Source organism: Diplotaxodon limnothrissa, linkage group LG3 (genome assembly GCF_057381915.1).
Source record: "Diplotaxodon limnothrissa isolate DT_005_m linkage group LG3, D_limnothrissa_male_GT1.1, whole genome shotgun sequence".
NCBI classification, from domain to species: domain Eukaryota; kingdom Metazoa; phylum Chordata; class Actinopteri; order Cichliformes; family Cichlidae; genus Diplotaxodon; species Diplotaxodon limnothrissa.
Window position 1 is genome coordinate 48636418 of NC_140598.1, and position 71659 is coordinate 48708076.

The 71659-nt window shown below is 41.4% G+C and overlaps 4 protein-coding genes and 1 non-coding gene across 5 annotated transcripts; 2 read left to right on the forward strand and 3 right to left on the reverse strand.

The window, feature by feature from the left end:
* Window positions 1–614: 614 nt before the first annotated feature.
* LOC146636272 (Fc receptor-like protein 5) lies at window positions 615–33308 on the forward strand. Its single transcript, XM_085350315.1, has 16 exons — window positions 615–747; window positions 1715–1990; window positions 2090–2362; window positions 2669–2922; window positions 4778–5063; window positions 28566–28838; window positions 28938–29214; window positions 29600–29868; window positions 30493–30759; window positions 31161–31460; window positions 31615–31875; window positions 32096–32344; window positions 32513–32617; window positions 32718–32780; window positions 32940–32990; window positions 33235–33308. Exons 1-16 carry the CDS (start codon window positions 615–617, stop codon window positions 33306–33308), a joined length of 3411 nt encoding a protein of 1136 aa, XP_085206441.1.
* Window positions 33309–36148: 2840 nt separating this feature from the next.
* LOC146636273 (small nucleolar RNA U3) lies at window positions 36149–36364 on the reverse strand. The gene has a single exon (XR_014905682.1). It is a non-coding gene; the product is annotated as a small nucleolar RNA U3 (small nucleolar RNA).
* A 2455-nt stretch (window positions 36365–38819) lies between these two features.
* On the forward strand, window positions 38820–42280 carry trmt10b (tRNA methyltransferase 10B). The gene is made up of 8 exons (XM_085350762.1): window positions 38820–38963; window positions 39942–40050; window positions 40150–40280; window positions 40391–40543; window positions 40759–40837; window positions 41788–41855; window positions 41947–42070; window positions 42156–42280. Exons 1-8 carry the CDS (start codon window positions 38820–38822, stop codon window positions 42278–42280), a joined length of 933 nt encoding a protein of 310 aa, XP_085206888.1.
* Window positions 42281–44769: 2489 nt separating this feature from the next.
* On the reverse strand, window positions 44770–47527 carry cxcl19 (chemokine (C-X-C motif) ligand 19). The gene is made up of 3 exons (XM_085350763.1): window positions 47430–47527; window positions 46197–46332; window positions 44770–44942 (listed from the first exon to the last, which is right to left on the reverse strand). The coding sequence occupies exons 1-3, from the start codon at window positions 47479–47481 to the stop codon at window positions 44822–44824; spliced, it is 309 nt and encodes a 102-aa protein (XP_085206889.1). The 5' UTR covers window positions 47482–47527; the 3' UTR covers window positions 44770–44821.
* Window positions 47528–63883: 16356 nt separating this feature from the next.
* On the reverse strand, window positions 63884–64885 carry LOC146636276 (permeability factor 2-like). The gene is made up of 4 exons (XM_085350316.1): window positions 64819–64885; window positions 64564–64672; window positions 64384–64458; window positions 63884–63965 (listed from the first exon to the last, which is right to left on the reverse strand). The coding sequence occupies exons 1-4, from the start codon at window positions 64883–64885 to the stop codon at window positions 63884–63886; spliced, it is 333 nt and encodes a 110-aa protein (XP_085206442.1).
* Window positions 64886–71659: the final 6774 nt, after the last annotated feature.

Below are 71659 nucleotides of genomic sequence, written 5' to 3' on the forward strand. Positions count from 1 at the left end.
AGAGAAATGGGTCACTGCAATGGATGAAGAGATGCAATCACTAAGAGAAAATGACACATTTACATTAACCACTTTGCCTGAGGGTAAGAAGACAGTGGGGGGTAGATGAGTGTACGCAGTCAAAAACAATGTTGATGGATCCGAGAAGTACAAGGCACGTTATGTTGCTAAAGGATACAGTTAGAAGATAGGTGTGGAATATGAAGAAACATTTCCCTGACTAGTATCAGAGTGTTGATGCAAAAGGCAGCACAAGAAAACATGCTTTTACATCAGATGGATGTTAAACTGTTCACACACCAATAGATTGTGAGGTATTCATGGAACAACCTGAGGGTTATGAGGTGAAATCCGACAGAAATGAAAAATGGGTGTGCAAGTTGAAAAAGTCGCTATATGGGCTAAAACAATCAGGCCGAAATTGGAACAAGTTGTTGCATGAATACCTGAGTGAGAAGAACTTTGTGCAAAATCCTGCTGACCATTGTGTTTATACAAAGATGACAGAAAATAAGAAGGTAATTCTGATAATATGGGTAGATGACCTGATCATTACTGCTAGTGATGAAAATGAACTAACTGTTGTGAAGAAAATGCTTGCAGCAAAATTCAAAATGGAAGATTTGGGTAAACTGAGACATTTCATTGGTATAGATTTTGACCAGAGTGATAACTGTGAGCAAAAACTGAACTATGCTGATGATGCAGAACAGATGAGTGATGTCAAAAGGTACAGAGAGGCAGTTGGTAGTCTGATCTATTTGGCTACATGCACAAGACCAGACTTGAGTTTTATAGGCAGTAAACTTTCACAGTATTTTACTGAGCCAACTGAAGACCAATGGACTACAGTAAAACATGTACTGAGGTATCTGAAAGGGACAACTGAGAAAGAACTGTGTTACAGGAAATGTGACAACAAAGAACTGAGGTTGTGGGCATACAGCAATGCTGATTGGGCAGCTGATGTAACAGACAGATGGAGTACAACTGGTTATTGCATAAGCTTGTCTGTAGATGGTCCTTTAATTTCATGGAAAACCAAAAGGCAACCTACTGTTGCATTATCTACCTGTGAAGCTGAGTACATGGCTTTAGCTGCAACCGTACAAGAGGTTTTATACCTAATGCAACTGTTACAAGGTATAGATGGACAAAAATATGCACCACCAAAGGTTTATTAAGCCAATCAGGGTGCAATTGTGTTGGCAAAGAATCCTGTGACGAGACAGAGATGTAAACATGTTGACATAAATTACCACTTTGTAAGGCCAACTGTGAGTGCAGGAAAAGTAACTCTGGATTATTGCTCAACAGAAGAGATGGTAGCAGATGTAATAACAAAACCTGCAACAAAAGTTAAGTTGTTCAAGTTTGAGAAGTTTGTTTGGACATTAACATGGTATACGAACATGTATACAGTACCGAGGAAGAAACCTTATATGTGTTTTTTTGTTACTTAAGAGCATCATAATATGAAAGCAAGTGGGGGTGTTGACATGAAGAGAGAAAATGCTCTCAATTATGGAAACAGCCAAAGGGTTTTTATATTTCTGCTAACAATGATCGTTGTAGATCAATGGTCATGAAAATTTGTATATTGATGTACAGTAACTTTTGACCACGACTCTTTTGTTTTGCTTCATGCTGAACTCTTTAAATTGTTTGGATTCAGTCATTTACTTTTATGTTCTCATTCTAAACTGAACTGCAGATAAACCAAAGGCCAAACTGAGAGCTGATAACACAGCTGTTCCAGTAGGGGGCAGTGTGACCCTGACCTGCTCTGTGAGCCCATCATCATCATCTGGATGGAAATACTACTGGTACAGAGAGAAAAAAGGTAAACCTGTGAAACTTCAGCATGCATTTTCTATGTCAAATGACCAAATCAGAGTCTCAAAGGGAGGATGCTACAGCTGCAAAGGGAAAAATGTAAATCTACATTACTTCTCAGAGTATAGCCAGTCAGTCAGGATTGACACTATTGGTAAGTTTAAATTTACCTCCCTGCAAAGCACTACATAAGATGATGGCTAAACCTTTTCATAATAATGTGTTTTTATTGTACTTTCTTGAACATTAACAGTCTCAAACGGGCCTGTCGTGACTCTGTATCCAAACTGGTCTGAGATATACGGAGGAGAGACGATCACTGTCAGATGTGAGATCCATGGAGGAGACACTGAGTGGGATTATGAGTGGGAAACAAACAGCATGATAAAAGCTCCAAATCAAAATGAATACAGGATTAGATCTGCTTCATCATCCAACAGTGGAAACTATCGCTGTAAGGGCAGAATGAAAAGTTCACAGCATAAAACAACAGAGTGGAGTGATTCAGTCACACTGACAGTTTCAAGTGAGTCGAAGATCTTTTATTCATAATAACTGTTTTATCAAATCCTCAGAGGTTTCAGGTTTTAGTTAACTAACACACACTTCATTCTTTTCACCTGATGACTTTTATTTAATTTTGTATTTATTTATTTGTTTAGTTTTTACCATTTGACAAATAATTTTCCTTCATCACTTGCAGGATAATTGTTTCATATTTGGTGCTAGTAGCTAAATTATCTAGTGAGGTTTTTATAAGCTTGATCATTATTGTAACACTTTTCTTCTTGAATCATGTGACAATGTTTTTCTTTTCCTGTAACTTCAACAGCAAGTAAACCCAGAGCCACACTGACAGCACAAAGTTCAGTCATACCAGCAGGGGGCAGTGTGACACTGAGCTGCTCTGTGGAGGGCTCTGCTGGCTGGAAATTTGACTGGTTCAGACGTGATTCAGTCTCTTCTAAAGCTCAGCTCATGAGAGGAAATGAAGCAAACAGAGTTATTAGTGTCTCACAAGGAGGTCTGTACCACTGCAGAGGAGGGAGAGGAGATCCAGTTTACTACACAGAGGACAGCAGTGACGTCACAGTTATGAAAATCAGTGAGTTTAATTATTGTATTTCTGCCAAACTGAGACAGATCAAGTTATGTGATCTCTGCTGTTTGTCTGTTTCTTTTTCCGACTTGGAGAGGTGGAAATGAGAAAATAGAAGAACTTCAGTGTCATTGTGACAAAGTGTGCACTCTGAAAGAGCCCTTGTGGTTCTCAGTGAAAAAAATCATTACAAGCCTTCAGTTTATTTGAATCATTTTAGTATCAACTATTAAAAAAATAAATGAGCAGCATAATATTCACATGGCTGCAGGCTCTCTTCATGTATGTTTCTAGACTGACAATCTAAAGTTTTATATGTTCATTTTTATTAAACTCATTAACCCACACTGTTTACCCACACTGATTTTCTTGTTAACCTCCAAGTTCATATTATGCAAAGCAGACTTATTCCAACACAAGAATATCAATAAAAGATGTTAACTGTATATATGGGCGCGTGTGTGCAACGTGTCGAGTCTGCTATATATTGCCTGAAGTGTCCTGTCTGGGTAAGGCAGGCGAAATCTAAAAATGTACCTTTGTGTTGCCCGTTGCTGGCCTGAGTTTGGGCACATTCTACGAACCTGACACAGAGAACAAAGTGAACAACACCCTACTTCATTCAGCTGTATGTGAACACGCAGCCTTTTCATAACCTCTGTCACCCAGAGACAAAAGCCCCTTTTCCATTAGTACCTACTCGGATCGAATCACCATGGAACACCACAACTCGACTCGGATTGACTGGTTTTCCATAAAAATCTAGTACTCCCTAACCTGGTTGTGGTTGTCGTCATAGCAACGTGTCCAAGCATGCTGCAACAGGGATGCTACAAGAAAGGTGGACATTGAGGCAAGAATATACCTGCTGCTCGGTCTATGGCTTTCCGTCAGACTCGGGGACCACTGAGTTGTGCTTTGTAGCCATATCTGACAGATTTCTCTGTAAGATCATGAATGCTCTTGGTCCCTTTCGACATTTGTTAAATCATCTATCAGGAACCTTGTGGTAACAGCCCTATGTCTCTAGCAGGTCCCTGAGGTCACGCGATCAGGGCCTACTTGTTATACAGCATGCAAGGCTGAGTAAGGGAAACAGAGCAGGTTGTGGAACTCTCTTCCTCTGAACTAGCATAAGCAAGGGTTTTACAACAGTGGGAACACCATCGCCTGTCCAATTTATTGAACCTATCTTTTCTTTTAACTGTCATGATGTCTTTTTTTTTTTTGTATTTTTGTTTCGTGCCTGTCATGATCTTCAGAGCCCATGGTGACTGATGGATGGTTGAGATTTAAAGGGGCCAGCAGAACAAATTAAAGTTTCACGTTCTTTAAAAAATAACTGTTTGATGTTTATAACCCACGTTACTCTGTGTTAGGGGCACCCTGACTATCTGGTTGGGTATAGACAATTAGAGGGAAATTGTACTAGGCTGTGTTAATGTCTGACAGCACAGTGTGCTCTAGGCAGCCACCGTTTCTTGAACTGGAACCCTGGAGCCCCTCTTCCATACCTGCATCAGCCAGACAGGTGAAGACATTTTTATAGTTGTTGGTGCCAGGGTTAATTGCACTGGGGGTGTCATGGACCCAGATCCATCTCTCAGTCGTCAACTTGTACATTCCTACACCCCTACATAGCGGGCCTGATAGCCCTCGCATGTACAAAGTATATACTTGTACATTTTACAAAAAATGTTGTGTTACAGTTACAGAAATTGTAATGTTGTGACTTTGTTTTCATGTTTAAACATTTTGTCTGTGAATCAACTGTTTTGCAGTCACTCTAATCTTATGTTATTAATGGCAGAGTTTTTATGTTTCTGTTTGTCTCCTAACTGGATCATTCTTATGCGAACAGTTCTCAGTAAGCCCACTGTGATCCTGCAACACAACTGGCCTCAGATATACAGCGGTGAGACAGTCACTGTCAGATGTGCGATTCAGGGAGGTGAAGGACCTCAGTGGACGTATGAATGGAGACAAAACAAGTTAAACACACCTCCAACATCCAATGAATACAGAATCATCACAGTTACTGAGTCTGATGGTGGAGAATACAGCTGCCGGGGCAGAACGGGATATTTCTTAACACAGTGGAGTAAAATCATCACACTGACTGTATCATGTAAGTTGGAGATGTTTCATCAAAAGCTAAATCCATTGACAGCTCTTCTTTATTTTTTTATTATTTTTATTGCACATGTGCAGTACTAGCTGTTGCACCAACATATGATGCAGTTGCTTCAGTTTCTTTTAGCATGTTATCTGTTTTTGAAATGAATCTTAGAGGTTTCAGGTCTGGCTTAAAGAGTCTGGTCTCATGAGCAACACACACTGCTTTTTCACTTAAGCCCCTTTTCCATTAGTACCTTCTCAGATTGACTTGCCATGGATTGCCACGACTCAACTCGGATCGACTGGTTTTCCACTACGATCTAGTACTACCTAACTTGCGTGGTTATTAGGGGTGCAACGATACGCAAAATTCACAGTTCGGTTCAATACTTTGGTGTCACGGTTCGATATTTTTTCGATACAAAAAATGTTCATGCCTTTTTAATTTATCATTTATTAAAATTATAAATATATATTTTAACTCAAAAGTACAGTTTTTAAATTGAATGTTGCTGAAACAACAAAATAAAAAAAATCTATCTGATCGAGAAATCACTCATCTTTGGAAAAGAGAGTTTATTACAGAGAAATGGATCTTTCCAAAATAAAAGCTATACTATACACTTCTTCTGGGCTATACTCTCAGCAGCATATTAAATATATCAGGTCCCCATAAGGAGAATCATGTGCTAACGGCTGTCTAAATGACTCGGGTAAAGTTTGCAGCATGCGTGCTTGTTGTTTTTGTCTGCTTCCACTTGTCTTTGCACTAGGATGCTGTCGGCGTAAATGTGCAGTCATATTCGTTGTGTTCCCAGTAGTGCTGTCAGCGTTAATCTTGTTAAAATGACATTAACACCATAACGCGGCAAATCTCCGTTAACAAGCTACCACGGATCGCCCCGTGCGTGGGGCTGGACAGCGTCAACATGTTAACAAGCTAACTGCGCTAACGCACTAGTTCCCACAAATTGAGCATTGCGTGGCACATCCGACATACTGTTTTACTTTTGTCCATGACTTGCTTACCCTCAGGGTCATGCTTCACATGAAAACCATGATAGTTCCAAACGCCAGATCTGAATGAGGGTGGGGGAGGTTCAGTTTCGGGTAGCATTGAGGCAGTTGCCATGTTGCAACGAGCTTAGCTTCTGTCTTGCTAGTTTGTGCTGCGCTCAGTGGATCTGCACTCGACAGTGCAGCCTAGGCGGAGTAGTCGAATGCAGATCCACTGAGCTCTCAACACAGACAGCATCGTCAGAAGAAAAGAATAAATAAAATAAATAAATAAATAAATAAAAAAAAATGTTGTATTGTTCGATACATATGGGTACTGAAACGAAAGCACTGTATCGAACGGTTCAATATCGATACGAGTATCGTTGCACCCCTAGTGGTTATGTACTAACATCCAAGTAGGTACTAATGGAAAAGGGGCTTTAATGAAGTCTGAACTGCAATCCTTGAATCGCTACCTTATCGTGGTGGAGGGGTTTGTGTGTCCCAGGGATCCCAGGGGCTATGTTGTCTGGGGGCTTTTGCCCCCTGGTAGGGTCTCCCATGGCAAATTGGTCCTGGGTGAGGGACCAGACAAAGAGCGATTCAGAAGACCCTTATGAAAAGGATATCGAGGGAACAGTTTACCCTGCCCGGGATAGGGTTACCGGGGCCCCGCCCTGGAGCCAGACCCGGGGAGGGTGCCCGAGGGCGAGCGTCTGGTGGCCGGGCCTTAGTCCATGGGGCCCGGCCGAGCACAGCCCGAAGAGGAGACATGGGCCCATCCTCCCGCAGGCCCACCACCCGCAGGAGGCGCCATAGGGGTCGGGTGCATTGTGTGCCGGGTGGCGGCCAGGAGCGGAGGCCCTGGCGGACTGACCCCCGGCTGCCAAGACTGGCAATAGGGACATGGAATGTCACCTCTCTGGTGGGGAAGGAGCCTGAGTTAGTGCGTGAGGTTGAGAGGTACCGGCTAGATATAGTCGGGCTCACCTCTACACATGGCTTGGGCTCTGGAACCAGTCTCCTGGAGAGGGGCTGGTGTTGGAAGGTGCTCCACCTGGAGACTCTGTTGTCCTGCTGGGAGACTTCAATGCTCACGTGGGTAACGACAGCGAGACCTGAAGGGGCGTGATTGGGAGGAACGGCCTCCCTGATCTGAACCTGAGCGGTGCTTTGTTATTGGACTTCTGTGCTAATCACAGTTTGGCCATAACGAACACCCTGTTCGAACATAAGAGTGTCCATAAGTGCACGTGGCACCAGGACGCTCTAGGCCGTAGGTCGATGATCGATTTTGTAATCGTATCACCAGACCTGCGACCATATGTTCTGGACACTCGGGTAAAGAGAGGGGCTGAGCTGTCAACTGATCACCACCTGGTGGTGAGTTGGATCAGGTGGCGGGGGAGGACGCTGGACAGACCTGGTGCACCTAAACGCGTAGTGAGGGTGTGCTGGGAATGTCTAGCAGAGGCCCCAGTCCGCGAGATCTTCAACGCACACCTCCGGCAGAGCTTCAACAGCATTCCGAGGGAGACTGGGGACATTGAGTCCGAATGGAACATGTTCAGTGTCTCCATTGCCGAAGCTGCTGCATTGAGCTGCAGCCGCAAGGTGGTTGGTGCCTGCTGTGGTGGTAATCCCCGAACCAAATGGTGGACACCAGAGGTGAAGGGAGCCACCAGGCTGAAGAAGGAGTCCTATCGGGCTTGGTTAGCCTGTGGGACTCTGGAGGCAGCCGACAGGTATCGACAGGCCAAGCGGAATGCGGCTCGGGCAGTGGCTGAAGCAAAAACTCGGGTGTGGGAGGAGTTCGGAGAGGCCATGGAAAAAGACTTTCGGACTGCCTCGAAGAGATTCTGGCAAACCGTCAGGCGTCTCAGGAGGGGAAAGCGGTGCTCTACCTGCACTGTGTATAGTGCTGGCGGAGCGCTGCTGACGTCGACTGAGAAAATTGTCAGGCGGTGGAAGGAATACTTCGAGGACCTCCTTAATCCCACTGACACATCTTCCGAGGAGGAAGCACAGTCTGGGGATGAGGGGAATGACCCGCCAATTTCCGGGGGCGAGGTCACTGAGGCAGTTAAACAACTCCTTGGTGGCAGAGCCCCTGGTGTTGATGAGGTCCGCCCTGAGTTCCTGAAGGCTCTGGACGTTGTAGGGCTGTCCTGGTTGACACGCCTCTGCAATGTTGCGTGGAGATCAGGGGCAGTACCTGTGGACTGGCAGACCGGGGTGGTGGTCCCCATCTTTAAGAAGGGGGACCGGAGGGTGTGTTCCAACTACAGGGGGATCACACTCCTCAGCCTCCCGGGGAAAGTCTATGCCAGGGTGCTGGAAAGGAGAGTTCGTCCGCTAGTCGAACCTCGGATACAGGAGGAACAATGCGGTTTTCGTCCTGGTCGCGGAACACTGGACCAGCTCTTTATCCTCTCAAGGATACTTGAGGGTGCATGGGAGTTTGCCCAACCAGTCTACATGTGTTTTGTGGACTTGGGGAAGGCATTCGACCGTGTCCCTCGGGGTGTCCTGTGGGAGGTGTTGCGGGAGTATGGGGTGTCTGGCCCATTGCTACGGGCCATTTGATCCCTATACAACCGTTGCAAGAGCTTGGTTCGCATTGCCGGCAATAAGTCGGACTCGTTCCCGGTGGGTGATGGGCTCCGCCAGGGCTGCCCTTTGTCTCCGGTTCTGTTCATAATTTTTATGGACAGGATTTCTAGGCGCAGCCAAGTGGCGGAGGGCTTTCGCTTTGGTGGCCTCAGAATCTCATCTCTGATTTTTGCGGATGATGTGGTTCTGTTGGCTTCATCGGGTGAGGGCCTCCAGCTCGCACTGGAACGGTTCACAGCCGAGTGTGAAGCAGCGGGAATGAGGATCAGCACCTCCAAATCTGAGGCCATGGTTCTCAGCCGGAAAAGGGTGGAGTGCCCACTCCGGGTCGGGGATGAGTTCCTGCCTCAAGTGGAGGAGTTCAAGTATCTCGGGGTCTTGTTCGCGAGTGATGGGAGAAGGGAGCCGGAGATCGACAGATGGATTGGGGCTGCAGCTGCAGTAATGCGGACGCTGCACCGGTCCGTCGTGGTGAAGAGGGAGCTGAGTGTAAAAGCGAAGCTCTCAATTTACCGGTCGATCTACGTCCCTACCCTCACCTATGGCCACGAGCTGTGGGTAGTGACCGAAAGAACGAGATCGCGGATACAAGCGGCAGAAATGAGCTTCCTCCGAAGGGTGGCTGGCCTCTCCCTTAGAGATAGGGTGAGAAGTTCGGCCATCTGGGAGGGGCTCAGAGTAGAGCAGCTGCTGCTCCACATCGAAAGGAACCAGCTGAGGTGGTTCGGGCATCTGACAAGGATGCCCCCTGGGCGCCTCCTGGGTGAGGTGTTCCAGGCATGTCCCACCGGGAGGAGGCCCCGGGGCAGACCCAGGACACGCTGGAGAGATTATATCTCTCGGCTGGCCTGGGAACGCCTTGGTATTCCCCCGGATAAGCTGGAGGAGGTGGCTGGGGAGAGGGAGGTCTGGGCCTCTTTGCTTAGGCTGCTGCCCCCGCGACCCGGCCTCGGATAAAGCGGATGAAGATGGATGGATGGATGGATGGATGAACTGCAATCGACAATATGGCCTTCTTTTTTTGGACACTGTTATGTAAAAGTAAATACCGCACATTTTACTAAAACTCTTACAGTTACAGTTTGAAAGTTATAAATTATTATATTGTGACTTTGTTTTGATGTACAGTCCTAATCGTATCCTTCTTATAAAAATAAAGTATAGTTATAATACATTTAAATAAAAAATCATAAAAATATAAATATAACCCCCCCCGCCAAAAACATCAATACAGAATTAACTGGGTTACATTCTTATTACTGATCAAAAAAATTTGTTTTGCTTCAAATTATGCTTCAAAATTCAAATGGTCTTATTATAGCATTTGAACTATGCATTCATAGAATTTATAGGGTATTATGTTGCCGAACAAATGAATAAATGCCAGTCCCGGCGTTTCCCGGGCATGACAGATCCCCATGTACTAAATAGAAGCAAAGGAGTTGAATTGAAAAGGGGAGGGAGTGTGGGGAACGTAAATGAGAATGAACCGCTTGTGGAACTGGGGGAACCTATATAGATGAGAGCCGGAAGGAGCCTGTTTGGAGGCGTGGTCCCACTCCTGAAATTCTGATACTCAATCTCCAATTGTGAGTCAATACTTTTTGTGACATTGAATTCAGAGTTAAGAGACGAAACATTGAGAGAAAATCTTTGTTGAACAGATCCTGTCCTCACTGTGTCTCCATCATGGCTGAGTCCTGGAGCCTCGGTAACTCTGAACTGTGAGGTTGAACATCCGTCTGCAGGATGGAGCTTCTACTGGTATAAAGCTGTTCCTGATCTATCAGAGAAATCCTCCAGTTATGAGCTGCTACCTGATGGCAGTGGGACTGCACAGGACTCCTACATCATTCATGGACAGACACACACAGCAGGATATGTGTGCAGAGCTGGAAGAGGAGACCCAGAGTATCACACTGATCACAGTCAACCAAAGTTTGTCTGGTCTGCAGGTCAGTTTGTAATCTTTGATCTGTAATAACGTCACAGGGTGGCTGTAGCTCAGGAGGTAGAGCTGGACACCTACTGATTGGAAGGTTGGTGGTTCGATCCCTGGCTCCTCCAGTCTGCATGTCAAGTATCTTTGGGCAAGATACTAACCCCAACTTGCTCTCCAATGCATCCATCGGAGTGTGAATGTACTTAGAAAGCACTATGTATAGATAAAGTGCTTGTGAGAATGGGTGTGATTGGGTGAATGAGGCATGTTGTATAGAGCGCTTTGAGTACTCCATGAGAGTCGAAAAGCGCTAAATAAGAATCAGTCCATTTACATATGTTGGACATCTTATTACAGATCACATGACAGATGATGAAGACATTTGTTGGCTGAATGATGTAAACACAAGCAAACACTCTCTTACACAGATTTAGTGCATTCGGATAGTGTGAAGATTTGTGTAGCGCATACTGTACACCTCTGTGTACTGCACACTGTGGACAAACTACAGGAAAGCAGGTTTACAAAAACTTCAAGTAGCTTCTAATGATGCCCGAGATTATTACTGAGAGACCCAGATGGTTCAGTGCAAGTGACTTCATTTAATGTTGTATTATTGTATGTATAAAGTTATTGTTGCTTTAACAACTATGAGATTTTTTAATGTGTAAACACTGATTGACTGACCAAATACCTTAATTAAAATATTTTCACTGATCTTCAGAAGATAAAGTAGTACTTTTACTGTGATATTTTGAATGCTAACATCTGTGAGCTTTGTCTCTTCACTGCATGTTGTTTCCAGATGTTCATTCAGCAGCGTCTCTCACAGTGAGTCCTGACAGAGTGCAACACTTCACCTCTGACTCTGTCTCACTGACCTGTGAGGGAAACTTCCCTGAGTGGAGAGTGAGGAAGTTCTCTGAGGACGGCCGACTGTACTCTGACTGTAGGAGAATGACTGGATCCACATGTGACATCAACACATCAAAGTCAGATACTGCAGTGTACTGGTGTGAGTCTGGATCAGGAGAGTTCAGCAGTGCAGTCAACATCACTGTACAGAGTATGTTATTATACATTTACTTCATGGATCTGAATGATTCAGACATCAAATGAACATTTGTCCCAGCTTTGCTGTATGTGGAGTAATTATGTGGTAAAACAAATATGACACATACCGTAGTTTTTAAATATCCAAGATCAGATCTTCATGATGAAAAGCATTTGTACAATCTGTTCTTATTATTGTTTGTCAGCTTTTTCTCAAAGTGTGCACCAGCTGATGTGACTGGAACAATATGTGTGATTGTTTCACAGATGATGGTAATGGTCCAATCCTGGTGAGTCCTGTTCATCCTGTGACTGAGGGAGCTTCTGTTAGTCTGACCTGCAGTTTGAGAACACAAAAAATACTTTCCAATGTGTTTTTCTATCACAATGACAAACTTATTCAAAATGATCCCCGAGGGGAGCTGAAGATCTCTGCAGTGTCAAAGTCTGATGAAGGCTTCTACAAGTGTCAGTACTCAGGAAGAGAGTCAGCACAGAGCTGGATGTCAGTTAAAGGTGAGCAGGATCAAAACATTTGATTGAGTTTTCTAAACACGTCTGATGACTGAGAATGAACATTAGATTGTCTGATTTAAGTCTCGCAGTCACCTGGCTCCATTTCATAAAAGTATTTATTTATATAATTATAATTTATCAATAATTAATTATTGTTTATTGTAACTGTGTCAGGAGCTGACAGCTCTTCGTCTCCTGTGTGGTTGATTGTTGGACTGGTTTGTGGAGTCTCTCTCATTATTATTCTCCTGCTGTTGTTGTATCGCTGCAGAATGACCAACAGTGAGACATTTTCCTTTACTTACTACAAACTCTTTATCATTCAAAGACACAAATGCATCATGAGGTTCAAATGTCTTTTTTCCCCTACATTTTTAATAAGGTACTGCTAATGAGCAGACGCTCAATCAGGATGGTCAGCAGCAACCATCCTCCTCTCTTCTTCATGGTTAGTTTTTCACGTAGTTTCAAATATTGTGACGCTATTTGCAACAAGACTGTACTTATTCCACCGTCTGCAGCTTTTAATATAAATGTTATTTGCAAGAATATTTGTGTTTAAATTAGTATCACAGACATGAGGTGACTGATTTTCTCTGACCTGCAGGTGTTCGTTCTCTCTATGAGGCAGTCAGAAGATGTGGAAACACTGAAAATGGTAAAGTATACAAGCTGGATGATTATACAATAGCTGTGTTTAACATGAAAGTGATTAAAATTATTATTTCAGGTCCAGCAGAAGGGGATTACACCAATGTCACATCAGTGATTCAGCTCAAAGTCATTAACAAGAAAAGTGAGTGTACAAAATGTGAGATTTGAAATACAAATTGTATCCATCCATCCAATTTCTTCCGCTTATCCGTGGTCGGGTCGCGGGGGCAGCAGCCCAAACAGAGAAGCCCAGACCTCCCTCTCTCCAGCCACCTTGTTCGGGCGAACACCAAGGTGTTCCGAGGCCAGCCGAGAGATATAATCTCTCCAGCGTGTCCTAGGCCTCCTCCCAGTGGGACATGCCCAGAAAACCTCACCCAGGAGGCATCCTTGTCAGATGCCCGAACCACCTGAACTGGCTCCCTTCAATGTGGAGGAGCATGTCCTGGGCCTCCTCCCAGTTGGACATGCCCGGAAAACCTCACCCAGGAGGCATCCTTGTCAGATGCCCAAACCACCTGAACTGGATCCTTTCGATGTGGAGGTGCAGCGGCGAGATACTTTAACTCCTCCACTAGGGGCAGGAACTCGTCCCCGACCTGGAGTGGGCACTCCACCCTTTTCTGGCTGAGGACCATGGCCTCAGATTTGGAGGTGCTGATTGTCATTCCCACCGCTTCACACTCGGCTGTGAACCGTTCCAAGGCGAGCTGGAGGCCATCACACGAAGAAGCCAACAAAACCACATCATCTGCAAAAAGCAGAGATGAGATCCTGAGACCACCCAAGTTAAAGCCTTCTGCCACTTGGCTACGCCTAGAAATTCTATCTATAAAAATTATGAACAGAATCGGTGACAAAGGGCAGCCCTGGCGGTGCCCATCACCCACCAGGAACGAGTCCGCCTTATTGCCGGCTATGCGGACCAAGCTCTTGCAACGGTTGTATAAGGACTGAATGGCCCATAGCAATGGGCCAGACACCCCATACTCCCGGAGCACCCCCCACAGGACCCCCTGAAGGGCATGGTTGAATGCTTTCTCCAAGTCCACAAAACACATGTAGACTGGTTGGGCAAACTCCCATGCACCTTCAAGTATCCTTGAGGGCAACATTGTAGAGGCGTGTCTACCAAGACAGCCCTACAACATCCAGAGCCTTCAGGAACTCGGGGCAGACCTTGTCCACCCCGGAGGCTCTGCCACCAAGCAGTTGTTTAACTGCCTCAGTGACCTCGCCCCCAGAGATTGGCGGGTCATCCCCTTTGCCCCCAGACTGTGCTTCCTCCTCGGAGGACGTGCCAGTGGGATTGAGGAGGTCCTCGAAGTATTCCTTCCACCGTCTGACAATTTTTTTAGTCGAAGTCAGCAGCACTCCACCTGCACTATACACAGTGCAGGTAGAGGACCGCCTCCTGAGTCGCCTGACGGTTTGCCAGAATCTCTTCGAGGCAGTCCAAAAGTCTTTTTCCATGGCCTCTCCGAACTCCTCCCACACCCAAGTTTTTGCTTCAGCCACCGCCCGCACCGTGTTCCGCTTGGCCTGTCGGTACCTATCAGCTGCCTCCGGAGTACCACAGTCTAACCAAGCCCGGTAGGACTTTAGCTTGGTGGCTCCCCTCACCTCTTGTGTCCACCATTTGGACAGGGATTACCACCACGACAGGCACCAACTACGTTGCGGCAGCTTCCGCAATAGAGGTGCTGAACGTGGTCCATTTGGACTCAATGTCCCCAGTCTCCCTCGGAATGCTGTTGAATCTCTGCTGGAGGTGTGCGTTGAAGATCTCGCGGACCGGGGCCTCTGCTAGGCGTTCCCAGCACACCCTCACTGTACGTTTGGGCACGCCAGGTTTGTCCAGCGTCCTCCCCTGCCACCTGATCCAACTCACCACTAGGTGGTTATGACAGCTCAGCCCCTCTCTTTACCCAAGTAAACATATGGTCTCAGGTCTGGTGATACGATTACAAAATCAATCATCGACCTGTGGCCTAGAGAGTCCTGGTGCCACGTGCACTTATGTTCGAACATGGTGTTCGTTATAACCAAACTGTGGTTTGCACAGAAGTCCAATAACAAAACACCGCTCGGGTTCAGATGCGGGAGGCTGTTCCTCCCAGTTACGCCCCTCCAGGTCTCACTGTCATTGCCCACATGAGCATTGAAGTCTCCCAGTAGGACAACAGGCTGGGTACTCTGAACCGCCACTCGGCGCATAAGCACAGATGACGGTCAGGACCTGTTCCCTGACCCGAAGGCGAAGGGAGCAAACCCTCTTGTCCACTGGGAGAAACCCCAACATACCAGCAGCAATCCGTGGGGATACCAAGATACCCACCCAAGCCTGCCGCCTCTCGCCAGGGGCAACTCCAGACTGAGACAGAGTCCAGCCCCTCTCCAGGAGGCTTGTTCCAGGGCCCAAGCCATGCGTTGAGGTAAGCCCGACTTTATCTAGCCGATACCTCTCAACCTCACACACTAACTCAGGCTCCTTCCCCACCAGAGAGGTGACATTCCATGTCCTAATTGCCACTCTTCGTAGCCGGGGATCGGTCCGCCACGACCTCCGCTCATGATCGCCGCCCGGCTCACATTGCACCCGACCCCTACTGTGCCCCCTGTAGGTAGTTGGCCTGTGGGAAGATGGGCCCTTGTCCCTTTTTCGGGCTGTGCCCGGCCGGGTCACCAGATGCTCGCCCTCGTGCACCCTCCCCGGGCCTGGCTCGAGGGCGGGACCCCGGTAGCCCTATACCGGGCAGGGTAAACTGTTCCCACAACGGTCTGCAAAATATACATTGGCAATTATTCTCACTGATAATAAAGGCATTTGTGGACAAAACAGATGGTGTTTGTTTTGAAATGCTTTCATTTGATCACCTCAACAGGGCAACGTGGTGACCCAGAGGAGACCTCTTACTACAATATGTCAATACAAGTTCAGCCTCAGCTCTAAAATCTTAACAGCAGCTCTTTAGCTGTTTTTCTTTTCTTTTTTTCCTCTTTAAAGTCTCTTAAAAACTCAAAGTCACTTTGAGTGAAAAGGAGAATATTTTGAATTCAAAGCAATGATCCTGATAGCCTGAGTTTATATTTCCTTCAGAAAGGATCGCGCAGTGTGTTTTGCTTGTTTCACTACCATTATATAATAATTTTAATGGAATTTAATGTACTGTAGATCTGTTTTTATGTTTTTAACCATTTTACTTGATGTTTAATATATATAAATTCTTTCTGTAAAGCACTTTGTAACTCTGTTAATAAAAGTGTGATATAAATAAAGTGTGTTGTTGTGTGTCAGACTGAGAGTACATGTTTCAGCTGTTCAGTGTTGCGCATGAATCCACCGAAAAAGCATCATTTAAAGGCACTCATGTCATTTAAAACAGCTTACAACCCTCCAAAATGAACTAAAGCGATCGACATAATGGGAAGTGACAACTGCTCTGACGTTATGCTAAGCAGCTTTTTTACTGGGGAGGTCCAGTCTGTACTTTTGTGTAATGCTGATTTGTGCATAGTGAGTCAATATGCACCCCTGTAGGCTTCCTTGGCCTATTTATCCCTTTTCAGCTGGGGTTCCAAGCTATCTGAGCAGGTACTTAAAATGTGATGTCCTCAGATTACATGCCACCGATTGGCTATTCAGTGGCATCACTGGATGAGTGATGAAAGCGTTTCATTCACAAAAATCAAAAGCACCATTTCTGAAACCTGGCAAAGAGGGAAATTATGACAAAAAAACCAGCACTGTGGCCCCCGAGTCTGACAAAACACTACAGACAGAGCAGCAGCTATATCCTTGCCTCGACATCAACCTTTGTTGTAGCATTCATGTCACATACTAATTACATCATGGGATGCTATGATGCATTAGTATGACAAAGGCTATGCACATTCGGTAGTACCTGATTGTAATGAAAAACTGGACAGTCCAAGCTGTGGAGATTTGATCCGAGTAGGTACTAAAGGAACAGGGGCTTTTGATGCCACTCCTAAGGTTGGCTTTGACAGTGCTGTACAGAGACCTGTCCTTCAGCCTTAAGGCTGAGTTTTGTACACTATGAGAGCGCTGAATTAATGAGCTCATTTAAAAAAAAAAAAAAAATGCATCACTGTTTTTCTTTAGTACCTCAACCTACCCCTTTAAAAATGTGTGTGTCATGTGTGTTGGATACAGTTAAGCAAATGTTGTGCAGGATCTTTGCTGTTTCAGAAAAAGACACAAGTGTTGGCTGTTTTTAAACTTTCCCTCAGCCTCTTCTCATGAGTGAAGTGCTCATTTCATCTGATGTCATCAAATCTTTCGTCCTCTTTACCCACATTCTTTGTGTGTCTGATGCACCTATCTGATGAAGTCTACATATAAATTAATAAATAAATGCAAATAAAACCAATTTAGAGGTAAAACTGATTGGTGGGGAATGATCGGTAGTAGGTCGCTTTACTAAAAAGATTCACGCTAAAAATTATTTTTTTTAATCTGTTGCGCTTCACAGGAGGCTATTTTAGAAAAATATAGACCTGCAAAGAAATACAGTGATTATGTTTTATTCAAGTAATAGTAAAATATCAAAGTACAAAGATGACAATACAGAATAATATCTTTGTTCTTCTGGTTGTGTTCATCATCTATTCTCCAGCAGGCTCATTTTTATCACTGAGAGATCTCATGATTTCTAACTGGGCCACGTAGAAAAGAGGAAATGTAGCCTGTGGTTTGAAAAGCTTATTTGTCATGCTGAAAATAAGCTTCCTTTAAGAGCCTCTGCATGGAAATGCTATAAATGTTCAAGCATGTTTGACAGATAACACATTAAATCATTTATGTCTTATTGATACTAATGCATCCGTTTGTCTGCGTGTTACAGAAATGTTTTTTTTGCCTGTGATGATAATGTCAATTTGTAGAGTCCAACCAGCTGGTCAAAGGCTGCGCCAGTGTAGCTCAGCTAGCATTATGGCAGGGCAGTGATGGCCTTCAAGACAGTGAACTCTCATTTTGAATTTGTATTTGAAAGGAAAAAAACTACATCGTGGTTGTTTTTTTGGTGGAAGAGATGTAACCAACGTCACAATGATGTAGCATAAACATAATTTAAGGTAGAAGTACATTAATATGATAATGTAATGAATCTGTAAGTCACACCTGAGTTTGCACCTAAGTTGGTTTAATAAAAACTAATCAGTGAAAACAACAGCAGATAGTGATTAGAGCACTAGGGCTTATCTGTACCATCTCAGCACTTTAAAATAACAATGATCCCATATGTTTTTCTTTCATCAGCCTTCAGAACTAAAACGAGGAAGAACAATTGAAGCTACATGTGTGATGCCTTGCAGTTTAGCCCTGATAGCTGATAGAATGGACAGATTTTCCAGTGTTGGGTTGACTTTGGGACCTGAAGTGGAGTTTGGACCCAGAAACGGTAAATAACGTTAGACTTAAAGACCAGATAAGGACAATGAAAGATGTAAAGTATAGAACCAAAGGTGTAATGTCTGGTGAGGCATTCAGGCCACCTAACCTAAATTCTGCAGGCCCCGTCAAACTGACTATTAAAGGCTTCCTCCTCTACATTATTTTAACATATTCCTATTCATTCATACCATTTATATGTTCAAAATATGTACTTATACTGAAATATGTGTGCGCTATATACCAATCAGCTGTGTAAATAACACTGAATAACTATTCATCATGGCACCTCCTAGTGGGTGGAATATATTAGAGAAGAAAACTTGACTTGGCCTCCAAATTCCAGGGGCCCGTTCTTCGTACCTCGCTAAGTAGGTTAGCTGGATTTGATTGTTGACGATTTCGCGTGATCTTGGATCGCTCGGTTCCCCGAAGCTCATCTGGGACTTGCTGCCATAGCAACAGAGCCGTAAGCGTAAACCTGCTCGGGAGCAGGTTTACTTTATGTAAACAGGATTAGATCGCGGCCACGCAGGTATGTCCGCTTCATTTATACGAAAGCAACAGCGATATTCCACCACTGTTTCACCATAAATAAAAAACATCAATGTAACTAAAGATAATGCAGCACCTGATCCATTTATTGATTCCATACAGATACATACAGGTCATTTCCTAAAAAAGGGAAATGTACTATTAACATTCTATTACATGTATGTGATTATTACAGATGTAATTCATATTTCAGAAATTACTTTGTGTAATCAAGATGAGAGACCACGGCTATAAAAGCGAAGGTGGATTTGGGAAGTCTGTTGCAGCCATGTCCTGTCCGTATACGCGAGCCACCCATTGCGGAAGGTGCAAGATTGATAAGGAGAGTTTTCAGAATTCAGCGTATATTGCGGGATAGACAGTGTTGTAGAGACCCACCTTTTAGCACATCCCAGCACACCCACTCACTTCACCAGATGCACCTTGTTTAGTTCTCTCACCTTTGATTGGGTGTGGTGCTTGTCCTTGATTGCACTCACCTGTCACACATTATATGTCACACAGTATATAAGGACTGCATTCACTTTTGGCTCACTCTTTCCGCACTTCCACACGGGGCGGCAGCTGAGCATTGGCAGTCCATGTGTGTCTTTGTTTCCTTCCTTTTTTGCCTTATTTATCTGAGAATAAAAGGAGTACCCTGAAAATAATTCTGCATTAGATGGCTGCTTTTCTTATTCTAACCGGATGAGCCCATGAAGCTGATTGCTTCAGCCCTGAACCTTCCTCCCTTCAAAACAGACAGGATCCTTTAGCTCAGCGCGACAGTGTGCTCATAGAGAGATATCGATTTTCCCGTGAGGGTATTATTTACTTAACCAACTTGTTGATGAGGGGGTGCAGGACCACCACCTGTCTTTTTTTGCTCTGCCCTTTTCTTGGTTGCTGTTATGAACAAACAAACAGAGTATTTCAGGGTCTCTTTCCAAGAGACGAAAAGCAATATAAGTGATAAATATTACCATTCTGTAGAATATTCTTATATTTCACTTTTACTTGTTCCCATGTTCTAGTGGGTCCTGTCGTGGCTCTAATGTGAAAGGGGATATAATATAACATAATATAATATAATGTAATATAATATTGGATAATATAGTGTAATATAATAAATCTACCCTACCGCCTACTGGTGTTGGCCAGAGGGGCCGATGGCGCGATACGGCAGCCTGGCTTCTGTCAGTCTGCCCCAGGGCAGCTGTGGCTACAACTGTAGCTGCCTCCACCAGTGTATGAATGTGAGAGTGAATGAATAGTGGCATTGTAAAGCACTTTGGGTGCCTTGAAAAGCGCTATATAAATCCAATCCATTATTATTATTATTATTAAATTACTTACGAGTTTAATTTGTCAGCAACTTTCTGCCAGCCCTCTCTCCTTGCTTTTGCAGCCTTTGCAGTGTTCCCTTGCGTTCTGATTAAACTCTGAAACTCCTGAAATCCCTCACTCAAGGGTTCTTGCTCTTCTGCCGAAAAATACTGAGCGCGCTCCTTCGACATTTTCGCCGACCAATCAGAGGGTTGCCGATCAATGTTTCTACTATCGATGCGTAGCCCCTTTTACGACACCCAGTGATCTCACATTACTTCATCCAGCTATACTAATCGTCAACAGCAGGTGTGTTCGGAGAACTGGATTAGCGAGCTCACGGTTAGCGCGATGATTTGGTCTTGGATGTGTCATTTGATCTTGGATGTAGTAAGCGAAGTACGAAGAACGGGCCCCAGGTTACAGGACTTAAAGGATCTGTTGATAACATCTTGTTTTCAGAAACCACAGCAAACCTTCTGAGGTCCAGTGGAGTTTATGCCTTGATATATTAGGGCTGTTTTGGCTGCAAAAGAGGGACCAACCCAGTATTAGGCAAGTGGTCATAATGGTGCCCGATGCCCACATAATGTTGTGTAGGTCTGTCAGCCACAACATCCAGAACCTTGAGAAACTTAAAGAAAATCTCAGAGGTCTTGCCACACAGTCACTTCTATTTATACCTGCCGTTAAGGCACAGTAAGCAGCTCCAGTATTCTTCTAAATGATAGGTGTGCCACTCACACCTATTATGGAAAATACACAGTAATATAGGAAGAAGAGAATTAAAAACCAGAAGCCGCTATGTTTTTTTGCAAAGTTTTTGACACAAACTCACAAGTTTACAAACTGTTCCAACAGCTCCCTCTGTACATCTGTATCTCTCTGAGCTTCTGTCCTGGAATATGACTCATGTTTTCAACCCAGTTGCAGCAGCTGCAGCACAACGCACCAGGTTACAAAAAATGACAGGTGCACAGCCACCTGAAGTGACATACAGATTGTGGAATGCAACACAGGATGTAAATTCAGTGTGCGAAACTGCGACACAGGAAACATAGCAGTCATAATGGTCCCATTATGGCTAACGTTACAGCGGTGAGTGAAGCAATCATTACGGTGGGTATAATGGGGCCTTCAGGTACTTCACTTCTTTATTCCCCAGTGATGGTTTAATCTTAATATGGTGTCACTGAGATTGAATAATTCCTTGACTGCCTGACTTTATCATGAGAAGAGATCTACAGCGCCCCATTTCTACCATGTACACTGTGAGCAAAAAGCTATTTTCCCCTCCTGAGGTACTTGACAGTTTGCCAGACTCACTTCAAGGCTGACTGAAAGTCTGACTCCATGGTCTCATTGCCCGGCCTTTTGTTTCAGCTACTGCCAAGGTTACACTTCGCTTGACTTGCCAGTACCTGTCACCTGCCTCTGGAGTCCCAAAAACTAATCATGCTCCATAACTCATGTTGGCAGAATGACATCCAGTTATGCCAATCAAAGGTCACTAAAACTGACATTGAATTGGTATGTAACTTTGCCAAAACAATTTTGGCTTGTGCTGCTTGTCAGAACTCAGATCAATCCTGCACACTAACTTATTACAAAAGTAACTAATGACCTAGACAAAGTTAACAAAGCCCGACTGTTACCTTTGTCCACCTTAATTGGAAAATTCCAAAACAGTTTTATTTGTTGTTATCTGTCATCCACCTGGCCCTTCCTCAGAGTTTCTCTCTGATTTATCAGACTTGGTGTCTGATTTAGTGCTCAGTTCAGACAAAGGAAACAACAGCCTCAACTCTGCATTTAATATATTACTAGACTCAACTTATTTTTCTCAAAATGTAAAAGATCCCACCAGCCACTTTAATCATACTCTGGATCTTGTTCTGGTATATGGCATAGAAATGGAAGATTTATTAGTATTCCCTGAAAACTCTCTTTTCTCTAAATGTACATTTAGAATAACTGATTACACAGCAGTGGGGAATATGTTCCATTACAGTCTTTCTGAAAGTGCTGTAAAGAAATTTAAGGACATAATTAATTCAATTCAATTTTATTTATATAGCACCAACTCAAAACAACAGTCGCCTCAATGGGCTTTACATTGTAAGGTACACCCTACAATAATACACACAGAGAAAAAACCCAAAAATCATATGACCCCCTATGAGCAAGCACTTTGGCGACAGTGGTAAGGAAAAACTCCCTTTTAACAGGAAGAAACCTCCGGCAGAATAAGGCTCAGGGAGGGGCGGCCATCTGCTGCGACTGGTTGGGGTGAGAGAAGGAAGACGAGATAAAGACATGCTGTGGAAGAGAGACAGAGGTTAATAACAGATATGATTCAATGCAGAGAGGTCTGTTAACACATAGTGAGTGAGAAAGGTGACTGGAAATGAAAAACTCAATGCATCATGGGAATCCCCCGGCAGCCTATGTCTATTGCAGCATAAGTGAGGATTCAGGGTCACCTGGTCCAGCCCTAACTATATGCTTTAGCAAAAAGGAAAGTTTTAAGCCTAATCTTAAAAGTAGAGATAGTGTCTGTCTCCCGAATCCAAACTGGAAGCTGGTTCCACAGAAGAGGGGCCTGAAAACTGAAGGCTCTCCCTCCCATTCTACTTTTAAATACTCTAGGAACAACAAGTAGGCCTGCAGAGCGAGAGCGAAGTGCTCTAATAGGGTGATATGGTACTACAAGGTCATTAAGATAAGAGGAGACCTGATTGGAGCAGGATTTACTTCCCTGTTACCTTCTTCAGTACCATATGGCAGCGGTCTCCAACCTTTTTTGCGCCACGGACCGGTTTATGCCCGACGATATTTTCGTGGACCAGCCTTTTAATGTGTCGCGGATAAATACAACAAAATAAAACTAGTACCGGTACCGAAAAAAATAAGATTTATTCATAACACACGTGAAAAGACCCAGGAAAACAGAGTTAACGATCAAAACAATAACAAAATAACGCTGAAAACTGATAAAAACCCTGAAAACCATACATTTCACACCTGAGCCTCAACTCTTGAGGCCCGGTACCAAACGACTCACGGACCGGTACCGGTCCGAGGCCCGGGGGTTGGGGACCGCTGCCATATGGCGATACAGTCCAGAACAGCTACCAAAACTCTACTCACACAGCAGTTGATTATCTAGTGTTACATGGTCACTACGCACAGCTCTGAATCCTGTAGGTCCCCTGAAAAACAGAGCCTCAAATCAAAAGTACTTGATTCCCTAGTATAATACTCAAACACGTACAGTGGGGCAAAAAAGTATTTAGTCAGCCACCGATTGTGCAAGTTCCCCCACCTAAAATGATGACAGGGGTCAGTAATTTGCACCAGAGGTACACTTCAACTGTGAGAGACAGAATGTGAAAAAAAATCCATGAATCCACATGGTAGGATTTGTAAAAAATTTATTCGTAAATCAGGGTGGAAAATAAGTATTTAGTCAATAACAAAAATACAACTTAATACTTTGTAACATAACCTTTGTTGGCAATAACAGAGGTCAAACGTCTACTATAGGTCTTTACCAGGTTTGCACACACAGTAGCTGGTATTTTGGCCCATTCCTCCATGCAGAACTTCTCGAGAGCAGTGATGTTTTGGGGCTGTCGCCGAGCAACACGAACTTTCAACTCCCGCCACAGATTTTCTATGGGGTTGAGGTCTGGAGACTGGCTAGGCCACTCCAGGACTTTCAAATGCTTCTTACGGAGCCACTCCTTTGTTGCCCGGGCGGTGTGTTTTGGATCATTGTCATGTTGGAAGACCCAGCCTCGTTTCATCTTCAAAGTTCTCACTGATGGAAGGAGGTTTTGGCTCAAAATCTCACGATACATGGCCCCATTCATTCTGTCCTTAACACGGATCAGTCGTCCTGTCCCCTTGGCAGAAAAACAGCCCCATAGCATGATGTTTCCACCCCCATGCTTCACAGTAGGTATGGTGTACTTGGGATGCAACTCAGTATTCTTCGTCCTCCAAACACGACGAGTTGAGTTTATACCAAAAAGTTCTCCTTTGGTTTCATCTGACCACATGACATTCTCCCAATCCTCTGCTGTATCATCCATGTGCTCTCTGGCAAACTTCAGACGGGCCTGGACATGCACTGGCTTCAGCAGCGGAACACGTCTGGCACTGCGGGATTTGATTCCCTGCCGTTGTAGTGTGTTACTGATGGTGACCTTTGTTACTTTGGTCCCAGCTCTCTGCAGGTCATTCACCAGGTCCCCCCGTGTGGTTCTGGGATCTTTGCTCACCGTTCTCATGATCATTTTGACCCCACGGGATGAGATCTTGCGTGGAGCCCCAGATGGAGGGAGATTATCAGTGGTCTTGTATGTCTTCCATTTTCTGATGATTGCTCCCACAGTTGATTTTTTCACACCAAGCTGCTTGCCTATTGTAGATTCACTCTTCCCAGTCTGGTGCAGGTCTACAATACTTTTCCTGGTGTCCTTCGAAAGCTCTTTGGTCTTGGCCATGGCGGAGTTTGGAGTCTGACTGTTTGAGGCTGTGGACAGGTGTCTTTTATACAGATGATGAGTTCAAACAGGTGCCATTCATACAGGTAACGAGTGGGGGACAGAAAAGCTTCTTACAGAAGACGTTACAGGTCTGTGAGAGCCAGAGATTTTCCTTGTTTGAGGTGACCAAATACTTATTTTCCACCCTGATTTACGAATAAATTCTTTACAAATCCTACCATGTGAATTCATGGATTTTTTTTTTCACATTCTGTCTCTCACAGTTGAAGTGTACCTCTGGTGCAAATTACTGACCTCTGTCATCATTTTAAGTGGGGGAACTTGCACCCACTTTTGCACCACTGTACCTTAAAGCAGATAACTTGTACGCTGGAGAGGGAATGGCATGTCAGAAATTTAGAAGATCAACATTTATTCTGGAGAAATTCTTTATTATTCTATAAGAAAGCACTCTGGAAAGTTAGAACATCTATGTTCCAGAGGTGTCTTCCCTGGCTCAGCTGCAGGGCAGGAGTGGTGCAGTGAGCTCAACGCAGCGGTGCCGTGAGAACACAGCTAGTGATGCTTGGACTGATAACAGTTCTCTTTTCCCTTTTTAGTGAGAGGAGAGAAGGGTTGCTTGAAAAAGCTGATACCGGTGCTGATTAGACTGTGAACTGTTGCATAAAAGTCAGAAATAAACGTGACATCTCTCAGCATCAAACTGTGTATGTGTGTGGCGTGCATTCCACAATCTTATTATTCAACACTGATTGAAAAAAAAAAAGAATGTGGCACTATGTTAAAGACAGAGACATGAAAATAGTAGCCCCCCATTTTATTTGATGCTCAGATACATTTTCTTTTAGTAAGGCCACTGCAATGTAAGTTTTACTGTTGTATAAGTTCCGCCAGCAGAGGGCGCTCGGTCCTGTACGCATCGGTAGCTGACGCTACACTAGAAGAAGTAGTGTCAGTGGTGAAGAGGCAACGTACCGTGAAGAACTTACTTTTTCATTTTATTTGTTTTCTGATAAATATCTGGATTGTTCCAAATGGGTGTTAGTTTACATGGGATAAGTGACCACTTAGTAATCTTTAAGACCACGCCAGGCTAAAGTGTTCTGTCTTTACCAGAGAGTCCAGAACACATGGTTGGAGATCTGACAGTAAAAGTGCAGAATGAAGCCTCAACCTTTAGCCTAATGTGTCCCAATCACATCTGTCCAGGCCACACTGTCATTTACCACATAAGCACTGAAGTCAGTAAGTACGACAAAAGAGTCAGGGGTGATGGAAATTTTAATAACCTCTTTCATATTTGAGTTTGTGAAACATACAGGTCTTTACCTTCAGTTCAACTGCACAGTGAGTCATTTCCTTTTTCTGGGGCCAGACTTAAAACTATAATTGCACCACAGGGTGAGAACATTCACAGATCTATTCTGAGGTCAGAGGAGCCTTTTAATTATAGAACTGCATGGGAATATTTGAGCTGTGACTCAAATAAAATGCATAAACATGTTTTTATGCAGACTGAAAGAAGAATTTCAACATAATTCCTCTGATAAACAATCAAAAGGAAAAACAAATTAATTAAAAGGTGTTTAAAGAGAATACAGACTCCAAAGGAGAAAATCAGATGCCTATGAGCTCTGATAAGTTAGAAAAGCTTTACCACTGAAATAGAGACGAGAAGATCTGTGAAGAACTAAAACTTATTTGAAGTACACCTGCAGGATCAATCAGTCATTACTGATTCAGTCATTCTGAATGATTTGTTTAAAAGCAAATATTACATTATAAATACCATATATGACTTTAAAGTTGTATTGCATTTGTTACATTTGGCTCTTTTTTAATTATTTTAAAATGTATTTTTCAACTAATTTACAAATTACGGTAATGGTTTTTCAGAGGGGGGCAACAAGGTAAATGTTTGCAGTGGACAGGAAATGTGAACACGTCAAGCAGCTGCTGTGGTCAAAGCTACAGGAGCTGTTTGAGGTGTCATGGTCTGGTTGGGCACCTGCAGGTCTCAGACAGGCTCCTCCTCCTTTAGGCGGAGTCCGGTTGCCCCTCCCTGGCTGACCACCTGTGAGCAATCGTGCCAGCGGTATATCAGACCTGCGCTCTCAACCACTCATCGCCTGAGTATCTGCTATTCCCATGTTAGTTCAGTGGAGCATCCTAAACCTTGTCTTAACGCCGTGTGATTACTGACCTGTCTTTTCTTGTCCTCAGCGATAGCACCCGGAGTGGAGATCTTGTTCCCCTCGCTCCCGTCCTCCTGGACCTGGGCCGCCAGCTGCTCACACAACGTGGCCTGCCGGCCCACTGCTCACCTGCCTGCCTCGACCGCTTCCGGGTTTTCCGCTCCACCTGTCCCCTCCATCTGAAACCAAGTAAGGCAATTCAATTCAACTGCGGAGGATTATTGGTTGTCTGCTGGATCCCTCTGATCGTGATCTCCTCTTGTTCCAGTGCCCCGGCCCCTACCTAGTCCTGTTTCTACGTCCCCGCTGTTCAGCCGTCTCCTAGAGGTGTCTAGGTCGCCCTCATTATCACAGACGAATCCTACGCGCCACTAGTGTGGTGGCGTCGCTTTGTGTTTCACCTTTGTTTTCCTGTGGGCGGAAATAAATCATTTGTTTTCTGTCACCTCGCTTCCGGGTTGGTTTCTGCGCCTGTGTCCATCCCTGTTCCCCCGTGCCGTTGAGCCGTGACATGAGGTTGGTGGAAACGGGAAGGAAGCACAGAGAGGTGATAGAAGGAGGAGCTGAATATAAACTCTGGTCTTATCTACATGAAGTGCAGCTTCTCTTTATCAAGGCAAAGTTGAAGCCTTTGCGATTAGATCCAGATCAGCGTGCAGGCCTGGACGTGAGGATGGGGCACTCTTTGCTCTGTTTGCTGGGGTTATTCTGTGAGTACAATACACACCTTTACTGTTTGAATGGCAGTGATGAAGGAAAATGTTTCTCACCGGTGACAATTACATTTTATCTATAAACAGTGTATTCTTAAAACGTGAAATTAGCTAGCCTCTGCTTAGGTTGCTGCCCCAATGGTTCAGCCCTGTGGAAGATGGATGGATCAAACAATGTTTTATATTAATTTCTGAAGTGATCTGGTTCAAAGGTTTCTGCAATTTACAACCGGGTACACGATATGTGTGTCATCAGCAAATAAAACAAATGTTCAAAAAAAGAAGTGTCCCAATCGAATGTATTTATGAGTACTAATATTTCATGGTTAATTGTGTGAAATGCTTTTTTTCAGATCCAGTAAGATTTCTTGCTGTGCCTGGAATTTATAACTTCTGTGAGATCAAAGATTGTTTTGCACCTTCTGATTGTCAGTTGTCTAATATCTGATGTAATTTAATTCATTGTTTTAGTGCTCAGCACAATCCTCCGTGGAAATGCTGCAGGTGAGAAATTTTCTTCTTACCATTTATACCATATGTGTTGCTCTTTACTTGTATTTACCAAAAGGAGAGTATATTTCTCCTGCTCCCTGTTCAATAATTTAATAATAATTCAATAATCAGTTATTATTAATCTCTGTCCCTGTACACATAGATGACAAATGAAAGATTAAAGGAAACACCAATATGAAATATGCTGCTCTGAGCTCAGCATAGAGTATTTATACCTTCATACCCCTTTGATTAGAAGCTGTCTAACACGTCACTCCAAAGTCTCTGTAGAGCTTCAGTGTGTTGAATTGAATGATTCACATTATTTAAGTTTGCATCAAACATTCAGAGCAGCAATTTTATACTTTTGATCTTTGAATTACAGGAGAGAAAGTGAAGGCTACTGTGACAGCAAACACCGAAATCATGCCAGCAGTACTTTTGACTTTTGACCACAACTCTTTTGTTTTGCTTCATGCTGAACTCTTTAAATTGTTTGGATTCAGTCATTTACTTTTATGTTCTCATTCTAAACTGAACTGCAGATAAACCAAAGGCCAAACTGAGAGCTGATAACACAGCTGTTCCAGTAGGGGGCAGTGTGACCCTGACCTGCTCTGTGAACCCATCATCATCATCATCTGGATGGAAATACTACTGGTACAAAAAGAAGTATGGTGAACCTCTGAGTCCACAGGATGGAGTTTTTCTATCAAATAAGCAAATCAGAGTCTCACAGGGAGGACTCTACTGGTGCACAGGAGGAAGAGAAGCTTACTACTTAGAGTGGAGCCAGCCAGTCAGGATTGACACAACTGGTGAGTTTAAATGTAACTTCCCACAAAGCACTACATCTCATAGTAACTGAACCTTTTGACATTCATGTGTTTTTATTGTACTTTCTTGAACATTAACAGTCCCAATCAGGCCTGTTGTGACTCTGTATCCAAACTGGTCTGAGATATACAGAGGAGAGACGATCACTGTCAGATGTGAGATCCATGGAGGAGACACTGAGTGGGATTATGAGTGGGAAACAAACAGCATCAGAAAACCTCCAAATCAAAATGAATACAGGATTATTTCTGCTTCATCATCCAACAGTGGAAACTATCGCTGTAAGGGCAGAATGAAAAGTTCACAGCATGAAACAACAGAGTGGAGTGATTCAGTCACACTGACAGTTTCAAGTAAGTTGAAGATCTTTCATTCATATTATCTGTTTTATTAAATCCTCAGAGGTTTCAGGTTTTAGTCAAAGAGTCTGATGTCACAACTAGGGGTGGGTTAGCCCTAGTCACAACCAACACACACATTGTTTTTCACCTAATGACTTTAATGAACTGCAGACTACAATATAGCCTCGTTTTATTGGATGCTGGCCTATTCATTTTGATTTTTTATCTATTTATTTTTCCAGTTGGCAAATAGTCTGTATTCATTATTTGCAGAATAATTGTTTCATATTTGATTCTAGTAACTATATTATCTAGTGATTTTTTTCATTACTGTAACATTTTTCTTCTTTAATAATCAAGTAACAATCTGTTTAACTTTTTCCTGTAACATCAACAGCAAGTAATCCCAGAGCCACACTGACAGCACAAAGTTCAGTCATACCAGCAGGGGGCAGTGTGACACTGAGCTGCTCTGTGGAGGGCTCTGCTGGCTGGAAGTTTGACTGGTTCAGACGTGATTCAGTCTCTTCTAAAGCTCAGCTCATGAGAGGAAATGAAGCAAACAGAGTTATTAGTGTCTCACAAGGAGGTCTGTACCACTGCAGAGGAGGGAGAGGAGATCCAGTTTACTACACAGAGGACAGCAGTGACGTCACTGTTACAGAAACTCGTGAGTCTAATTATTTTATTTCTACCAGACTGAGACAGATCAAGTTATGTGATCTGTGCTGTTCTTCGGTTTGTTTTCTGACTTGGAGAGGTGGAAATGAGAAAATAGAAGAACTTTAGTTTCATTGTGACAAAGTGTGCACTCTGAAAGAGCCCATCTGGTTATCAGAGAAAAAAATCATTACAAGCCTTTCATCAATTTATTGGATCTTTACAAAAAAAACTTTACTATCAACTATAAAAAATACATTAGCAACAGGATATTCCTATGCCAGTGGCTGCAGGCTTTCTTTGTGTTTTTTCTAGATTGAAGACAAAACACTTTAACAATCAAAAGTTTTATATTTGTTTTTTTACCACACTGATTTTGACATCTTTGTGAAATGGATATCAATACAACTCAGGAATATCAATAAAAGATGATAACTGTACAAGTAAATACTTGTACGTTTTACTAAAAATGTTGTGTTACAGTTTGAAAGCTATGAAATGTTATGACTTTGTTTTGTTGTTCAGTCTTTAAACTGTGAATCCGCTATTTTTTTTCTCACTTTACTTTCATGTTATAAACAGCAGAGTTTTTATGTTTGTATTTGTCTCTAACTGGATATTTTTCTGTGAACAGTTCCCAGTAAGCCCACTGTGACCCTGCAGCCACCCTGGACTCAGATATACAGCGGTGAGACAGTCACTGTCAGATGTGAGATTCAGGGAGGTGAAGGAGCTCAGTGGGCGTATGAATGGAGAGCAGCCAAGTTAAACACACCTCCAACAGCCAATGAATACAGAATCATCAGAGCTACTGAGTCTGACAGTGGAGGATACAGCTGCCGGGGCAGAAGGGACTATTTCTTCTCAGAGTGGAGTGATATCATCACACTGACTGTATCATGTAAGATCTTTCATCCAGATTATTTTGACACAAATTTGATACATAAAAAATATAAATACAAAAAACCCAGTACATTTTGATCACTGATCAATAAACTCAGCTATGCTTCAAATTAATTACAGCATTTGAACTAGGTAATCACAGAATTTATAACATATTATATTGTTGATCAAATGAGCTTCACCATTGAGGTTTTAGAACATGAATCACTTTTTTCCACCCAGGTCTTTAAATTTGTTGGATTCATTCAAATTTATGTTCTAAAATAAAAATGTGTTTTTATTTGACATGTTTAGATAGTCTCACTCTTAAAGTTCATCATAAATATTTGTGAGTCAACATTTTAGTGACATTGAATTCAGAGTTAAGAGACGAAACATTGAGAGAAAATCTTTGAACAGATGAACCCCGTCCTGTCCTCACTGTGTCTCCATCATGGCTGAGTCCTGGAGCCTCGGTAACTCTGAACTGTGAGGTTGAACATCCGTCTGCAGGATGGAGCTTCTACTGGTATAAAGCTGTTCCTGATCTATCAGAGAAATCCTCCAGTTATGAGCTGCTACCTGATGGCAGTGGGACTGCACAGGACTCCTACATCATTCATGGACAGACACACACAGCAGGATATGTGTGCAGAGCTGGAAGAGGAGACCCAGAGTATCACACTGATCACAGTCAACCAAAGTTTGTCTGGTCTGCAGGTCAGCTTGTTTCTCTCTGTCCTTTCAATGAAGTGAGATTATGTTGTAACTTTTATTCAAGATGTTTTCAACAAGACTGAGCTCATCAATATCTGTTTCATATTTTAATCCTAACATCTGTGAGCTTTGTCTCTTCACTGCATGTTGTTTCCAGATGTTCATTCAGCAGCGTCTCTCACAGTGAGTCCTGACAGAGTGCAACACTTCACCTCTGACTCTGTCTCACTGACCTGTGAGGGAAACTTCCCTGAGTGGAGAGTGAGGAAGTTCTCTGAGGACGGCCGACTGTACTCTGACTGTAGCAGAATGACTGGATCCACATGTGACATTAACACATCAAAGTCAGATACTGGAGTGTACTGGTGTGAGTCTGGATCAGGAGAGCTCAGCAGTGCAGTCAACATCACTGTACAGAGTATGTTATTATACATTTACTACTTGGATCTGAATGATTTAGACGTCACATGAACATTTGTCCCAGCTTTGCTGTATGTGAAGTCATTTTATCTGGAGAAAAATACAAGATCAGATCTTCATGATGAAAAGCATTTGTACATTTGTATTGTCTGTCAGCTCTTTCTCAAAGTGTGCACCAGCTGATGTGACAGAAACAATTGTGTGTGATTGTGTCACAGATGATGGTAATGGTCCTATCCTGGTGAGTCCTGTTCATCCTGTGACTGAGGGAGCTTCTGTTAGTCTGAGCTGCAGTTTGAGAACACAAAAAATACTTTCCAATGTGTTTTTCTATCACAATGACAAACTTATTCAAAATGATCCCCGAGGGGAGCTGAAGATCTCTGCAGTGTCAAAGTCTGATGAAGGTTTCTACAAGTGTCAGTACTCAGGAAGAGAGTCAGCACAGAGCTGGATGTCAGTTAAAGGTGAGCAGGATCAAAACATCTGGAGTTTTCTAAACACGTCTGATGACTGAGAATGAACATTAGATTGTCTGATTTAAGTCTCGCAGTCACCTGGCTCCATTTCATAAAAGTATTTATTTATATAATTTATCAATAATTAATTATTGTTTATTGTAACTGTGTCAGGAGCTGACAGCTCTTCATCTCCTGTGCGGTTGATGGTTGGACTGGTTTGTGGAGTCGCTCTCATTATTATTCTCCTGCTCTTGTTGTATCGCTGCAGAATGACCAACAGTGAGACCTTTTCCTTTACTTACTACAAACTCTTTATCATTCAAAGACACAAATGCATCATGAGGTTCAAATGTCTTTTTCCCCCTACATTTTTAATAAGGTACTGCTAATGAGGAGACGCTCAATCAAGATGGTCAGCAGCAACCATCCTCTCTTCTTCATGGTTAGTTTTTCACGTAGTTTCAAATATTGTGACGCTATTTGCAACAAGACTGTACTTATTACACCGTCTGCAGCTTTTAATATAAATGTTATTTGCAAGAATATTTGTGTTTAAATTAGTATCACAGACATGAAGTGACTGATTTTCTCTGACCTGCAGGTGTTCGTTCTGTCTATGAGACAGTCAGGAGATGTGAAAACACTGAAAATGGTAAAGTATACAAGCTGGATGATTATACAATAGCTGTGTTTAACATGAAAGTCATTAAAATTATTATTTCAGCTCCAGCAGAAGGGGATTACACCAATGTGATATACAGCTCAATGTGACATCACTGGTGTTGTCCAATCATCTTTCTGCCAGTCTGTTCAGGGCAATCAGCCTTCATTCCACAGTCTTTAAACCTCACTGCTCATGTGTTATTCTCCCTTACATTTGCCCTCGTGCAACCCAGCTCCATCTCCGCCTTACCCATGTTACTCAGGCTCCATCCAAGCCTCCATCTTCATCTCCGCCACCAGCATCTAGACTCCAGGAGGTCCTGTTCTGTTCTGCTGTGATGGGCCATCAGGGTCTAATCACCAATACAATACGTTTATTTCCTTGAAATGATGTCTCCTTATGGAAGTTTTAACAGCAGCTCTTTAGCTGTTTTTATTTTTTGTATTTAAAGTCACTTTGAGTGAAAAGGAGAAGATTTTGTATACAAAACAATGATTGTGACTCGACCTCTTAACATCTGTTTAAGTGTTTCTGCTTTTGTAAAACTATCAGTGAACTGAAGGCATTTTTTGGCCTTCCTCTCTTATTGCATACATACTAATAACATCCAGACTAAAAGGCTTTCTAGCGTGTACTGGGGTAGCACATTACTGCTAAACATCTAAAATATATTGTTGAAAATGGGGCTCTGCTAGTTTATTGTTGTTTTCAGTGTAATGTTTAAATACAAATAAACAGTATGGAAACAATTTCATTCAAACTTTGATGCAACTTTGTTTTTACACTTTGTGAACGTTATTAATGACAGTTAAATGCAAAGCTTGTGTCAGTGTTTCTATTTTAAGTGTTTGTGAGTGATTCAGTATAATAACTCAACACTCTTACATTGTTAAAAAGAGAGAAAATTATTTTGCATCCAGCGACTTAGGGGCTTTCATTTTTTCAGATCAAGTTCAATTTTTCTGATGTTTCGGATGCTTTTAAACACATCTGACCAATTGCAATGTTGTCTAGTGGTGATGCAATCAAAATGTTCATTCTGCATGGTGGAACATTTGATTCTTGTCATGTCACAGAACGGCTCACCACTGGCTCTCTGAAATGATTTCTCTGCCGCCTCAGGCGTGGTCCCATCATGAACCCAAAATCTCAGTTTCGTCCTTTATTGGTTTAGTAAAATCAGGATCTGCTCGCTTCATGCTGACTGTTATCTTTTTTCTTTCTTCGTGCATATTTTTAGGATGAATTTTTCACAATAACGCAATGTATTCTGTGAAAATGAAGGACACAGGACTACAAGGCAGATGATAAAGAATTAGAACAGAGCTGCTACTTGTATTCCAAACCTACTTTAAACTTCACAAATAACTTGCATTTGATGTACACAGAGAATACTTCACTCACATCACCTGAGTAAATAAATAAACTGTCAGATAATGAAGAAGGAAAACCAGCTATTACACAACTCAGTCAAGCTGAACGATAGTTATTAGCTCCATCATGCTGATTTTATGAAGAAATGCCAAAATTTATTAAATCATTAAAAAGAAAAAAAGAAAAAAACCTCACTGAGAACTGATCCGTTTTTTTTTTAATGTCGACCTGTCTTGACTCACTGTGCAGGGTAACCGATCAATGTTACAGTCCGAGCTGTAAAGACCATTTCTAATTATTTCATGCTTCAATGCATCACAGGAACTAAACCAAGTTAATTAAATATTGAAATATATTTTTAATAAAATTAACTGATATTTTTAATTACTTAATGAAAATTTAATTAACATTTTGAATGATGCATTTATTCATTAATGTTGGCACTCTTGACACTCCATACATTTAAGTAATGACTAACATGGAGTGAAATGCACATCATTTCCTCTCTTTATGCCACCTGAAGGGGGCCCCAAATAACATACATTTTTTTTAAGATAAATCTAAATCTTTGAGTAGGTGCAATTATTAAAATATAAAATTAAAGCATAAAGTAATATATGGACAGTATATACATATCTATATAAATTACATAACATATATCACAGTAAAAACACATGAAAACAATCTAAAATAACAAATCTACTTCACTGTTAGCTTTTGTAAATTCAAAGTATTAAGGCTTTGGTATCAAGATTTATCCAAGCAGTATTAAAAACGTTTTAGGACGCACAACACCTACGCATAACAGACATGCTTTGAGGTTTTTGGTGTGACTCAAAATCGAGTAGTTCAACACACTTACATAGCTTTTGCTGGCTATGCAACCAATCCGGTTGTTCAGTGATGACGCGACGAATCCTACTTCCGGGTCTAAAGTAGTCTGCGTTTAATATGGCTTTTGTGTTGTTAACATGTTTAATGTTATGTATTTTCTTCTATTTTATCTCAAAAAGCTCCTAAAACAGTCAGTGATCACTGTTGACCTCCCTCGGTTTTTATTACCGCTAATCATTTATTTAAGCTCAGTTTTTAAAACCTTAGGATGTAACTACAGCCCAGCCCATGCAGCAGTATATGAATGACTAACCTCATATGTGGATGGATTATCTCAGTTGTTCTCCTGGCTGAAGTTTGGTCCTTTTACAGCATCCTGCCATGCGATTACATTTGTTCCTGACCACCGAGAACACTCACGTTAACTTTTATCGAGTGGAAAACAAGTTAGCTTGTTTATATTATGCTAACATAGCTGTGTCGCTAGCGGTCACGTAGCACATCATTATATACCAGCTAGCCCAACTTCAGTAACCATACAAACGTCACTGCTGTTTAGTTTTCTGTCTTCATTTATGCTGGAAGTGATAGCAGAGCTGTACGTTTTAATTTGTTTCCAAAACCCCGCAGTCATGCTATATTGTATTTAGATAGAAGCTAGCGAGCTAACTCCCTGCTAACTTCTAACTCCGTTAAATGTCATAAATTCCGTTTTCATGGATGCCTGGATGTTAAACTCAATTGTTACACCTGGTAGAGCAGAACGCTGATCATTTTATTAAAGATGAAGGACTTTAGACAGTTTTTCAACTCTCAGTAATGCCACAGTGATCGTTTGATATATGGAGCTGCAGCGGAGTTTAGACCCAGACACGGCTAGTGACGTCAGACTGAACAATCGGATAGAATTAACAACTTCTTTTTAACAGCATTTCGTAACCACTCTGATCATACTTCTCCCATCGCTGTTTCCGAAGAAACAGTGAACGGTCATCAAAAGCAGAGAGCATATGAATTAAATCAAGTCTCTCGGCCCGCTTCGCGCTCAAGGAGGAGTATCACCAACTCATCATCGTGGTTAGCGAGACCACACACTTTAGAAACACATTTCTCAAGTTAGACACTATAGAAATGATCCCTGAAAGTATAGTCTTAACGAACAAGCCCCCCGACCCAGCTACTACTATGACGGCCCTGTCCATCTCTGTCACGGTGCTAACAGCAGTGTGTGCTGCTTATGTTTACTGGGTCACGTATCGTAGTTGTGACACCGAACGAGTACTGTTCGGTGTATTAACACCGAACAGTACTCGGTGACGAGTACTCGTACTCGTCTGCGAGCTCTGAAGTGACATAAATAATTACTTTTGGAGTACCCACAATGCTCTCTGATGGTATGCCCCTCCTCTACGTCTGTCATTGGCTGCTGAGATGCCGCATGCCGCGTGTTAGCCTCGGATGCTAACAATAACAGAGGATTGATCCGCATATTTAGAGCCGTGGTTTGGAACAATCTGTTTAACACACACTAAGGCTGGATGCTGCCGATACATGTTGTAACACAGAAAGAGATAAAATGAGAAAAATATTTTTGTTAAAAACTTTTATGATAAAAACAATTTGTTAGCAAAGGTCCCCTGTGCGCCTGTTTTTGTCTTCCGACTACAAACAGGACTGTAAACCCATTTCCTATCTTGACAAGTGTTTTGCATTTTCTTTTTTTTGTGCCAGAACAACAGTAATTACAGATATGGAAATGTACTCTTCATAACAAAAGCTTAGAGTTATTCATTATCCTTTCAGAAAGTCTCTAGTCTCTTTGGATCTGTCTGTGGCAGCTGTCAGGTAAACACAAGCAGAGAGGGATGACGTTTGATTACAAGCCACCATTAATCAGCAATAGCTTAAACTGCTAATTAAGTAAAAACAATTAAAGTCATGTAACTTCCTACATTTCAGCAAAGCTCACATGGAGCTATATTACATGTTCAATAACAAGATTTTGATGTTTAGAGTGGGTTTTCTGCTACTCCACTGCTTCATGAAAATCGCCAAATTATTAACCTTCCCCATGCCACAAGTAAACAGATGCAACAATAAAATATTTATTTGATTAACCATCCATACTAAGGTGTAAACTGAGCTCGCGGGTAATGAAACATAAATTGCAGGATTTTTGCTTGATTAGGACGTGAAGTAAAAGTAAACACAAGCTTAATTTATAACGCTTTGCTGTGATCAGTGGTGGGGTAATTATTCAAAAAAGTAATGTGTTACACATAATGCACAGAACACTTCTCTTAAAAGTAATGCAGTGCATTACCTAATTACTCTAGGAGAAAGTAATTCGTCGTACAACTCGTTAGAATTACGTTTGTTTCCCCATAAAATGACTTGAAACACATTTTCGCATACTTACCATTCTTCTTGACTAACATTAGTGTTAGCATGCTGTCTGTGCAGCTGCTCGCAAAGAGACTGTTGTGTTAGCAGCATAATGCAGATGTTTCTGTCCTGTAGCAGTTTTTCTTTTTGTCCAATAAGAGTAAAAGTAATCCACTAATTTCCTCCTCAGGCACATGGATTTAAATAATCTGAACTGCGAGTGGGATCGACAGGCCAGCAGGCTAACAATCCCAGGAAACTGAACTGCGGGAACTATTACACAGCATCATTGTAAAAATCTTGGCACAAGTGGTTTTCATCACAAAGCTGGGGAAGTCCTGCATTATAGGAGCCACAACATTAAAGCTGACCTATAGCAAACAACGCTTAAACGTAGAAGAACAGCTCAGTAAAATAAAACACAGCATAAACAAGGGTTAAACATTTAAAATAGTATAAAATTAAGGAGCTGAACATAAAGCGATTTAAATAAAATAGTAGAGTCCTCTGTAAGAAAACCTGAATCTAATAGAATAAGGAGCTAAACAAGATAAATATAAAGACTGTGATATGAGGCAGACACTCTTGATAGAAACGTGCTGGATTGAATGCTGTGAAAGAGCAAAATGAAGGGTCCGTCCATCCGTCAGCATTCATTTCATATTAAGTGACACCGCCCTCTACTGGCTGTTTAGTGTAAAAGCAAACTATTTGACAGTAATCCTGGTTTTTGTCCACGTTTTTTAAATATAATATAAAACCATAAAAAATAACAAATAATGGGTTTATGTTGCTCTGGACCGATCAATAAAGAGTTACAGTGCATTAATCCTATTTTTTTTTATCATGTTGACCCGCCTCTTCCATATTATTTACGCTTACGTCATTCATCTGCGCCGCTCACATGTTCAGTAACTGGAGGCTGTGAGGCGACTCATCTCCCGGCTCAGGCATGTTCGCTGCTCTCTCTCTGTTGAACCTGCAGTGTTGCTGTTAATGTGTCGTTGAGTAATTTCTGTTTATGTTTATAGTTTGGTTTAAACAGCAACACAAACACGGAATTCCTGAAATGTCTCCACACACACACACACACACACACACACACACACACACACGGACTCTGTTTCAAAGTCTGCAGCTACCTCAAGATGAACCACAGAACATGAGAAATGCGTGGACATTTAAAGAAGAGCGTCAAGTTTCTTTTGTGTGTGTTTGCAGGGCATGCCTGCTGGGATGGCTCATGCTAAACCGGAAACGAGTGAAGTGCAGCTGAATGGAACTTCAGAGCTCATGGATCTGCTTCACATCGACGTGGAGACAGATGCTGTGGACCCCAAGCCCGGGAGAGAAGACCTGCCCTGTTCTGTGAGTGCACAGTGATAATACTAATGATAGTGACTTTATTAGTGTAGCACATTTAAGTTCCTGTATTCACACTTCCACACACACACTAGAGGAACAGAAACCCCCAAATAATGGGACAATGATTAAAGAAAAACAAACCTATAAAAATGAGTTTTCAGCAATCTTGTTAAAACAAACCACAGATTCTGCTGAACTGACGGCTGTTCCAGTGTTTAGGAGCTACAGCTTGAAAAGCGTGATCACCTCTGGTTTTAAAATGAGAGCAGGGAGCACATAGGAAGCACCGATCAGAGGATCAAGGTCTCAGCGGGTCTGCGGCTCGGCCACGCAGAGCTTTATATGCTATTATTAACATTTTGAAACAGTTGAGGCTTCCTTCATCATCTGAATTGCAGATATCACTAAATTACTTAATTTTTAAATTACACTTTTTTATCCAGGGGTGTGAAAACTGCTAAATAAAGGTTTGAGGTCAACATGATATGAGATGACCTGATGATCCTCTTTAATTTGTACACCCAGGTGTGGGACCACGTGCTTGTACGCTTAATTTGATGATGTACTGCAGATTAATGTCAGGATTAAAGACAATGACAACATTTATAAGTAAATCTGGTTTCCTGTAGTTTAAGTGGATTACTGGTCTGGTAGCGATGATGGTTTGGAGGCAGTGGCACTGACATAAAGAGACGTCAGAGGGACAACTCAGGTTGAGCATTTTAGAGGTGAAGTTAGAGACATGTGCAGGAATGGTTGATGTATTGGACAAGGGATGTTGAAGATGAAGCTACCAGGCAGGAAGAAAAGAGGAGGACCTCAGAGAAGATTCAGGGATGTAGTGGAGGAGGACATGTAGAGGGTTGCTGTGACAGAGGAGGATGACAGGAACAGGGTGAGATTTCCAACAGTGCCTCTGATATCTTGACGCTCGAGAGGATTATTGCTGTGCTCACAGTTATTTGTCTGGTTAATGAACAGAGGAATGTCCTGAGGAAGCAGCGGCACTGGGAGAAGCAAGTGGCTGCGAAGAAGAGCAGGAGGAAGGAGGAGAAGCTGAGGAGGAAGATGAATCGTGAGCTGGAGTCCGGTAAAGAGAAAACAAAGAGAAGCTTAAGGAGGAACTGAAAGTCTCCAGCTGGTGACATCACAGCATCTGTCCCTTTCCTGTGTGTTCTTTGACATTCAGGTGCTAGCACAGAGCGTCAGTTTACCAAGCGGGTCATGAAGGCGATCACTAAAGAGCGTCTAGCTGAGGCTCGGTCCACGGGGCTCAAGCTCTGCGTCGACCTCAGTATGACAGACTGCATGTCTGATAAGGTCGGTGGACAATGAAAAACCTTACAACGTTTTCAGCTTACCAAAAAAACCTCCTTTCATTTAAGAAGGTGGTGTTTATTCACTGCAGCAGTGCACGTTTTGTGTTTCAGGAGATAAGCCGACTGGCAGGCCAGCTGAGGCGGCTCTACGGGTCGAATAAGAAGGCGACTCGACCGTTTCACCTGTTTCTGACAGAGCTGAGAGAGGACAGCCGTCTCTACAGAGAGTGCGTGCGAATGAATGACGGCTTCCTCAACTACACGGTGATATATATAAGTTTGTTTTTACAGTTAAAAGGATTTTAAGTGAACAAACCCTTCAGCAAGTCTTTAAAACAATTTGCATGTAAGCATTTATAGGACTGTAATTCACTCATTAAAGGACACTTTTGAGTTTAGGTTTCTCAAAATGTTTTAACCAAAATTGCCTCAGTGTTTTATGAGCAGGTGCTCATGTCTCCTGTGTTTGTTTTGTTCAGATGGATATAACAGATGAAAGCTGTCTGGACCTGTTTCCTCCAGCATCGGTTGTCTACCTCACTCCAGATGCTGAAGAAGGTGTGAAAAATAAATTAGATTAGATTTCATTTATGTCTTTGTTTTGCTCTTGAAATGCATCATTTGTCCAGCAGGTGGCGCCATTTGGCTGTCATGTTTGCTGCTGCTTGTCCCGCTCCTGTTTAGCATTTCATTAATATTATTTTCAAAATTAGTTTCTCGTTATGTGGAACTTTAATAAGATGAGATTAGTAGAAAACAGCATTAAAACACTAACAATAGATAAATAAAATATTTACAGAGAAACAAAAATATTGCACAAGATGTACACTCAGTGGCCGCTTTATTAGGCACACCTGTTCAACTGCTCTTTTACACAAATATCGAATCACCCAATCACATCGCTGTAACTCAGCGCATTTATTAATTCAGACATGGTGAAGACGACCTGCTGAAATGCAAACTGTTCATACAAGGCAGTGCAGTAATGGTGTAATAATGTGGGGAATATTTTCTTGGCACACTTTGAGCCCCTTAGTACAAACTGAGCATCATTTAATCACCACAGCCTGCCTGAGTACTGATGCCATCCACGTCCAACCCTTTATGACCACAGTGTGCCATCCTCTGATGGCCGCGTCCACAAAGTTCAAAACATCTCAACCTGGTTTCTTGAACACGAGTTTGCTGAACCTAAATGACCCCTGCAGTCCCCACATCTCAGTAGAGCATCTTTGGGATGTGGTGGAACAAGAGATTCAGATTGTTGATGTGCAGCAGACAAACCTGCAGCATCTGTGCGATGCTCTCATGTCAATATGGACCAAAACCTCTGAGTAATGTTTCCAGCACCTTGTTGAATCTGTGCCATGAAGAATTAAAAGGAAAGAAAAGAGGGTTCGACCCAGTACTAGGAAGATGTACCTAATGCAGTGGCCAGTGAGCTCATGTACGTTATATAATTTGCTGACATTCATTAAGGTATTTTTTTTTTCCTCCTTTGTTTTCAGCGTTGGAATCCGTGGATGCTGACAAGGTTTACGTCCTCGGTGGTCTGGTGGATGAAAGCATCCAGAAGGTATTTTTCTGTAAAACTGATCCTAACACAGACATCGCACAGAGTAGGACTGTAAGTATTATATCCAGTAGGTTTATTTTCTCCTCTGCAGAAGTTGAGCCTGTCCAGAGCCGGAGAGCTGAGCGTCCGCACAGCGAGGCTGCCTATAGACGAGTACATGGTGAAAAAAGACAACGTGAAGAATTTCCACTCAAAGATCCTGGCTGTTAATCAAGGCAAGCAAATATTTTGTTTTGTCCAGAGGACACTTAAAGGTCTTTACCACCTGCTTTGGGTAATAAAGTTTTCCTGTGTCCGCAGTGTTTGACATCTTGTTGACTTTCTGCGACACCGGCAGCTGGATGGAAGCTCTGCAGACGTGGTTTCCTTCAGGGAAGGGTTACGTGGTTGCAGCAGGCGATTCGCCGCTTCCTCCTGCAACATAGACTCATCTTGTAGAATAAGGACTTCATTTAATTTCATATCAATTACTGAAACTCCTGTGAAAGGACATTGTTAGAGGAAGACTCTTCATGCTGCTGGTGGGAGCTGTGACTGGTTAAAGAGGACAGCACGCTGCTGTTCAGTCATTTTAACACTGACAGATGTTTATTAGCTTTAAAGTGACTGCAGGGACCACATGCAAGAGCATTTTTGACTGTTTTACTGTTTTTCTAGAGTCTTCATAGTGCCTTTATTTGTTATTCTCCAACTTCAGCTTCTGTGAACGGCAGCATTATGAGTATAATTTATATGTATATAGAAAGATGATTACATTTCTTAAAATGGACCAAGAGTGAAGTGTTTTGCACTGAAAATCTTGCTTTATATGAATGTCTCTATAGACACTGTATTTTTTAAACTTCATGTGTATAAACAGAGTTAATACACACTTGCACTTTCAATTTGCAGTTTTACAAAAAAGCATAAAAAATGGCCTGTATTTGTGTAGCGCTTTACTAGTCCCTAAGGACCCCAAAGCGCTTTACACATTCAGTCATCCACCCATTCACACACATTGGTGATGGCAAGCTACATTGTAGCCACAGCCACCCTGGGGCGCACTGACACTGGCGCCACCGGGCCCTCTGACCACCACCAGTAGGCAACGGGTGAAGTGTCTTGCCCAAGGACACAACGACCGAGACTGTCCGAGCCGGGGCTCGAACCGGCAACCTTCCGATTACAAGGCGAACTCCCAACTCTTGAGCCACGATCGCTAAAGCACATTATTATCAAACAGAACTTATGAAAAGAAAAAACGGTTTTAGTGGTTAAATGGGCCGGACTCCGTTCTAGCTAACATAGGATGAGTTAATTTAAAAAAAAATAAAAAATACAAATATTAAAAAACAAACACCCAAATTGTATATAATGCATATTTAAAATGGACCTCTGATGCTAATCTCCAGCTCCAGGGTAGCTTTGCATGATTCACGGTTCAAAATATCCTGAATCACCTTATACTGGTCCTTGGTGCAGACTCTCAGTTAATCTATTCTTATAAAACAGACTTTCTTTGATTGGCTTCCCCTTGCAAGCAAACAAACAAACAGACAGGTTTTAACAGCTGGTCTGAGGCTAATGTGCTCACAGCACTATGTTAGGGGTATCTCCTCTGTCTGCCTAAATAATAGATGCAGGAAGTGAAAGATTTCAAAGCTACAAAGTGTAGCCTCAAAGAAGACAATCATTGCACAGGAATGCAGTGAGAGCTTACAGAGGAGATGCTTTTAAGCCAGGCTGGAGTGTGCTAAGGACAACGTGGAGAAAGATTAGGCGTCCTTTGGTCAGATGAGTAAAAGCTGGGACTCTCTGGCCACACTGCTTATGTTTGGAAGAAGTGAGAGGCATGCAACACAAAGAAGACCGTCTGCACAGTGAAACACGATGGTGGAAGTGTTACGCTGTGGGAATACTTCAGTGGGGCTGGAGCTGGGAATGTTGTTAATAATAATAATAATAATAATGAGTGCATTTATATAGCGCTTTTCAAGGCACCCAAAGCGCTTTACAATTCCACTGTTCATTAAGGTGGCAGGAATCGTGAAGAAAGAAGGATATGACTTGAATCACATTCAAAATCTTTTTTTTTAAAATATCAGGTTTGAGGATGCAACAGTCCTCTCACATCTGAAGTTTTGCTTTTATATTATGTAAATGTTAATGTGTGTGGGTTTTGGTGCATCGCTCTTCTTGTGGATCAACACAATCTTTTACTTCAACTAAACTTTATTTGGTGCTAATGACCCCGATGGGTCAGATATACTGTACATAATAATGTATGTTTAGAGTTTTAATGCTTAAATGCTGTTCAGATGTTTCTCCTGAAAGTGCAGTTTTCTGAAATCTGATATTAAGAGTGCCAAACGGCTAAAACAGTGATGCATTCATAAAAAAGAGCTGATGTGGAAAGTTGAAGCGTCATTGCATCAAGAATGTCACAAGTTTTTCAGTGATAATATGCTGACATGTTAAAAAAAAAATACCATAATAAACATATTAACAATATTGATGTTTTATGTGGCCAAACATGAGTTGGCTGCTGGAATAAACAATAAACACATTTTAGTTTTCAAACATTTTTATTTTCTTTGCAGCAACTTAATTTTCATTATGCAATAACTGCATTGATCTGAGTGTTTCTTTAGCATTAAATCATTTGTTGCCGCTGATCAAGAAGATTCACCAAAGGAAGTGCAGTGTTACGTATTACAGTGCTACATATTTAATGCTACATGCAAGATCTGCTCATACAATCACTTGACTGGTGGTTTTTTTTCCTTTAACACCCTGAAAACAGGAAGCTTTTCTTTTTCTAAAATCAGTGTTGTTCCATATATTGGTGTAAAATATTCAGAAATTAACAATCAGTAGAAATAAAATAAAGTAGCAAAAAAAAAAAAGAAAAAGAAAAAGCCAAAGTGGGTTAAATATTGGCTTCAGTCATGGCTCAGTGGTCAGGTAGCTGCAGACAACTGCAGGATTTATGCCCGTTTCTTGGAGGTCATTCCCGTCTGCTGCTTCTCCAGAAAGAAGTTGATCAGCTTCTTCACCCAGGCAGAATGAGGGTTCAGACAAACCTTTGCTCCGTTTGCCAGTCCAGCTCTGATTAAAGAGAATTACAGTCAGTCAGTGCTTAAAGGTAAGTAGTGCTCAGTGCAAACCTCTCTGTGATGCTTTGGATCTGTCAGCCAGCATCTGATTCACTTTATTTAAATTATTTTCCCCACAAAATCATCAAACTGCAATCACAAGACAGTTACCAGGAATTAAAAGAACCAAAAAGAACATATTAAACGTCGAGGGAATTATAACAATTTCAAGTGAAAATCCATGTGCAGTTCACAGATTACAGTAATCAAACCAGCTATTGATAAAATCGTCACTGAGACTGAACACTCAGGTGATTAAAGACAACATGGTGCAATCAGAGAAATGAGAGTGAACCTGTTGACTGAAAACACAAACTCTGTGTGGAGCTGATCTCTGCAGGTATTTGCAAAACTGTGATGTGGACAAACCTCAGTGTTTTCATGTGAACTCACTGTGAAGTTATACAAAAATGTAAAAAGTGTTGGGAAACAGTTCCAAGAGGGCTTACTGGAACTTCATGGAGAGAAAATCAGATCTGTGTAAGCAGATCCCAGAGTTTAATTCCAGCCAAGTACCCGTCAGGCAGTTTGATTAACAATGTTATCAATGCTCTGTTTGTATGAGCATCATTAAACATGTTTCAACAAATAATACTGCTGCCAGCTTTTAAAAAAAGGCCTTCAGTGTTTTCCATAAAATAAGTTTCTAGTTAATTAATTAATTAATTGAGTAATTTGTCTTAAAAAACAATATGCTATGGTATTATTTTTAAGGTTACATTTGGAATTGTGTTTAAGAGCGATGATACTCCCAGTTTGGCTGGAAGATCTAGTTGGATTAAAAAAGTGATGCAACATGAAAAAATGTAAATAATGTCCCTTAAATCAGAGAAAGAGATTAAAAGTGTCAGAAGATCAAAATGCACATAATTTATAATTTACAGAAATCTTAATTGGCACAAATCTTTTTAAACTTTTAAGCAAAAATGTAAGAGATTTGCCAGATCGAGCTCAAATAAGTTTCCTTTTGTATTTATTTGTATTTATTTAAATCAATCCATGAATTATATACAGTTTACAGTGTTTATACAAGACTTAATCAAGATTGTTTAAAATACTGGGGACCAAATGTTCCAAAAAATACTTTTTTATAAATTATTTCCTTTTTTAAAAGCATCTAAATCTAAATTGGATTATGTGAGACACCTAATCCTATTTTTATAATAAGCCTTTAGATTTAAAGGGTGATTGTGACAGGCTGACTTACATGACTTCTGTGTCCGGGCAGTGAGGCCCCTCAGGGAACAGCTTGATGCTCCTCAGGGTGTCTGGAGGGATGATCCTTGACTCCACCTGCAGGCACCGGCAGTGGGTGTTGTAGTCACGGCTGATTGGCGGCATCCCTGTCGTTAGCACACATTTGACAGCAAACAGCTTTATCTTTCCTTTCTCACCTCCCGTGAACTTGAATATAAACTTGAAGACATCAATCAAGCTTGCGTTTACTTCAAAGGTCATGTGAATGTTTTCAGGGTGATGTTTGTTTTAGAGCTTGTATTATTCTCCAGTGTCAAAGAAAATCCAAAGCAGCTCTAAACAAGATGAGTCGTGCGCTTTACATAATGATGTTTCATTGAAACTCGGGGGAGGAAGTCATGCTGGGAAGAAGCAAAGCCAGCCTGTGCCAAAGTTCGCTTGGCAGTCAGTGTAACACACACACACACACACACACACACACACACACACACACACACACACACACACACACACACACACACACACACAACTACAACTCAGTGACTGGAAAGCTTTCCAACGGCACGTTTCGTCATCTCCTCCCAAGTTGGTGTTTTGACATTCTTAAGAAAAGCTCTTCCCTTTTTTTTTGCTCTTCCAGTCATCTTCCTGTTTGTAAAATACTCGCACAAAGACGTTCTCCATTCTTACTGAAGAACTGAAAGACGTACCGTAATAGATGGTGAAACAGTCTGGTCACGATCACGCTGAAATGTGACACCACTTAGAAAAGTCACATGGACAAAAAAGGGCCCGTAAAACGCTCAGTAAGGTTTTCCATTAGTTAAAGTTTTAATCCATTTGTATTCTTTTTTTAAGTCAATAAAAAATAATAATAATTCCAAAACACACTTTCAAATAGAGGGAAATATACACATTTTTGTGCACTTTAAATCTTTTTAACTATCCTACCTGTGAAATCCATTAAATTAGCATTTTATTTTAAATGACTATAGAAAAGTATTTGTGGATTTGAACATTTCTAGTAAGCAATGAATCTTTTTTTGTTTGTTTTTTGTTCTTGTCATGCAGTATTTGCAAATGAATTCCCCTTTTCGTGCAGAGATGTGGAAAAATATTCTCCCTATTTCTGTTTCCACCAGCAAATTTAATTTCTAAACATTAAGGTCACGTTACGCTTTCCAGAGAACAGAAATGTTTATTCACACAGAAACTTCTTACTGTGTAGTGATCCAGTTCTTACCGTGGCTGAGGACGAGCAGGGTCCCAAACACAATCAGTACGCAGAGTTTCATCTTGTTTCTTGCTGATGCGGCTGCTTGCTCTGTTGTTGAACACAGACTGATGTATTCCAGCTGTTGTAACTGTTTTCATGCATCTGCACTCTAATATTTATACATACATCTAATCATGTGATTGTTGTGAACTTCTGCAATTAATTTTGAAAAACACACACACAGAGAGGTATGTGTGAGTGTGCACGTTGGTTTCATTTTGTTGCGTTCACATGTGCAGCAGAAGGCAGTCATGGGACGGTGGGTTCAGGGGACGATCAGAGGCCCGACTGAGGTTAGACACCATGCTTGCTGCGGTCAGCAGTCCCAGAAATGAACCACACAGTTGGGACATGTATGTCTGGGTGTCCAGGAAAAGGCTGCGAGTCCCTTCTGTTTGTCACAATTCTGCAGAAGCACAACACTCTGTGTAAACTCTGTGATCCCCCTTCTCACACTGAAAGAGGAAAAAGATCAGCAGACACAGTTTTGTAAACAATCTCAGTTTATCGTAGTTTATGCAGCCGTAGTACAACTGAAACTGTGATGCAGGTCTAGTCCTTCTACAAATACAAGTTTCACAAACATCCCCATTTGTCCTGGTTCTATGGGTGGTTGAGTCACTAATGATCATGTGAGTCATCTCATGTGCCCAAGTGTGAAAAAAGGCATAGGTTCTCACCGTCACCAGGGCCAACCATTGAAACAACCGTGAGACCTTGCGGCGTCCTAACATGTGACCTACTGAGGTCACCTGAGGCGAGGTGTGAGCGCGGGTCGAAACGCCTGAGAAGGGAACTCAAGACTGGATTGTAGGTGGCAGACTGTTGTTTAGGTAGAGCAGACAAAGATGGCCTCCTTCACGTCTCTCTGAAACTATCTGTCCTCACTGTCTGAAACGTGAACACTGGAATACTCAAAAGAGTGACCTTTGACCTTTAGGAGCAGATGTATGGCTGAGTCAGTGCACAGTAGACACTATGTTGTTTATGTATATGTATGTTTTCAGTGTGAAAGGCGTAACTCATATAATTCTTGAAACAGTGAAACTGTGACTCCAGGAAAAGTCAGTTTCTATGTATACAGGTGTAGCTACACAGATGCTAGACCTCGGGATCTCTCTGTGGTCATTTTTGAGGGCCAAGAGAGATCATATAGGTTTAAAATGTAAAGTTTTAAAGTTTATTTAAGTTAAAAGTACCAATTTTCTTCCATTTTTATACCCTGTGCTCTGGTTTCACATTGCACCACAATGTACTGTTTTAAAATTAAGCATTTTACAGCTTTTTCACTATAACTAAACAAAGTATTTGACCATTAATGGAAACCTTTGTAAAAACAGTGCAGGCTAACTGGTAGACCTCAGCTGGGTCAGATGCAGCTGTAATACATAAAATATCAAGTGTATCAAGTGTAAGTCTATCTAGCATCTCTTTTTAACAGGCCATTAATGCACCTGTACATTAAGGTGCAAAATTACATGGACACCAGAAATTTAAGCTCGCTATCTATAAGGTACAAAAAAAGCAGCAGTACTTTAGACAGTACAGAGTCTAAGAGCATAGCATTAATCTAACACATTATTATGACCAATTTAGCAGTCAGATGGGTTTAATGTAATATTCCAGCCTCCTTCAGCTCTTTGTTTTGATACAAGGGGCTGTTTTTGTGTGTGTGATTTGGTTCAGTCTCACTGCAAACAGATAAAACTCCATTCTACGTCTGGTGGCGACCAAAACCAGAGCTAACAGAAAAGTTTATATTTTGTTGTTTGTCAGGCTGCTATTAATACAACTCTGCTAATATTACAGGATGTGATAAGAATAAGTTAAGAATGCTAAGAGTGTGTAATGTGTTGATTATGTTCAGCTTGTTGTGGAGCTGTAATTCTTTTGTGTTTAACTCGCATTTTTTTTCTTTTTTTCAATTTTGACAACTACTTTTTGTTGTTGTATTTGTGTAACTGGTGTGTTTGTGCATTTTGTCTGACAATGAAAGGTAAAAAGAAAGACCTAAATAACTTGCCCACTCCAGCTCCTATAGCCAAAAATCAATAGGTGGGACGAGGGTTAACTCAACCCACTACAACTTCCAAGCTAGCAAGAATTATGAGTTCATGCTAGCATTAGCAGTGCCTATACACATATGTGGCAAACATGTACCACATATTCACAGCATCTAGTAAAGACAGGCGTAATAATGACAATAATGAACTAAAACACACAATCAGAAACATCAGGGTGGATAAAGATATAATTAGTGTTGGAAAGGAAATGATATCGACTTTTCCCACTGGGAAAAGTCGATATCAAAGGGGAGAGGCCACAGTAGCACCCCAATTTTATAGGGCTGCACCAAAAAAGAAGAAGAAAAGGATGAGGAGTGGCTCTAACTGATAATGAAGAAAACTACAGGCCTGGGGGTCCTAAAGGTCAGGTATACCAGGAACAGTTTGGGGTTTAGAACACATTTTGTGTAATTATAACAATATATAATTTAAAAGAACATTTTAAATTGAAATCTCAAATGTCATACAGGCAATAATTATTCGACTGATTAACCCATATAAAAATGAATGTTCATGACTACATGTAGCTTTGACACAAGGATAATACATATATGAAATATTTAGTCAGAATTAAACCACAGTCATCATGTCATTAGAAAAAGCTGACACTGTCTTTTTTGTTTGTGTTATGAAATATGTCTCCCTTATGATTAATTGCGTGCAGACGTTTGGGTAATATTGTAAATGTGGGATGATAATAGGTCATGCACAAGTCACATGACTTTAACATATTAAATGATGGATTACTGGATGACTTGGTAAACTTGCCATCATTTAAAAACAAAGTCAGTGGGAATTTTTTCTCTTTCTCTGTGGGCATATTGTTAGAATGGGACTTATTGCTGTGGCTTACAGTGACTACAGTAAATAAAGATGATGAAAACTCTGAGTGTTGTATAAAAACGAGTTTAAGATCATTTGTTTTAATCAGCATGCAAACAGAGAGAATATGTGGTGAGTTATTATTTTAGCTAACCTTCTGTTTCATTTATCTTAAATGACACGGTGATGAAGAAGACAGGCTGATTATTAATGGCAGAGCTCTGCAGATGAAAGCATGTGTTTGCTCGCCTACTTGGCCCACGTGGGAAGATTCTAGTACTAACACTAATAATAATAACTTAGATTTGTATAGTGCCTTTCAAGAAACCCAGGGATACTTTACAAAAGTATATAAATGAACAAAAAGCACATTGAAGGCTTGGAGGTTTGGGGGTTGATGTGAGGGACAGGCAACAGACCCAAGGCCGAGGATCATAGTGTCCAGGACTGTGTGTATGGGTGCGGCAGGTTAGACAGGTACTGAGGGGCCAGGGCATTGAGGGATTTGAAGGTAAGCTGAGGTCTGGGCATACTGGAGCCTCTCCAGGGCTTTGCAGGAAATCCTTAACATGACCCGGTGAGTGATGGACAAAGTCAAGAGACATTCATTAACAGGAAAAAAAAGCTGCTTTGGTGACAGATATGATATGAACCTGCAATGAAAGTGTGGAGTCCAGAACAACTTGTATAACTGTAAACTTCTCAAGATGGTGAGATGGGGCAATCGTCTACGTTAATGAGCAGATCTCAGATCTTCTAGAGCACAGCTTTGGGCGCTACAACCAAGAGCTCTTATTGTTGAGCTTGAGTAGGTTAGATGACATCCATGTTTGATTTCACTCAGGATTGTGTGGTTAGCTGTGTAGAGTGTTTTGTACTGCATGGTCTCAGCAAAGGACTGATAGCAGAGACAATAGTGAGCATCACCAAGGTGGAGCATGTAGATGGTGAAGAGTAGGGGTCCGAGCACAGAACCTTGAGGCACACCGTGGGTATCTGGAGTATAGGTGGAGCATGATTATAAATGATTATAAATTATGCTGGTTCTACTGATTGTTTGAAGGACACTTGTTGCTAACTGAAATTTGGCACACATGCTCTGCTGAAGATGAATTTCTGTCTGGAGTTGCATGTTTAATCAGAACAAGTTGGCTACCAATGAATAGATGTGGGAGCAACAATAATAAACACCCGACTAAGAAATGAATGACTGCAAGTAAAATGTGATTACTTCACGTGCTTACCTTTCACATCAAAAGTCATTGAGTCGTATGGAAGGTAAGAAGTAAAAAAAAAGAAAAAAGAAGTATGACACAGGGCGGCTTTAGCTCAGGAGGTAGAGCAGGTCATCTACCAATCGGAAGGTTGGTGGTAGAAAAGCACTATGTAAAAATCAGTCCATTTACCACACTAGTTTATGTGACTTCTGTTATCTCATTCTCATCTTTAACATTTTATGGAATAGAAAACGTGTATTCTGTTTTAAATATGTAAACAGTTTTCTTGTTTCTGTTGAGAATGAGTGTTTTTGCTGACCATGTCCATCCCTTTATGACCACAGTGTACCCATTTTCTGATCTATGCCTCCAGCAGGATAACACACCATGTCAAAGCTCAAATCATCATGAGTTCATTGCACTTAAATGACCTCCACAGTCACCAGATCTAATCTGTGGGATTCTACAATGTCAATATGAACCAATCTCTCTGAGGAATGTTTCCAGCACCTTGTTGAAACTGTGCCACAGAGAATTGCAGTAAGACTGACCTGAAGACAAAAGAGGGTCCAAACCTTTGATAGCAAGGTGTAACCAACAAAGTGGTTGGTGAGTATATAACCTGCACTTTTACATAACACTGCTACTGAACTGAACACAACCTATAGGTGTGATGTGACAAGAATTTACAAAAATACTGGCAAAAAAGTTTCATTTTAAGTGTAGTGGTGACAGGAAATCACATGCTTGCAGCAGATCTCTACTGTGAAACAGCTCACCCACAATGAAAAATGGTGACAGATATAAGTCATCAAATCTCATTAATCAGTCTCATTCAAAGTGACAGCTTTGAAAGAGAAAAAAAAACACTCAGTTCTGACTGAGAACTTGGATAATAAATATTTTACATCTGACATTAATCTGTTTAGATCTTGCTGTCAGTTGTAGCTGTCACTGTCTACTTTGCATTTATGTTTTGTGATGAGAACCAGAGCTGTGCTGCTCCTTCTTTTTGATCGACACATGTTGTAACTAGGGCTGCCACGATTGGTCGACTAGTCACGATTACGTCGACTATCAAAATTGTCGTTGACTAATTTAATAGTCGACGTGTCGTTTGAAGCTTTGCAAGATCCCAAAAGACGCAGGAATAAGTAGTAGGATTTAAGAGTGTAATAACGGACTGAAACGGAAGATGGCAGCACTGCATGAACAAGGATGCCAGCTGCCGTTAAACCCCGAAAAAGATGAAGCTGTGTCCGGTATCGTAGCTGTGAACAAAAATTCAGGGGCTGCATCCTTCAGAGGCTGCATTTGTAGGCCGATTACATTAAAGCGACATACAAATTCGAAGACTCCCTGAAACGCGTCTGAAAAATGCGTTCTTCATTTCCCCAGATTTGGAGGACAGGTCGGGTGTATCCTTCGTGGCCCAACCTATCCCAGAATTCATAGCGCGGCCCAGCCAATTCCAGTTTCCAACAATGGCGGCAGCTAGTTAGTTTTAATATTACTGTTATTATTCTTTCTGGGTCACAAAATAAACGTTTAACATATTTTCAGGTGAGAATGTAGCTGTGTAAACCTCAAACATCTGCTCAGTTTATCAAGACACCACTTATTTTCAAAAGCGCTCCGACGTTTTCGGAGACGTCTGTTACCCACTAGCTCGATAGCTAGCCGGCTGAGATTAAAGTTACAGTTTTCACACAGCTGAATAAACGTCAAACAGAAAACTGATTGAACAGAAGTGTGAGCTGTTATATTTTAGATAGCAAGGAGCAGACGGCTGAGTTTATTAAACTTCACCGAAACAATCTGCAAATTTATTAAAAGTTTAAAAAACTATCATCCTGTCTTTAGTTTTAGTTATCACATACCTTAAACACTTCAAGCTGTAAGCTAGTGATAGTTATATAAGAGCAGATGCTGCTGGTGCAATAAGCTGTACGTTTTACGTCCAATGGATGATGATCTGATTAGTCGACTATCAAAATAATCTTTTGTGGCAGCCCTAGTGCACAGTGCTAAACATGCAAAGTGGATCATGATGATTATGTCACTGTGCCTGATGCTGTGGAGATTTACATTAAATATATTTCTTCCATGCAGGTGTAATTACTGATGTGCAGAGCCTCGCACTGCAGTCACTTTGGAGCCTGCGAGGCACCGTTCACTCCCATTCTTCAGTATGGCACTATAATATATGACGAAAACTTTAAATTTATATTTAACAATTTAAAACCACTTTATAAACAATCCCTATTAATGACTGAGCTCTTATTAATAATGTGCTCCTGTCACTGTGGCTACCCCCAGGGCGACCGTGGCTCAGGGGGTTGGGAATCGCATCTGTAACCGGAGGGTCGCCGGTTCGATCCCTGGGCTCTCTGTCCTGGTCGTTGTGTCCTTGGGCAAGACACTTTACCCTACTTGCCTACTGGTGTTGGCCAGAGGGGCCGATGGCGCGATATGGCAGCCTCGCTTCTGTCAGTCTGCCCCAGGGCAGCTGTGGCTACAACTGTAGCTGCCTCCACCAGTGTATGAATGTGAGAGTGAATGAATAGTGGTATTGTAAAGCGCTTTGGGTGCCTAGAAAAGCGCTATATGAATCCAATCCATTATTATTATCATTATTACATGACTTCTCTCCTGTCGCAGTATGGACGAGGCTTGTCCACCTTGAGTTAAGCGATGAGAGCGATCCTTATTGACTTACTGGTCTTCAAACACTGGCACCTTGGACTAACTGGAAAAGGTAGAAAGTGATAATTAATGTTAAACTGCTGCAGTTTCATATTTTACTTAAACATAAATATATTTAGATTGACCCTGGTCAAGGATGTAAGAAGTGGCTGAATTTTTTTTTTTCGTTATTCCCGTCCTCCCACAGTGGAAATCCTGCTGTTGCAGTCCTTTGGCATTTAAACTTTCTACCTTCATTTACTCATAAGGATTTCCTGTGCGACTGGTTTATGTTGAGACATGCCTGACTTCAGGTGTCATTTGTATCTGTTGAAATTGACGTCACAGTTCACTCATTGATAAAGGATCTTTTGCATTGCTGATCTACTTCCAGAGAAGTGAAATGCCATAATCTTTTAACATGATCAGGCCAAGGAGGTAAAAGACAGGGCACTTTTCACAGCTGCATACCTGTGACTCATTAAACTGTTTTTTAAAATTCACCACTGTTAGAGGGAAACGAAAGCATGAATCATTGAGAATGCAAGAAAAAAAAAAGTCTTTGAAAATCACAGATTTATTCCGCAGAACCAGGCTCAGGGAGGAGCGGCAATTTGCCTCAACCTTGGGGCGAGGGGAGGAAGACAGGACAAAAGACACGCGGTTTCTCGCAGCTTAAGTGCAGTTTTTGGTTTTACGGCGGTTTTTCCCGAAGTCGCAAAAGTATGACGTTACAACATTCTGATTGGTCACTTGCAATGTTGATGCTGGAACAACACCAACATGACGATATCAGATCATGCAGATTACTAACAGTGTCAGAGAGAAAAGTGGTGAGGGATCCAAAGGTATCAACTAGCTGGCCCCGGGGGAAATGACTGTCAAATACCACAATTTCGGTTTTCTTTTCATTTAAGATAAGAGAATTGCCCAAAAGCCATTCCTTGACTTCTCTCATGCACTCTAGGAAGCAGTGCATGAGCAGTTATTATTAATCTCTGGCTCTCGTGCCTTCCACTAGGTGTGCTGCTGGACAGCTCTTTCAAATTGGACAAACAAGTGTCCTCTGTAGTCAAATAGCTTCTACCAACTGCATCTTATTTTGAAGGCTAAGCATTATGTACCACATAAGTCTTTATATGATCAGTGTAATATGAATAATTTAGAGATCTCAATTTCAGATATGATATGATATGCCTAATATTTTACTGTTTCTGGTGCACTCTGCTTAAAGTTTACTTACACTTCTCTTTATGATAAAATTGTTTGAACACTTTCCAATAAATAAAATGATAAAAAGAAAGAAAATGGGAAGTTCCTTTAAACACAGCTGAAAAGGTCATTTTCTATTCATTGTTTGCAGATGTGCACGTGTATCACTACACTTAGTAAATGCAGTAAATCTGTCAATGAGTAAATCTGTAAGGGAATGCAAGAAAAATGTCTCCTTCACTTCTAATAATACTTAAATTATGACTTGTAGCTACTGCTGACTTGGAGTCAGCAGTAGCTACTGTGGAACTGCTGTCAGATATTGTGGTTCCAGTAAGATTGAAAACTGTAAGCTGGAGGTTTCAACTGTAATTACCTTCCCTATTGATAGACATCTGCCGCATTCCTCTTTAGTCTCCCAAGCGAGCCATAGAGGTAGTTTGTCTGTGTCACCAACCTTGTGGTGACTGCTTGTGACATCTGTGACACATTTTTGATGTTCACTGAAGTTTCTAAGCTTCAGTGAGCAAGGTGGCGATGTCTTCAGCTGGAAAATGAAGGCAATAAGGAAGTGACCCTGAATCCCCGCTTGGTTACTAGAGTGGGTTTCAATAATCGATTTTCTGATTAAAATCGATTTTAGCTTGAATAAAGCGATATCAATTCATTAAATCCTGAATGAATTTGTAAATGTAAATATATTTTGCCAGAATCTCAGGTTAAACCTCACAAACTATTTCAACACCCAGCTAAAACAGTAAATGACAGCAGATAAACGGATTCCACACAAAGACGTAAACACTAAGCGCAGACCCGACGCATCAGGATCTGTGAGATGTTGGCCTCTTTCACCCGACGGCACGTACACAGACATGCCGTTGGCGCTGAAAGCCGACAGCTCACAGATTCTGAAGCTGCAGGTTTTGTCTCTCTCCGATCAAAATTCACTGAACCAGCAACAAAAGAAGATCAAAACTACGCTTCACATTTGATAAAAATTGCCATTTATTCCCTCTGACCTTTGCTGTTTTGCTCCCACCACGATAAAAGCCACACTTCCTGCACAGCTCTCTCTCTCTCTCTCTCTCAGTGAACTTCAAGAACAGTTTCCCATCTCAAATCTCTTTTTTTCTGCATTATTTGTTTGCTTATTACGCACCAGTCTACCGTTGTTTACAGCACAGTCTGCTGCTGTTTTTTTTAAATGACTTCCTACAAGAAAGTCTAATTTCTGCTGTTCAATACCGAAGAAATTTTAACTTTTTAAAATTATGAGAAATTGCAAAACCCTTAGCTGTGTCTCTAATAAAACCTCTGTAACTTTGCTCTGCTTCACTTCAGCAGCATCAGGTAATGTTCATATGTTGGTTCATGGTTTTCTTCTGTTTTTGATCTACTGCAGAGTATTTTTTAGGTTATCTGCTATAAAAAGACAAGCCAAGAAAATCTCCTTCATGTTTTTCTGTGTTTTATCCTCAGTTACTTTGACAGAATGGCATCTGCTGTGATGTTTACACCTCTGATGAAGTCTCACAACTGTCAGTACTGATAAATGAAGAATTACAATATTTCTGTCTGAATCAAAATTGAATCAGAATGGAATCGGTTCTAGAAATCCCAGCCCAATTGGTTATGCTGCAGTAGGTCCTGGCTGCTGGGTGCTTTCTATGTTTTTGTGTTTCTACACACCTCTCTGTATGTAGTCACTACACTGTTAGACTTTTCATCGCCACTTTACGGTAACATACTGGCGTCACTGTTGCCAGCGTCATACTGTGAAGCCGTGTTACGGTAGCTTACCGTTCTGCAGGATGATACCGTTTTTTGCTGGTGTGGTATAATACTCTTGGACAAATTATGGTAACGCACCGTAGCCTTTTTTACGGTATCTCACTGGCGACAGTGACGCCAGTGAGATACCGTTATGTCGCTATGTCATAAATTACATCAACAAAGTAACATCATACTGTGATTAAGAAATTGGTATACTACCGTTTATTCACGGTATGTCACTGTAAGCCCGCTGCAAGGTAATAAACTGCAATATATTAACCAGTAACTTACCGTTATCACGCATCATCAGTACCAAAAATATTCATCTCTGCTAGAGGATACCGTGTCCCAACAGGCGGCCATTTACTGTTTAACAGGTCGGAATTGACCGTAATTTCAGTTAACAGTAACATACTGTAAGAGACTGGAGGGTTCCAAAGAAATTGGATGGATGGATAGATAGACACGCACACACAAAATATAATTCATGTGCTTCACACCACTTTATTTCAGTTCTGATTTTTCCCTGCTGAAATACACATTTCCAAAATCAAAAACTGAAAAGAACTGAAAACATATTTTCATTGAGGAAGCACTTGTTTTTACTAAACCATGTAATCCATTATTTTCTCAGATGGTTGTACAAACAATAACGATATGATGCAATATCCATATCATGGCAGACAACATATGCTCAGGTGTTGGGTTTTCTTAGTTATATTTTGTAGGGTCTTAAACCTACAGTGTGAAGTGCCTTGGCATTCATTTTGTTGGCACCATACAAATAAACTGAATTGTAATGAATATAATATCAAGCCCCACACTTCTGCCTTTATATACACTTTGTCCAAAATACTGGCTCACACCACCAAATCAATGCACAAAACAGGGTCCACAAGGACATGGATGAGCGTGTGTGGTGTGAAGGAACTTGACTGACCTGCACTGAACCCTGATCTTGTTTTGTGGACTGAGTTCATTGATTTGTAGGGTGAGCCAATATATGTGACAATTAAAGTGTAAGTAGCTGAAATAATTTTTAACAAACGGGTAAAAGAAGGAAAAAAAATCAAAACTGTTGCACTCAAAAAACCTATTGGACAGAGACAGCGTCTTGCAAGATGGCAAGAGAGCTTGTCTTCATTGTTGCTCGTCTTGTGTAAATGTCCAGAAAGCATGGGCCATGGATCATCTGTGGAGACATGGGTAACAACACATTGGTCACTTAAATTATACAAGAAATTCACTAAAAATGGCAAAAACAGTTACCTAATTTGAAGTTCTCCACTCAAATTCAGTAAGCCGCTGGAGGAAAGTTGTGACATGAGGGTTAATGTGAACAACCTTTCGCTTCACAGTGGTCCCAGTCCTTCTGCTTGTCCCACACTTGGAGGTACATTTTGTTCCCTCTTCAGGGTTTATCCTTACAAAAAACCTGCACACGCTGACTCCTGGTATTCCAGGTTCAATACATAGAATGAACCAAAGAAGATTACACGCCCCTCTGCACTCACCATCCAGCAGGTGGCGGTCATTGAACTTTGTCCTTAAATGTATAGGGGCAACATGTTGTCATTATGCAACATAAAATAATTTCAATACTTCACTTCTTCACACTGTCTAGATAGTCATAAAGCAAATAGCTATGTACAGTTAATTATTAATGGCCTTATGTACTTAAGTCCATTTTAACATATTATAATTGTACATAATTGGGAATTATTCTGCCGATTAAACACACCTAACAAAGAGTCAGCCCAATTAAATTACCGGAGATGAATCAACTGTATGGTTATTTTGGAGTTTATAGTTTGTGCTGCTGTTAAACTTTATAGTATTGACTTCAGTATTTCTGCTGTTGGTGTAGCTAGACTACCATGTTGATCAGTAATATGTAATGTGAAATTTGATATTGTTACTTTGCTGGATTCACTGAGACACATGTCCAAAAACCTTGGTTTATAAAGGAAATTACAGAAATTTGAGCTAACAAAACAGAGACTGGATACCTGTGTCAAAGAAAAGCTCCTGTGCCAAACAGAAATTTTAATACGGTCTAATCAGCTCTATTTCATAAATGACTTCTGACCAAGCATAATCAGCCTTGGGGTGCTTGGCAGGCTTTTAACATGCAAACTGAACAATATAAATTTGCGTGCACTGAAGCCACAAAATTTAGAAATACACATAGTTGCAAAAAGTTCAGTGACCAATTACCTTTCCTAAATGACATATGCAATGCAAAAAATAAAAGAATAAGAGTATTGTCAATAGGGACCAATTCCCAGTTTTTACATGATCAAAATTATTCACAAAAGGCAGAAAATGTGTGCCGACAAGAGAGCAGTGCACAAAAATGAAAAGATATTTGAGCTCGACTCTTTAATGGGTTTAACATGACTTAGTCAGCACTCCGCACCGTACAGGTAGTACAAGCACACCTGAAAACACTGACCAGCTAACAGCTTTAAGCATTTGGGCGCAACCTCGGTAGTTCACCGATTCACCTGTTGCAAACGTCCAAGTTCTCTATCAAGTCTCATAACCTAACTAGTCTTTTGAGTCTCCACATTCATAGATATTGACATTTTGTCTTAGCATTTGAATGAAAATATCCTGGTAGGGTAACTTGAAAGTCAAAACAAACAGTAATAAGAACGCATTTCGGACTTCTCTCGAATAAGTGAAAAAAACACTTACCTTCAGACTGATTAGCTGGTGTCAATCCAACTTTAATGTGTCCCATGTCAGTCCGTTTTAGGGAAAAAGTGGTTTCATTTAATTTTGAGATACTCCCGCATGGACGAGCAATTTGGAGTCTAGCAGAGTTATCACGAATAGCATATGATCTTCAGATATAATCCATTCAACCTTGCATTTAACCCGATTGAACATCCAGTTACTTCTGACTACTTCTAAGTTGCACATGTTAACGGTCTCATCATCACTCTGTGCTGCAGCGAACTGGATCTGTGGCACAGAATAGTTGATGGTCATGTTGTTCTCCAGCTTTGCAGCTTTGTTTGTCTGAATTGCGGCTTAAACGTGCAAAACTAAGAGAAGCAGATCAATATTTTCTTCTTGTTGTTATTTAATGGTGGTTGGCAACCAGCGAAAGGAGCATTAACCACTCGAGCAATATTTTCTATCCCCATTGTTGTTTAGAAAGTGCATACCCGACGTGTGCGTCATACGTCACGTTGTACGTCAGGTGAAGGTGTGGTGTCGGCTATCGCACCTGTCGCATTACAAAGCTTTAAAAACGTAACAATCGCTTTAAAAACACAACCCAACGTGCTAAACATGAACAAACATAAACACCCGTGTTACATTATCACGTATATCCAGGACATCTCTTCTGAACCAAGACGAAGTGGTGCTACAAAGGAATTATTTCTTTAGGAGAGCATTTAATAGCAGTCTGGCCTGCAACAAAATGCACCGCTAAAAATACAGTTTCTGCTTGTCCCAGGATTTATTAATTTTGAGAGTGAAGTTGTAGGACTGATGCTGGTTAGTGGTGTAGGTTTCATGGATGTGACACCTTAACTTGTGTAAAATGACGACCAGAGCATATTATTAGGTTAGTTCACTGTAGTTAGGCAGAGGCGTCTTAAAAAGTACCACCTTATACAAAACAAATGAAGGTCCAGTATAAGAAAGAATAAGAAGAGAAAAAAGGAACACCCTGCTAAATGAAGCCATTTTTAAACATTACTCTAAATGTAGCCATTCGTTTTTGTTGCTGGCCATACAAAAATAAGTATACTTCAATTATATTTCCTAAGTATACCTTACCTAGTACGTATACTAATAATGCTTCTTGGGACTATATTGGCCCCCGTTTTAGTACATAACAGTATTCTTGAAATTAACTTTTGGATGTACTTTTTGTTCACCATAATTGTACTAGCATAATGTCATAATGTCTACAAGAGTATAATTAAATATACTCGACTCTATCACAATACTAACCTTACAAGTATACTATTAATTAATAGTATTAATAATGTTTCACATTGTTTGAATAAACAAATACATTTATTAATATATGAGGTTCCATTCAGTTCAAGGAATTAAATTTTAGTGTGGCTGCAACTTACTCCTTAAGTTAAAATCTATGCTGTATATTGTAGTTTATATGTTATACTACTTTCACAGTGAATCGCATTTTATAGTAATACACTCTGAATGAGGATTTAAGTAATTACTCTTAGATCTACAGTAGAAAACAACAGAAATCCAGATGGTGTAATAGTATAATCTCAGTAACATCACCAATTGTTACATTTGATGTATTTTACAGCTGTTTCCATGAGTACAGTGAGTTACCGTAAAAATAATGTAATCTCAGGGAATTTTCCCACAATTACATGCAAATTACAGTACTAAACTGCTAACATCCTTTAGAGTTTTTTACTGTTGATTTTGCAGTACTAAGCTATGGAAATTACTGCAAAGGCTAACAGTGTAGTTATTATTAATCTGTGGCTCTCTTCCACACAGCATGTCTTTGTAATGTCTTACTCCTCTGAGCCTGGTTCTGTCAGAGGTTTCTTTCTGTTAAAAGGGAGTTTTTCCTTCCCACTGTCACCAAGTACTTGCTCATAAGTGATTATCCGTTGGAGTTTTCTCTATATTCTTGTCTTTACCTTACAATATAAAGCACTTTGTTGCCAATGTTGTTGTGATTTGGTGCTGGTAAATAAAATTGAACTGAATGAATTTTTTTTAGTATTTTATTAATTAATCTGTCACTGGGCACTAACTAGCCTAAATATGTATCCTTCATTGCAACTCTGCATTTGAGAAATGCAGATTTTTACCTGATTGTATTGCCCAAAATATTCACATGTGACCACTGAGGATGGTGCTGGAAAGTATCCAAGTGGAGCTTCCAGTTAAAGTTTAGCGTCTGTGCGTTTTCAGAACCAAATATCCAGATGTCAACATTTACTTCAGGAGATTTTCACCACAAACTGGTCGTTTTTAATGCTTTTGGTGATGTCTTTACTGTACATGTGACTAACTAGAGTTCTGTCTATTGCTATCTAAAATATATGTTAGGTGAAATATAATCTTAAATAAAATGTATCAACACATAACTGATTGGAGAGTTTGTATTTTAGATTTAAACCTTGACCGAGGGTCCCCCTGTAAAGGTCTCATTCACTCCTGGCAGAAACCCACGACAGGCTCAGCTCCCAGTTCCCAAAACCTCAGATAACTTTTTCACATCTGGAGTTTGGAAATGTGTTATTATTATTATTATTCCCATGTTCAACTCCTTACAGGAAGCAGTGACTTAAACACAAAATCAAGGCTAATAAATTTAGTCTTGGCACAAAACAGTTTTCACCAGCTAAATGTGGAAGAGTGATGTTTTATCCCCTCACTTCTTACAAGATTAATGGTTATGTCTTCAGAACCCGACACACCTTTTCATGCAGGATTCAGATTCAGTGATTTCGAGTTCATGATGAAGCTGTTTGAGTCACACATGTGTATCATGTTCTTGCATCGTGTTTAAGCTAAATTTTTAAAGCAAACTGCAAAATTATCATAGTAAACAGTTCACAGTGTTGACACTGAACACTGACGATCAAGCCTCATTTTTAGAGAGCAAAATGTTCTTAAAATCTCAGAATTGGTTGTTTTAGATATGAAAGAGGAGATTCTGTCACAATGTGCAAGGTTAAGGACCCAGATACTGGACTCAAAGGCAAGAAAGTGAAGCAAACAGAAAACAACCTTTATTTCAGTCACTGAGAATCCAAAAATATACACGTTATAAAAATAATCCAGAACAGACCAACGATGAAATGAAATAAAACACAAAACACAAAGGCTGCACTCGAGGGAAGGAAAACAGAGGGGTGAACTATGAAGCGAGCTCAAGTGGATCTCTCATATCAGCTGGTTTGGAGAGCTTTGGTTTAAAATCAGAGGAGCCACTCTTGATGATAAGTGCATTAAAAAAAGAATAAAAAATCCCAAATACTTAAACATGTATCCAGTCCAACAGCTGAACAATGTTCACTGTTTACTGTTTCCATGTCCATCCCTTTATGACCACAGTGTACACATCTTCTGAAGGCTACTTCCTGCAGTATAATAATAATAATAATAATAATGGATTGGATTTATATAGCACTTTTCTAGGCACCCAAAGCGCTTTACAATACCACTATTCATTCACTCTCACATTCATACACTGGTGGAGGTAAGCTACAGTTGTAGCCACAGCTGCCCTGGGGCAGACTGACAGAAGCGAGGCTGCCATATCGCGCCATCGGCCCCTCTGGCCAACACCAGTAGGCAAGTAGGGTAAAGTGTCTTGCCCAAGGACACAACGACCAGGACAGAGAGCCCAGGGATCGAACCGGCGACCTTCCGGTTACAGATGCAAGTCCCAACCCCCTGAGCCACGGTCGCCCAATGAACCATATCTCACAACTCAAGCTGGTGTCCTGAACATGACAGTGAGATGACTGCATGTAAATGACCTCCAGAGTCACCAGATTTCAGTCCCATAGACCACGGTGGGATGTGGTGGACAAATCTGCACCGGATCTCGGCTGCTTCTTCTTCTCATTAAGTGATGTCTGGTTTCTTTTGTGTAACAGTAATAAACATGCAAAGTGCATCATAATGAGTTTGACACTGTGGCTGATGATGTGGTTGTTTGGGGGCTGACGGTCGTCTTATGCTGACTTTTCTTCTGCCTCCTGTGAAGACAGCAAATCACAGACGTGAGACCTTGAAGCTCCAGTGATAGTGAACAGATTCATAACTCATAACACTCAAGCAGTGATTTCTCTCTTAACTTCTTCACCTTCTAAATTATGAGAATGACGATCCTGAATTTTACTTGCAAAAACACGATAAAGACGTTCAATTATTGTAGCTTGTTAATTGTTCATCCATCAGATTTGTCCTGTGACCCAGAAGCAGTTTTCATCCTGAGCTTTGAACTATTACTCTAAAACCATCAGTATTTTTAATCACTGATGTGCAGAGCCTCGCACGATGCTCCAAAGTGACTGTTGATGTTCCTGTTTTAACTTCACTGACTTCCTCTATAACATTTAACTCACACTAAGTTGAACACCAGTGAATGAAAGAAAAAACATCTGTGTGACTTACAGTTTTTCTAGCAGCATTATGATGAATTTTGACTGAGGATCGAGACACCGTTCACTCCCATCCTTCAGTGTGACTCTGTAACATGTAAAGAAAGCTTTGATTTAAAACCACTTTATAAACAATCCTTATTAATGACTGAGCTCTTATTAATAATGTGCTCCTGTCACTGTGGGCACTTACATGACTTCTCTCCTGTTGCAGTATGGACGAGGCTCATCCAGCTTGAGTTGAGCGATGAGAGCGATCTTTACAGACTTACTGGTGTTCAAACACCGGCACCTTGGAATAACTGGAAAAGGTAGAAAGTGATAAATAAGGTTAAACTGCTGCAGTTTCATATTTTACTTAAACATAACTATATTTAAATTACATTTAAATTAAAGCTCCACTCAAGATGCACAGATACACCAAGGTTTTCCATAAAAACACACTTACAATGTGAAGTGCAAAGGGCCATGCAGGCCAGGAGAACGATGCACTGGATGGCAACACTTGTCTTCATCTTAAAGCTTTTAAATTATTGAGTGAAGGATCTACTGAAGGCTCAGTCTTCAACTGGTTTGTTCTTCTCAGATATGAAGGATCTCTGCTGCTGTGCGTCTCCTTCACTTCTCGAGCTGCCTGAGTGTGCAGGACTGTGAGGTTCATCATCTCTGAACCTTCTTATATACACTCACAGCTGGGTGGACTCTTGCGAAGGATTTCTTCCTAAGAAGTGGCTGCAAAAATCTGTTTCCTGTCCTCTCACAGTAGAAATCCAGTGGCTGTGTTGTACTTTCAATTCCTGTTAGCAGCTCCTCATTGCATCACATTTGAGTTTACAAATATCCAGATCCAAGGAAAGTTGTTCAACCTTGACCTTCAGCGAGACCATACAGCTGTGTTGCAGCGGACCTTGAAGGCTGGAGGGGCAGATAGTCAAGATGTTCTTGTACCTGGGCTCTGGGACTCTGGGACAATCTGTACTTCACATGCAGAGTTGGTCTACAAAAAGACCAAACAGTGTATTTTTCTTATGAAGCCTCTTTATGAAAGACAGAATAATTACATGGCTGTATACCCGGGTTATATAAAACTGCCAACACTGCATCCTGGTATAAGTGGAGAAATTGACAGTTCACAAAAAGCAATGAGAAACCAACAAAAAAATACTGCTGCCTCCAATAAAGATGCTTCACACTCATGTTTTCTCTCCCTGGAGGCATCTTTATTAGACAGCGGCTTCAGAGCATCTCCGGCCACGGCAACCAGTTTTAAAGTAATGCACATAAACCTGTCCTCCTTAGTCACTTATCTTGTATCTAAAGTTCAGTCTCTCAGGCTGCAAGTTGTAATCAATCATGTGCAAGTTCACTAAGGGAGATCTGTAATCAGTGATCTGCCTGCTTTCGTAGGTGTTCGGCTGCTAGTCTGTCCTCTACAACACTTCCACTTTACCACACTGCTGACATCACAGCTCTAGTACAATCATCTTCTTGACCAACTTCTTCGAGCCAGTCAGCCTCCGTTCAGCGTACTTTATATCTCAGCTCTCTTGTGTTATTCTGCCTTTCTGACTCTCATTCACTCAGCCCACCTCCTTCCCATCTCTCACTTCATGCTGGTCACTCAGAGCTCCATCCAAGCCTCCACCTTCACCACCACCTGCGTCTAGACTCATTCCTGTCAGTGCTGAGGTTCTGATGGGTTCATATGTGGGACCTGAATTACCTGTTGGAGGGGGATTGTGGGATTGAAATAAAAGGTCTGGATATTTTGACCAATTTCCTAACACTACTGCTGGCTTGGAGCCAACACTACTACTCTGGAATTAATGTGAGTAATGACGAGTAACCGGCAACTGGCTCAAAACCAGCTATACTGACAGCATTGACCTCTGTGATTTTTCGCAAGCAGAGTGAGTCATTTCCTTGCTGGCAGACACCCAGCACATTCCTCTGCAGTCATCCAGCTAACAATGCAGGCAGAGTCTTTATACAGTCAGTATTTGGCAGATGTAAGTGATTTTCCATTAGATGATAAGGAGAAAGTGAAATGCAGGTGAGTATGTCACGGTCTGGGCTGTATTTCCAAGTCTTAGTGTCTAGTCTGCGCGCTGAAGAATGTCATGCTTCCAGTTTTATTTTGATAGCCCCTGTCCTGTGCGCATTATGTCTAGATTAGCTTTTTTTTTCTCATTATGTCTATGTATTTTAATCCTCACTCTTCCCCTGCTTGTTGTCGCTTTGTTAACCTTCATGTGGTCGCTCTGCTGTGTGTTTTTCCTCTGTGCCCCTCTTTCAGTTAAAATTCCCATCTTGGAGTCCTGCATTTGGGTCCTACATCCTGCCTGCCACACAGCTGAACCATGACAGAGTATAGTACACAGAATACAATATGAGTTAATATAGATCAGCGGTCTCCAACCTTTTTTGCGCCACGGACCGGTTTATGCCTGACAATATTTTCACGGACCGGCCTTTATGGTGTCGCGGATAAATACAACAAAATAAAACTACCGAAAAAAAGAAGATTTATTCATACCACACGTGAAAAGACCCAGGAAAACAGAGTTAATGATAAAAACGATAACAAAATAACGCTGAAAACCGATAAAAACCCTAAAAACCATACATTTCACACCAGAGCCTCAACTCTCGCGGCCCGGTACCAAACGACTCACGGACTGGTACCGGTCCGAGGCCCGGGGGTTGGGGACCACTGATTTAGATCCATGAGCACTTATAAGATGAATCATGATCATTTTTAGCTAAAAGACAGATTTAGTTATGTGTGAAAACAAAATTAAATCTCTTGCCTTGTGTAGATAAGTTAGTGAAACTAACTGATCAGCCGTCTTGTTAGACAGCATACATCCCCTTTATTGCACGTCCATTACCAGACTTGCTGCTGTTGCTTACAGGCCACAGTATAATAAGTAGTGAACCTGACAGCTAATAGTATAAAGGGAAATTCTGATTATGCACTTTCAGCTCATGGGCCACTTCAGACAGCCTGTTTACCTGCAGTGAGCGGCTGTTGTTAGATGGAGGCAGTGTCAGTCCTGCATGGATCATCCGGTCTGTGTGCTTCTCTGACTCATTTTGTTGTTGGTCTGTTGGTGAAGTTCTAGCATAGTGGGATTTATCTCACCTTATTAAACATTAGTTAATCAGGAAAGCTGACTTTGTTCTTTCCAGTCTACAAGAGACTTTGTCAGTTCACCATCATCACCAGTGTTTTACTCTTATTTGCTTTTGTTTTTATTGTTTCAAAGAGTGGGGTTTGTCAGGGAGTTTGTGCTGGTGTTTATAAGAATCATTTTCCAGCATGTATGCTTAACTTATGGAGCCACCACTGGCACCACTGTTTTTGACAGTATTCACAATCACGCTCCTGTGCAGTGCTCCAAAATCCTAGCTGTACATTTCTTGGATGATGCTGTGAATCCGTCGAATGTTCACCAGGAATGGGAGAAGTGTAAAAAAAACACCACCAAAAAAAATCCACACGACATAGACAACCGTATGGGCAATTTAGAGTTTCCAATTAACCTAGCCCCACTAACTGCATGTCTTTGGACTTTTGGAGGAACCTGAAATGAACCCACGCAAGCATCCAAACTCCACACAGAAAGACCCCGGCCTGATGGTAGAACTGAACTCAGGATCTTCTTGCTGTGAGGCAACAGTGCTAACCACCGTGACACCATATTTTGTATTCATTTTTGATTTCTGTGGTAACTTTTCCAGGCGCTCTTGTAAGTCATTGTTTACTTTGCATATGATGAAACACTTTCACCACACGTCTTCAGAACAATCCATTCCTACTAAAAGGAAGTAATATTTTTAAACTAAAGTGTAAAAGAGTGTCAGCGTTTTCTGCCGACAAGAGCAATGTACATTTTTTTCTTTCTGACTGAATAGTTTTTGTTTATTATCTAGGAAGGAGTATTAGGGCCAAATTAAGAAAAAAATGATTATTTTGTTTAAATATTTTTCACTTACCTCTGCCAAACGCTGACTGTATAAAGACTCTATCTGCATGGTTTGCCAGGGAAATATAGAGGAATGTGCTGGGTGTCTGCCAGCAGGGATACGGCTCACTCTGCTCATGAGATAACACAGGCCAATACTGTCACAATGCTGGTTTTGAGCCAGTTGCCGGTGTTACTCACATTACTCACATGAACTCCAGAGTAGTACTGTTGACTCCAAGCAGGCAGTAGTGCAGGGAAATTGGTCAAAATATCCGTCCGTCCGTCTGTCTGTCTGTCGATAACTTGTCTCCACCAGTGTGTGAATGTGAGAGTGAATGAATAGTGGAATTGTAAAAGCGCTTTGAGGGTCTCGAAAAGCGCTATATAAATGCAATCCATTATCTATCTATCTATCTATCTATCTATCTATCTATCTATCTATCTATCTATCTATCTATCTATCTATCTATCTATCTATCTATCTATCTATCTATCTATCTATCTATCTATCTATCTATCTATCTATCTATCTATCTATCTATCTATCTATCTAGGTGTGACTGGGGCCAGACACATGCTGTGTGAAATAAAACGAGTCCATGATGCTAAGAAAACTTCTGGCAAAGAGGTCAGAGGTCATCATCAATGTGTATATTAAAATCCCCAATTATTAACAATCTGGACAACTTCAAGATGGAAGACAAAAAGTCACTGAACTCCTTTAAAAATGGACTGTTAGGTCCAGGTGGATGATACACTACAGCACAGTAACATGGATCTTTAATTCCAATTTTAACCAGCTGTAGTTCAAACGATGAAAAATTTTCAACCATTAATGAGCGACAGTGAAACCAGTTTCGACACACCACAGCCAGACCTCCTCCACGACCAAAATGCCGCGGCCGACTGATGAAGGAGTACCCGCCCGTGCAAAGTTTGATAAGGGAAGAATAGTCACCATCACGCTGCCAGGTTTCAGTTAAAAATAAAAAATCCAGCTTTTTGGAAAGAATAAGATCGTTCAACAAGAACATTTTATTTGTCATAGATCGGGCATTGAGAAGCGCCATGCTCAATGAGGAATAAGTCAAACCATTACCGAAACTGACCCGTTTTAAGGGATGTAGAAACTGCGGGTTCGATCTGTGACGATAATAGATACCACTTGCTGCTGGGGCAGAGGGCCGAATAACCGGAGAGTCTGGATGAACACTCCTAAGGTAACACGATCTCATAAGTCCAGGTCTTGCAAAATCCAGCAGGGACAGGGAAGAAAAATGCACCTCCGAACAAGCAAACTGAGCACCAGAAATGCTCGACGTCGCTTATCCGCTAATCCTCGTCTCTCAAGATAAATCAAGCTTGTGATTGTTTGAAACATTTGCTGCCAACTGAAATTTTGCACACATGCTCTGCAGAAGATGAATCGCTGTCAGTTTGTTGGCTCTGGAGTTGCATGTTTAATCAGAACAGGTTGGCTGCTAATGAATAGATGTGTAAGCAAATTGAATACACTTCACTCAGAAATGCCATCCATTCTGTGTCTTCCACTTAATGTTGTCGGGGTCGCAGTTGGGGTGGGGTGGCTGGAGCCTGTCCTGGAAATGCTTCACTGCAAATGAAATTACACAATTTAAACGTGATCATATTTTATTTGTGCAAAGTGTGTAAATAAAACACCTTCTTGTCTTTACCTTTCACATTAAAAGTCCCTGATGTTAGAAGGTGCGATTGTTATAGCACCTTCTAACATTAATAAAGTCTCATCTCAGGTTTTAGTTTTTCTTTTGTCAATGAATTGCCTAAAATCTACTAATGAAGCTGAAATATGCAGCTGACTATAAAAAGCGTATAAAAAAATAAAGTCTGTGAAATGGTTGCATTAGTTGCATGAATTATATGTTGCATGTTTATCATCTTTTTAGTTGCAGTCCAGTTACAGTAAAGTAGGATTTCTTTATAAACCTATTTACAGATTTGTGTTGACAAGAGAAAACTGAGTGTGGTGCAAAACAAGAAACTGACTTTAATGGAAAGAGAAAAGAAGAGAAAGAAAACGTTACTGCAGAAATGAAAAGAATTATCATCATAATAAGGATCAGAATAGAGACGAAAATATGATTTAAGTTACTTTGAATGTGGGATGGTTGTTGGTCCCAGACTGGTCTGAGAATTTTAGAAACCATTTATTTACTGGGATTTTCCCGCGCAACCACCTCTATGGTTAACAGGGAATGGTCAGAAAAAGAATACATTTCCAGTGAGCGGGAGTTCTGATGCCAGAAAACGACCAGAGTGCTACAAGCTGATATGAAGGAAACAGGAACTCCAAAGCAAGTGTGGGCGCAGCTCAGTATTAGAGAGGTGTACCTAATAAAATGGCCAGTGAGTGTCCTACACAACCTTTTTTGCGCCACGGACCGGTTTATGCCCGACAATATTTTCACGGACCGGCCTTTAAGGTGTCGCGGATAAATACAACAAAAATAAAACTAGTACCGGTACCGAAAAAAAGAAGATTTATTCATAACACACGTGAAAAGACCCAGGAAAACAGAGTTAACGATAAAAACGATAACAAAATAACGCTGAAAACCGATAAAAACCCTGAAAACCATACATTTCACACCTGAGCCTCAATTCTCGCGGCCCGGTACCAAACGACTCACGGACCGGTACCGGTCCGAGGTCCGGGGGTTGGGGACCGCTGTCCTACATAAAGCTGATCTTGATCTGTAATTTGTACAAATGTGGGCTGACAATGATTTTTATAAAACACTGGAAAGAAACCTTTTCTTTTTGAAGCGCAGCTGTGTGTCATGGTCCTGGGTCATTTTGACCCAGTGTTCTTAGTTTTCCTGTGGTTTTGTATTTCGTTCCTTATGTTCATTGGATTGTTTGGTTTGGTATTTGGATCCCCCCTTTATCCATGCTGTTATTTTGGTGTTTGTTCTGGTACCGTGTTCCCGTCCTTTGTGTTCTGTGTTCTCCTCATCCCCTCGTGTATTCATCCTTGTTCTCTGCCTCTCTCTCTGTGCTCTTCTCTATTTACTGTGTTGTGTTTAAGGTCCACATCTTGGTGTCAGTATTTTCAGTTTCGTGTCCTCCCTGCCCGGTCATGAGTAATTGTCTTCAGCTGTGTTCCCCGTGTGTTCCCACTTCCCTCGTTACCTTCTGTGTATTTATGTCAGAGTGTCCCTTTGTTCTGTGCTGCGTCGTCCCTCTAGGTTGTGTGCATTTACCGTGTCTTCCCAGCGCCTCAGCTTTAGTTGCTCCCAGTATAGTTTTTGTATGACTTCTTATGTTCCTGTTAATAAA

Bases quoted from the DNA above. Each gene is read 5' to 3' on its own strand.
- LOC146636276 (XM_085350316.1), bottom strand. From the start codon at position 64,885: ATGAAGACAAGTGTTGCCATCCAGTGCATCGTTCTCCTGGCCTGCATG. The intron at 64,673-64,818 runs GTAAGTGTGTTT...TACCTTTTCCAG, and splicing joins GGCCCTTTGCACTTCACATT to TTATTCCAAGGTGCCGGTGT. The intron at 63,966-64,383 runs GTAAGTCACACA...CTGTCTTCACAG, and splicing joins ATAATGCTGCTAGAAAAACT to GAGGCAGAAGAAAAGTCAGC.
- LOC146636272 (XM_085350315.1), top strand. From the start codon at position 615: ATGGAAGATTTGGGTAAACTGAGACATTTCATTGGTATAGATTTTGAC. The intron at 5,064-28,565 runs GTAAGTTGGAGA...ACTGAACTGCAG, and splicing joins CATCACACTGACTGTATCAT to ATAAACCAAAGGCCAAACTG. The intron at 29,215-29,599 runs GTTGAAGATCTT...ATCAACAGCAAG, and splicing joins ACACTGACAGTTTCAAGTAA to TAATCCCAGAGCCACACTGA.
- trmt10b (XM_085350762.1), top strand. From the start codon at position 38,820: ATGCCTGCTGGGATGGCTCATGCTAAACCGGAAACGAGTGAAGTGCAG. The intron at 40,544-40,758 runs GTGATATATATA...TGTTTTGTTCAG, and splicing joins ACGGCTTCCTCAACTACACG to ATGGATATAACAGATGAAAG. The intron at 40,838-41,787 runs GTGTGAAAAATA...CTTTGTTTTCAG, and splicing joins CACTCCAGATGCTGAAGAAG to CGTTGGAATCCGTGGATGCT.
- cxcl19 (XM_085350763.1), bottom strand. From the start codon at position 47,481: ATGAAACTCTGCGTACTGATTGTGTTTGGGACCCTGCTCGTCCTCAGC. The intron at 46,333-47,429 runs GTAAGAACTGGA...TGCTAACGACAG, and splicing joins CCTGCTCGTCCTCAGCCACG to GGATGCCGCCAATCAGCCGT. The intron at 44,943-46,196 runs GTAAGTCAGCCT...CTCTTTAATCAG, and splicing joins TGCCCGGACACAGAAGTCAT to AGCTGGACTGGCAAACGGAG.